The sequence below is a fragment of the Sminthopsis crassicaudata genome, chromosome 3, assembly GCF_048593235.1.
Source record: "Sminthopsis crassicaudata isolate SCR6 chromosome 3, ASM4859323v1, whole genome shotgun sequence".
Lineage (NCBI taxonomy): Eukaryota > Metazoa > Chordata > Mammalia > Dasyuromorphia > Dasyuridae > Sminthopsis > Sminthopsis crassicaudata.
In genome coordinates, this window is record NC_133619.1 from 427215298 (window position 1) to 427287386 (window position 72089).

Consider the following 72089-nt stretch of genomic DNA (forward strand, 5'->3'; position numbering starts at 1 on the left):
ATATTAAGGCAGGTCTCAGTGAAGAAGGACAAGTCTTCTTGGACATAGGAGCGTTTGATTTCCTCAACATGTGGCATTGCTTCATATTACCATTACAGATTTAGAACTGGAAGAAACCTTACAATATATCTGGTCAAATCTTCTTATTTTACAAATGAAGGAGCTAAGACTTAGAGAAGTTAAATGACTTATCTAAAATCAGATAGGACATGGAAGGAGGATTCTATTCCAAAATAGATTCTCTAAAAAAATTTAGATTCTCTAAATCTAACACTTTGACTTTAACTATTTATAAGAATGTCATATAAAGGCAACAATCATACTAATAAAATTATAGAGAAAATATATTTCTTATTTGCTTTTCAGTTTAGTTGACTCTGTTCACATGTTCATATGAGCAAAGGATCATATATATTTTGAGCTGGAAGGAACTTTAGGAGTTATCTAGTCTAAACTTCTTATCTTCCACATGAGAAATTAAATTATAATTATTTATTTAAGAATCAAAACAATATTTTATATGTTTATTTAGTAATTTTGCTCATTGATAGTTAATAATTCATTATTTTTTTAAAAATCAAATATATCATATGCCAAGCTTCATATCAGAATGAACTGAAAAAACTGTGTAAAGCATAAGTCAAATGAACACCATCCTGAAGCATAGTACTTTTAGTTTTCCACTTCCTTCTTTACATAACCTTTAGAACAGATACTAACATAGAACAAATTTCAGCCTCATTTAAATGTTCTTTCCAACTGTTAGAAAGACTGGTAGAAAGGAAAATCACTGAAACCTAGGATGAGCCCTTAGGGGGTCATTAAGTCCACATTCAACCCTCTCCAGGCAAATCTACCCTCTTATTAAAGGTTTCTAGAGAAGAAAGAACATCTCCCTCAGGAATCTATTTGAAGCTAATTAAATCTCATTGTTAGGTGGTTCTTCTTAATAATACCAAAATGGATAAACTACCACAGAAAGAATGAGAAAGGAAAGGTCAATGCCAATACCATATGTAAAACTGGACAAATAAAATATAATTCACAAACAGATATTTTGCTTCAAATAAATGAGAATTGAATATGAGCTAATGAACAGCAGGATGGCCAAATAATCCTTTTATGCAATGTAATATCCTAATAAAGAAATTAATCTATTTACTTAGATGCCTTCTGAGGCAGGCTTGCAAAAGTTCAATTTCCATGCTGACCTCCAAAATATATCAGCAACATTAACGAAAAAAGGCTAAGGGTTCAATTCAGCATATTTTAAGGTTGTACTCACCCCCAAAACTAAATCAAAACAGATATATGAATCAAAATTAAATAAGAAAACTCCATCATATAGAAACTAAATTACTTGTTTTTGACTTTGAAGGGAAAGATTGAGTAAAATCTTGAGAACAGGAAATTTCTGAAGCTTAGTGGTATGTTTTATAATCTGGGTAAATATGGATGAATGGAATAAACTGAGTGAAGACCTCTTATAAGAATGTGGCCTTGGCCTATATCCTAATTGTAGCTTGTTATTTGTGCATAGTCAAAAGCTGCAGCTGTTCATTTACATTTTCTTCCTGTTCCTCCTGCCCTAATTGTTGCCATGATTAGCATTAAGTTCCTAATATGATAAAAAGTGTGTCATTGGCTAGCATTCCTTGTCTCCAGGTAGATTTAGTCTCTAGGTACATTTCCATGTTCAGATGTAAGACTATTCTCTCATTAGTCAATGGGAGAAAAGCTCCATGTTTGGGAGCTTCCATGTTAGGGCATGTATAATCCTGATTTTGCAGCTTGTGCTTTGCACTCCTATACCAACATTGCTGTCATTAGGAGTTGCCCTTTCTGTCAAGATTATAATAAATCCTTTTTCCTTTTAGATCCTTAACTTCTTTCTTGTTTATTTTGTGGTTCAATTTATCTAGTTCTGATAGAGCAGGCTGAAATCCTCCACTAGTATAGTTTTGCTGTCTGATTCTTTTTTGCAGCTCTCTCTTAACTTCTTCCTTGGGAATTTGGATGCTATACCACTTGGTGCATATATGGTTAATATTGATATTACTTCATTATCTATAGTACTCTTTAGTAAAATGCAATTTCTTTCCTTATCTCTTTTAATTAGATCTATTTTTGATTTTTCTTGAGCTGAGATCAAGATTGCCACTCTTGATTTTTTTTCTTTCTTTCTTTTTTTTTTTTTAAATTTTTTATTTTATTTTATAATTATAACATTTTTTTGACAGTACATATGCATGGGTAATTTTTTACAACATTATCCCTTGCACTTACTTCTATTCAGATTTTTTCCCTTCCTCCCCCAACCCCCTCCCCCAGATGGCAAGCAGTCTTATATATGTTAAATATATTACAGTATATTCTAGATACAATATATGTGTGTAGAACCGAATTTTTTGTTGCACAGGAAGAATTGGATTCAGAAAGTAAAAATAACAGTTTACATTCATTTCCCAGTGTTCCTTTTCTGGATGTAGCTGGTTCTGTCCATCATTAATCAATTGGAATTGGATTAGCTCTTCTCTATGTTGAAGAAATCCACTTCCATCAGCATACATCCTCGTACAGTATCATTGTTGAAGTGTATAATGATCTTCTGGTTCTGCTCGTTTCACTCAGCATCAGTTGATGTAAGTCTCTCCAAGCCTCTTTGTATTTCTCCTGTTGGTCATTTCTTATAGAACAATAATATTCCATAACATTCATATACCATAGTTTACCCAACCATTCTCCAATTGATGGACATCCATTCATCTTCCAGTTTCTAGCCACTATGAAAAGGGCTGCCACAAACATTTTGGCACATACAGGACCCTTTCCCTTCTCTAGTAGTTCCTTGGGGTATAAGCCCAGTAGTAGTATGGCTGGGTCAAAGGGTATGCACATTTTGATAACTTTTTGGGCATAATTCCAGATTGCTCTCCAGAATGGTTGGATTCTTTCACAACTCCACCAACAATGCATCAGTGTCCCAGTTTTCCCACAGCCCCTCCAACATTCATCGTTATTTGTTCCTGTCATCTTAGCCAATCTGACAGGTGTGTAATGATACCTCAGAGTTGTCTTAATTTGCATTTCTCTGATCAATAGTGATTTGGAACACTCTTTCATATGAGTGGAAATAGTTTTAATTTCATCATCTGAAAATTGTCTGTTCATATCCTTTGACCATTTATCAATTGAAGAATGGCTTGATTTCTTATAAATTAAAGTCAATTCTCTGTATATTTTGGAGATGAGGCCTTTATCAGAACCTTTAACTGTAAAAATGTTTTCCCAATTTGTTACTTCCTTTCTAATCTTGTTTGCATTAGTTTTGTTTGTGCAGAAACTTTTTAATTTGGTGTAATCAAAATGTTCTATTTTGTGATCAATAATGGTCTCTAGTTCTCCCTTGGACACAAACTCCTTCCTCCTCCACAAGTCTTAGAGGTAAACCATCCCATGTTCCTCCAATTTATTTATGATTTCGTTCTTTATGCCTAAATCTTGGACCCATTTTGATCTAATCTTAGTATGTGGTGTTAAATGTGGGTCCATGCCTAGTTTCTGCCATACTAATTTCCAGTTTTCCCAGCAGTTTTTGTCAAATAATGAATTCTTATCCCAAAATTTGGGATCTTTGGGTTTGTCAAAGATTAGATTGCTATTTTTATTCACTATCTTGCCCTGTGAACCTAACCTATGCCACTGATCAACTAGTCTATTTCTTAGCCAATACCAAATGGTTTTGGTGACTGTTGCTTTATAATATAGCTTTAAATCAGGTACACTTAGACCACCTTCCTCTGACTTTTTTTTCATTAGTTCCCTTGCAATTCTCGACCTTTTATTCTTCCATATGAATTTTGTTGTTATTTTTTCTAGGTCATTAAAATAGTTTCTTGGGAGTCTGATTGGTATAGCACTAAATAAATAGATTAGTTTGGGGAGTATTGTCATCTTTATTATATTCGCTCGGCCTATCCAAGAACATTGAATGTCTTTCCAATTATTTAAATCTGACTTTATTTTTGTGGCAAGTGTTTTGTAATTTTGCTCATATAATTCCTGACTCTCCTTTGGTAGATATATTCCCAAATATTTGATACTATCGACTGTTATTTTGAATGGAATTTCTCTTTGTATCTCTTGCTGTTGGATTGTGTTGGTAATGTATAAAAATCCTGAGGATTTATGTGGATTTATTTTGTATCCTGCGACTTTGCTAAAATTCTGAATTATTTCTAATAGCTTTTTAGCAGAGTCTTTGGGGTTCTCTAAGTATACCATCATGTCATCTGCAAAAAGTGACAATTTGATTTCTTCATTTCCTACTCTGATTCCTTGGATCTCTTTCTCGGCTCTTATTGCCAAGGCTAGAGTTTCTAGTACTATATTGAATAGTAATGGTGATAGTGGGCAACCTTGTTTCACTCCTGATCTTACAGGGAAAGGTTCTAGTTTATCACCATTACATATGATGTTTACTGAAGGTTTTAAATATATGCTCCTTATTATTTTAAGGAATAGTCCATTTATTCCTATACTCTCAAGCGTTTTTAGTAGGAATGGATGTTGGATTTTATCAAATGCCTTTTCTGCATCTATTGAGATGATCATATGGTTTTTATTAATTTGATTATTAATATGGTCAATTATACTAATAGTTTTCCTAATATTAAACCAGCCCTGCATTCCTGGTATAAATCCCACTTGGTCATAGTGTATTATCCTGGGGATGATTTTCTGAAGTCTATTTGCTAATATCTTATTTAAGATTTTAGCATCAATATTCATTAAGGAAATTGGTCTATAGTTTTCTTTCTCAGTTTTCGATCTACCTGGTTTAGGTATCAGTACCATGTCTGTGTCATAGAAGGAATTTGGTAGGACTCCTTCAATCCCTATTTTTTCAAATAGTTTACATAGCATTGGAGTTAGTTGTTCTTTAAATGTTTGGTAGAATTCACCTGTAAATCCATCTGGTCCTGGGGACTTTTTCTTAGGAAGTTGGTTAATAGCTTGGTCTATTTCTTTTTCTGAGATGGGACTATTTAGACTAGTTACTTCTTCCTCTGTTAATCTGGGCAAGCTATATTTTTGAAGGTATTCTTCCATTTCATTTAAGTTATCGAATTTATCGGCATAAAGTTGAGCAAAGTAGCTCCTAAGTATTGTTCTAATTTCCTCTTCATTAGTGGTGAGTTCACCCTTTTCATTTTCAAGACTATCAATTTGCTTTTTCTCTTTCCTTTTTTAAATCAGGTTTACTAAGGGTTTGTCTATTTTGTTGGTTTTTTCATAGAACCAACTCTTAGTTTTATTAATTAATTCAATAGTTTTTTTACTTTCAATTTTATTAATCTCACCTTTTATTTTTTGAATTTCAAGTTTTGTGTTTGTCTGGGGGTTTTTAATTTGTTCCTTTTCTAGCAATTTTAGTTGTAAACCCAATTCGTTGGCCCTCTCTTTCTCTATTTTATGCAAGTAGGCCTGTAGAGATATAAAACTTCCCCTAATTACTGCTTTGGCTGTATCCCACACATTTTGGTATGATGTCTCATTATTGTCATTTTCTTGGGTGAAGTTATTAATTATGTCTATGATTTGCTGTTTTACCCAATCATTCTTTAGTATAAGATTATTTAGTTTCCAATTATTTTTTGGTCTATTTTCCCCTGGCTTTTTATTAAATGTTATTTTGATTGCATTATGGTCTGAAAAGGATGCATTTACTATTTCTGCCTTACTGCATTTGATTTTGAGGTTTTTATGCCCTAGTATATGATCAATTTTTGTATAGGTTCCATGAACTGCTGAGAAGAAAGTATATTCCTTTCTGTCTCCATTTAGCTTTCGCCAAAGATCTATCATATCAAACTTTTCTAGTATTCTATTTACCTCTTTGACTTCTTTCTTATTTATTTTGTGGTTTGATTTATCTAATTCTGATAGTGCAAGGTTGAGATCTCCCGCTATTATAGTTTTGCTATCTATTTCCTCTTGCAGCTCTCTTAATTTCTCTTTTAAGAATTTAGATGCTGCACCACTTGGTGCATACATGTTTAATATTGATATTGCTTCACTATTGATGCTTCCCTTTAGCAGGATATAATGCCCTTCCTTATCTCTTTTAATTAAATCAATTTTTGTTTTTGCTTGATCTGAGATGAGGATGGCTACTCCTGCTTTTTTGGTTTTGCCTGAAGCATAATAGATTCTGCTCCACCCTTTTACTTTTGGTTTGAATGTCTCATCCTGTTTCAGGTGTGTTTCCTGTAAACAACATATAGTAGAATTCTGACTTTTAATCCAGTCTGCTAACTGCTTCCTCTTTATGAGGCAGTTTGCCCCATTCACATTTATGGTTAGAAGGACTAATTCTATATTGCTTGCCATCCTATTAACCCCTGCTTATGCTTTTCCCCTTTCCTTCCCTTTTACCCTCCTATCCAGTATTAAACTGGTAAACACCACTTGCTTTTCACAGCCCTCCCTTTTTAGGATCCCTCCCCCACCTTAAAGATCCTCCCCTTATTTTACCCCTTTTCCTCGAAATTACTGTATTCCCTTCCCCTTAGCTTACTCCTTCCCTTTCACTTTTCAATGAAGTGGAAGAAGTTTCACCATAAATCGAATATGTCTATTGATACACGCTATGTTCATTTCCCTCCTTTCTTTCTCTCAGATATAATAGGTTACCTTTGCCTCTTCATGAGATGTAGTACCACCACTTTATACTTTTTTATGATATAATCTCCTTTCCACCTCTAGTTTCTAAGACAAATTGTACATATGTTCTTTACATATTTTTTTGACAGAAGTATAGTTCTCAAGATTTCTTTTTACCTTTTTTAGAAGTCTCTTGAGTTCTGTATTTGAAGATCAAACCTTTTATGTAGGTCTGGTTTTTTCATCAAAAATAGATGGAATTCATTTATTTCGTTAAATGTCCATCTTCTTCCCTGGAAAACGATGCTCATTCTTGCTGGGTAAGTTATTCTTGGCTGCATACCAAGTTCCTTAGCCTTTCGGAATATCATGTTCCAGGCCCTGCGTTCTTTTAATGTGGACGCTGCTAGATCCTGTGTTATCCTTATTGTGGATCCTCTATATCTGAATTGTTTTTTTCTAGCAGCTTCCAATATCTTTTCCTTTGTCTGATGGTTCTTGAACTTGGCCACTATATTTCTTGGCGTTTTGATTTTAGGGTCCCTTTCAGTAGGTGATCGATGAATTTTTTCAATGTCTATTTTACCCTCTGTTTCCAAAATGTCTGGGCAGTTCTCTTTGATAATTTCCTCGAAAATGGTGTCCAAGCTCTTTTTTTCCTCCCATTTTTCAGGGAGTCCGATTATTCTCAAATTGTCTCTCCTGGATCTGTTTTCCAGGTCTGTTGTCTTTCTGGTAAGGTACTTGACAGTCTTTTCAATTGTTTCATTTCTCTGGTTTTGCTTGACTCCCTCTTGGTTTCTCCTTGAGTCATTCATTTCTACTTGTTCCAGCCTAATTTTCAATGATGTATTTTCTTCACTCACTTTTTTTATATCTCTTTGTAATTGTCCAATTGAGTTTTTATCTTCTATGGAATTTTTTTCCATTTTATCCATTTTATTTTTTAGAGAGCTGATTTCTTTGTCCAGCTCTCTAATCCTGTTTTCCTTGGAGTTGTTTACCTTTTCCAGCTCACTAATCCTGTTTTCCTTGGAGTTGTTTACCTTTTCCAGCTCACTAATCTAGTTTCTCAATGATTTGATTTCTTTATCCATTCTGTCTTTGAATGCATGGGATGACTTCTCCAGGCTCTCTTGCCAAGCTTCCCTTTCCTTTTCCCATTTCTCTTCCAGCTCTCTTGTGAGAGCCTTTTTGATTTCCTCTATGAGGTTCTTTTGTATTGAGGAGCAGCTTATATCCCTCCCAGGGGATACATCTGGGGACAGTCTGTTCCTAGTCTCCTCAGCATTTGAAGTCTGCTCCCTCTCCACACAGAAGCTGTCAATGGTTAGAGCCCTTTTGAATTTTTTGTTCATTTTGTCAGAGTAGGAATCAAAGAAAACAAACTGACAAGAGAAACAATTGGTCTGTTTTGCGGGGGATGGGGCTGGATGGTATTAATGGGCTTCCTCTACAGACTGGGGGTAGGGCAGCAGAGAGCCACTAACAGAACAGCAATGACTGTACTGAGTCTGCGCTCTGAGGCTCTGAGAACGCACCGAGTCAGTCCAGGTGGGGGTTGGGGGTGGCCGGGCTCTGAGAGACGCTGGCTTTCTGGGGTTTTAATCTTCACCTCCGGTGTTTACACCCTCTCCACCGCTCCTGGCTTGCTGCCAAGACGGAGCATTCACACTGGGGCAAAAGCCCTTTCACAGAAACGGCAGAGATCACACCCCTCCCCCTCCGGTCTGAGCTGTGTGAGCTGCCTGTCTTGCTCTGGCTGTCTGCCCTCAGTCTGCGCCCAGTCCGATTGACCCTCCCCCGAACAAACACAGACCTTTTCTGGCGACTTTCAAGGATGTCTTCTCTTGGTGATAATTTGTGGATTTCTTTCTGGGTCAAGCATTAAGTCAGAGGCTTGTCATGAAGTAAGTTCTGAGAGAAAACGAGGAGCTCAAGCAGCTGTCTGCCTCCACGCCGCCATCTTGGCCGGAAGTCCTTTTTTTTTTTTTTTTTTGACTTTAGTTGAAGCATCAAGATTGTGCTCTAGCCTTTTACCTTTACTCTCTATGTATCACTCTGCTTCAAATGTGTTTCTTGTGAACAATATATTGTAGGATTTTGGCTTCTAATCCAGTTTGCTATCCAGTTCCATTTTATGGAAGAATTCATCCCATTCACATTCACAGTTAAAATGACTATTTCCCACCATCTTGTTTTCTCCAAGTTATACTTTTTTTTTTCTTTCCCCTTTCCCTCCTCCCTAGTGTTTTGCTTTTTACCACCACTTCCCTCAAACAGCCCTCTCCTTTTATAGTCCTTCTCCACTTTCTTATCTCTTTACCCTTCTACTTCTCTTCTCCTTTCTTTAGCTTCCCCCCTTTCTTTTCCCCTTTCCTCTCCTACTTCCCTATAGAGTGAGGCAAGTTTCTCTATGAAATTAAATATGTCTGATATTCTCTCTTTGAACCAAATCACACAATGCTCAATTTTAATAGCTTTTTTTGGGTCTCTTTATGAGATGCAATTTACCCCATTTTATCTCCCCTTTCTTCTCAATCCCTTTTCCACATTTAGTTTCTTTTTTTATCTGCTCACAATAAAATAAGATCATATCTACACCCTCTAAGTTTATATTCCTAACCAAAATAGAGTAGTTAAGAGTTAAATATATCACCTTCTCATATAAGGATTTAAACTTTTTAATTTTTAAAAGGACTATTTTTTCCTTTCCTTTTTATGCTTCTCTTGAGTTCTGTATTTGAAGATGAAATTTTCTGTTCACCTCTGATCTTTTCATCAAATATTAATAAATTTAACTATTTCATTTAATGTCCATCTTTTTTTTTCCTGAAAGATAATGCTTAATTTTTCTGGATATTTGATTCTTGACTTCAGTCTAAGCTTCTTTGCCCTTTGGAATGACATATATCTTCCAGGTCCTCGGATTTAAAGTGGAAGCTGCTAGGTCTTGGGTAATCCTGATTGTGGATCCTTGATATTTGAATTGTTTCATTCTGGCTGCTTGCAATATTTTCTCCTTGATCTGATAATTATGAAATCTAGCTATGATATTCCTTTTAGTTTTCATTTTAGGGTTTCTTTCAAGAGGTGATAGGTGAATTCTTTCAATGGCTTTTTTTACCCTCTAGTTCTAGGACATTAGGTCAGTTTTCCTTGATGATTTTTTGAAAGATGTTAGCCAGACTCTTTTTCATTGTGGTTTTCAGGTAATCTAATAATTCTTAGATTGTCTCTCCTGGGATCTATTTTCCAGGTCAGTTGTTTTTCCAGTGAGGTATTTTATATTTTTTGTTTTGGTTTTATTTGACTGATTCTTGATGTCTCATTGAATCAATAACTTCCATTTGTTCAGTTCTAATTTTTAGTGAATAATTTTCTTCAGTTAGCTTTTTTATCTCCTTATGAATTTGGCCAATTGAACTTTTAAATGATTTGTTTTGTTCATGAATTTTGTAAGGAATTTTCCTCAGATAATTTCTGTGTTTCCTTTTCCAAACTCTCCTGCAAAGTTCTCATTTCATTTCCCCATTGTTCTAACTCTTTTAAGATCCTTTTTGAATTCTTTCAAGAGAACTTTTTGAAACGGAGACTGACTCATATTACCCTTTGTGGCTTCATCTGGAGACGTTTTGCCTTTAGTTTCTTCAGAGTTTGAGGTCTGCTCTTATCTATCTCAATAAAAGCTATCTATGGTCAGAGCTTTTTTTGCTTTTTTGCTCATTTTTAAAGGTTGAGATCTGCTCTTAGGGCAAAGGGAAGATTGTCCCAAGCTTCCTGTATAGGTGACAGCTGCTTCATGTTGCCCTGGGGTTAACGCTGCTGACTTCTTTCCTGTGGTGGATGGGTGTAGCCAAGTCCTGCTTGTTATGCTGGGGTTCAAGGGCTTACTATTTGCCTTCTGTAGTTGTGTTAGATGTCTCACAGCCAGTCTGCTGATCTACTGGCTTCTAAACTAGGACAGAATAACCAATGCTGCTTCATTTTGGCTAAGAAGCTCCTGGTATATTTCTCACCTCTGCACTGGGTCCCTGTGCTGTGTCTGTACTCAGCTGCCTCTCCCTCATTTTCCTCCCCCATTGAACCAGACTTTTTCTGAAGTTCTTTCAAAATATCTGCTGCTGAAAATTTGTTCCACTACAAATACTTGTAGGTTCTGTCACTCAAAAACCCCTTTAGATGCTTGATCTGGTGTTGTTCTGGAGGAAGCCAGGAAGAGCTCAGACAAAGACCTGTCTACTCTCCACCATCTTGACTCCTCCCACATCCTTTTTGTTTTTTACCCTGAGAGTTTCTGATTTTAATTTAGATAAGGGTCTCTGTCCCATATAGCTTCAAGGGCTCATCTGGGATATTTCCTGTTTGTCAGGGGTTTCTTCCATAGGGAATCCTTGGATAGGTGTCCCTGGAGAATGCTCTGGTGGTCCTTGGACTGGGCTCAGGAACTCTCACTCTGATTGGGTAAATTCCTGAAGGGAGTCACTCACAGAAAGTAAAAATGAAAGTAACTGGGCTAGCAGGATAGAGGATTAATTTAGTTTAGAAGATAAGCCAGTGGAGAAAAGTTTGGAATCAATCAGGTAAATTCTGTGCACAACCCAGATAGGCAAGAAACTGATGATGAGAGACAGAGGGGAGACTCTAAACAGAGTGTGTATGAGTACTTTCCCTTTGACAAGAACTGGTGAGCCACCTGGGTGACTGGGAATAGGAAACTTTAAGCAGTTGAAGTCTATAAAAGTGTATACATTTCCCTTTGTTAATTAAGATTGAGTGACAAAATAATGTGAACCATGGGAAAGGACCAATCTAAAAGAACTGGCTCTAAAAAAATGTCTAGTGTCCTGGAATATAGGAAGAAGTGGGATGAAATGTCAAAATTCATAAGAAAGGACAAGAAAAAATGGTTAAATAATGTTGTTTTGTTTGGGCAGGTGCTCCACTTGTAGGAAAAGTCTTCTGGACAAAGTACTGATTCCCCGAGGTCTGGGTGTGGCAACAGTTGAATCAATATGTAAGTGCAAAGAAGCTGTTTGATACTGGGCTGTAAACCTGAAATATTAGCATTTACTAGCTGGGAGTTTTAATTAAATTACTTAAACTTACTTGCTGAAGTCCTTCCTTATTTGTAAAACGATGGGTTGAATTAGATGCTCTCTACATTTTCTTTTAGCTCTAATATTTTCTGATTCTAATTCAAATCACACCCATTAGGTTTTGAGAGTGCATAAATGAAATAATAGCAGAAGTATAAGGATGATTATGAAAATCAGAAGAAATAAAGCTTGAAAATGTGTCATAACTGTTAGATATGTGCTACAAAGATTAAAAAAAAAAAACCTCCAAAGTATATGAAGTAAGTTGGTTTACTTATGGTTCTTTCAAGAAATGGCCACCAGTCCCTAAGGAAATTCAGGTTTATAGATAACAGAATGAGCCTTTTAATTTCCTATCCTGAAGGGAAAGGTTCCTCTCTCATCGCCCCATTGACTGGGGATGATGGAAGTTAATAGACTTCCTGATCCTCCCATTGCATGTTTCTACTTGATAGGTTCCCCTTCTCTCATCATACAAACTATGTTCAAAAGTGGAAAAAAAATCCTTCTTTGGGGAGGAAAAGTTAATATTAATTAACTCATTAAGGTTGCTCACTCAGTACTTTGTAGTTACCTTTCATCCACTTTTTGTTTGGAATGCTTTTTAAAAATCACTTTATCTGTTCAAAGGCTCAACTTGTTCTGTAAAACAAACTCTGTCCACTGACATGACCTTTCTCTAAATCATATGGAAATATGATTTCATAGGTCACTCACAATAATTATGGCCCTAGACTTGTAGTTTCTTTTTCTTTCTCTCTTTTTTTAATGGAGCATAATTCTAGAAGTGTAAGTTTTGCTTAGTACTCATTAAGTTTACCATTCTGAATATAGAAGTAACATTTAAATGTGTTAATAATGGCTTTACTTTTTGTCTGACTCAAGCATATATAATGTGAAATATACTATCTTGCCTTATAATTATTTTTGCATTTACCTTATTTTCCCAAAATTATAAGTTTTTTATTAATTTTTATAATTATAACATTTTCTTTGGCAGTACATATGCATAGGTAATTTTTTTTTTTACCACATTATCCCTTATACTCTCTTCTGTTCCGAATTTTTCCCCTCCTTCCCTCCACCCCCTCCCCTAGATGGCAGGCATTCCCATACATATTAAATATCTTATAGTATATCCTAGGTTTGTTGTTGTTGTTGCAAAGGAAGGATTGTATTCGAAATGTAAAAATAATCTGGGAAGAAAAACAAAACAAAACAAAACAAAAACAATGCTCACAGTTTACACTCATTTCCCAGTGTTCCTTTTCTGGATGTAGCTGATTCTGTCCATCATTGATCAATTGGAATTGGATTAGCTCTTCTCTATGTTGAAGATATCCACTTCCATCAGAATAAATCCTCATACAGTATCATTGTTGAAGTGTATAATGATCTCTAGTTCTGCTCGTTTCACTCAGCATCAGTTGATGTAAGTCTCTCCAAGCCTCTCTGTATTCCTCCTGTTGGTCATTTCTTATAGAACAATAATATTCCATAACATTCATATACCATAATTTACCCAACCATTCTCCAATTGATGGACATCCATTTATCTTCCAGCTTCTAGCCACTATGAAAAGGGCTGCCACAAACATTTTGGCACATACAGGTCCCTTTCCCTTCTTTAGTATTTCCTTGGGATATAAGCCCAGTAGTAGCACTGCTGGGTCAAAGGGTATGCACATTTTGATAACTTTTGGGGCATAATTCCAGATTGCTCTCCAGAATGGTTGGATTCTTTCACAACTCCACCAACAGTGCATCAGTGTCCCAGTTTTCCCACAGCCCCTCCAACATTCATCATTATTTGTTCCTGTCATCTTAGCCAATCTGACAGGTGTGTAATGATATCTCAGAGTTGTCTTAATTTGCATTTCTCTAATCAATAGTGATTTGGAACACTCTTTCATATGAGTGGAAATAGTTTTAATTTCATCATCTGAGAATTGTCTGTTCATATCCTTTGACCATTTTTCAATTGGAGAATGGCTTGATTTCTTATAAATTAAAGTCAATTCTCTGTATATTTTGGAGATGAGGCCTTTATCAGAACCTTTAACTTTAAAAATGTTTTCCCAATTTGTTACTTCCCTTCTAACCTTGTTTGCATTAGTTTTGTTTGTGCAGAAACTTTTTAATTTGGTGTAATCAAAATTTTCTATTTTGTGATCAATAATGGTCTCTAGTTCTCCTTTGGACACAAATTCCTTCCTCCTCCACAAGTCCGAGAAGTAAAATATCCTATGTTCCTCCAATTTATTTATGATTTCGTTCTTTATGCCTAAATCTTGGACCTATTTTGATCTTATCTCAGTATGTGGTGTTAAATGTGTGTCCATGCCTAGTTTCTGTCATACTAATTTCCAGTTTTCCCAGCAATTTTTGTCAAATTATGAATTATTATCCCAAAAGTTGGGATCTTTGGGTTTGTCAAACACTAGATTGCTATTTTTATTCACTATCTTGCCCTGTGAACCTAACCTATGCCACTGATCAACTAGTCTATTTCTTAGCCAATACCAAATGGTTTTGGTGACTGTTGCTTTTTAATATAGTTTTAGATCTGGTACAGCTAGACCACTTTCAGTTGATTTTTTTTTTTCATTAGTTCCCTTGCAATTCTCGACCTTTTATTCTTCCATATGAATTTTGTTGTTATTTTTTCTAGGTCATTAAAATAGTTTCTTGGGAGTCTGATTGGTATAGCACTAAATAAATAGATTAGTTTAGGGAGTATTGTCATCTTAATTATATTCGCTCGGCCTATCCAAGAGCACTTAATGTCTTTCCAATTATTTAAATCTGACTTTATTTTTGTGGCAAGTGTTTTGTAATTTTGCTCATATAATTCCTGACTTTCTTTTGGTAGATATATTCCCAAATATTTTATACTCAACAGTTATTTTAAATTGAATTTCTCTTTGTATCTCTTGCTGTTGGGATTGTGTTGGTAATGTATAAAAATGCTGAGGATTTATGTGGATTTATTTTGTATCCTGCAACTTTGCTAAAATTCTGAATTATTTCTAATAGCTCATTAGCAGAGTTTTTGGGGTTCTTTAAGTATACCATCATATCATCTGCAAAGAGTGATAGTTTGATTTCCTCGTTTCCTACTCTAATTCCTTGAATCTCTTTCTTGGCTCTTATTGCCAAGGCTAGCATTTCTAGTACTATATTGAATAGTAATGGTGATAGTGGACAACCTTGTTTCACTCCTGATCTTACAGGGAAAGGTTCTAGTTTATCGCCATTACATATGATGTTTACTGACGGTTTTAAATATATGCTCATTATTATTTTAAGGAATAGTCCCTTTATTCCTATACTCTCAAGCGTTTTTAGTAGGAATGGATGTTGGATTTTATCAAATGCTGTTTCTGCATCTATTGAGATGATCATATGGTTTTTATTAATTTGATTATTAATATGGTCAATTATACTAATAGTTTTCCTAATATTAAACCAGCCCTGCATTCCTGGTATAAATCCCACTTAGTCATAGTGTATTATTCTGGGGATGATTTTCTGAAGTCTTTTTGCTAATATCTTATTTAAGATTTTAGCATCAATATTCATTAAGGAGATTGGTCTATAATTTTCTTTCTCAGTTTTCAATCTACCTGGTTTAGGTATCAGTACCATGTCTGTGTCATAAAAGGAATTTGGTAGGACTCCTTCAATCCCTATTTTTTCAAATAGTTTATATAGCATTGGAGTTAGTTGTTCTTTAAATGTTTGGTAGAATTCTCATGTAAATCCATCTGGTCCTGGGGATTTTTTCTCAGGAAGTTGGTTAATAGCTTGTTCTATTTCTTTTTCTGAGATGGGACTATTTAGGCTACTTACTTCTTCCTCTGTTAATCTGGGCAAGCTATATTTTTGAAAGTATTCTTCCATTTCATTTAAATTATCGAATTGATTGGCATAAAGTTGAGCAAAGTAGCTCCTAACTATTGTTCTAATTTCCTCTTCATTAGTGGTGAGTTCTCCCTTTTCATTTTCATGACTAACAATTTGCTTTTTCTCTTTCCTTTTTTTAATCAGGTTTACTTAGGGTTTATCTATTTTGTTGGTTTTTTCATAGAACCAACTCAGTTTTATTAATTAATTCAATAGTTTTTTTACTTTCAATTTTATTAATCTCACCTTTTATTTTTAGAATTTCAAGTTTTGTGTTTGTCTGGGGGTTTTTAATTTGGTCCTTTTCTAGCAATTTTAGTTGTAAGCCCAATTTGTTGGCCCTCTCTTTCTCTATTTTATGCAAGTAGGCTTATAGAGATATAAAACTTCCCCTTATTACTGCTTTGGCTGTATCCCACACATTTTGGTATGATGTCTCATTATTGTCATTTTCTTGGATGAAGTTATCAATTATGTCTATGATTTGCTGTTTTACCCAATCATTCTTTAGTATAAGATTATTTAGTTTCCAATTTTTTTTGGTCTACTTTCCCCTGGCTTTTTATTAAATGTAATTTTAATTGCATTGTGGTCTGAAAAGGATGCATTTACTATTTCTGCCTTACTGCATTTGATTTTGAGGTTTTTATGCCCTAGTATATGATTGATTTTTGTATAGGTTCCATGAACTGCTGAGAAGAAAGTATACTCTTTTCTGTCCAAAATTCTAAGTTTTAAGGTAGCAGGACCTTATATTTTTTATCTTATTCTTCTTTATATCTCCACATTAACTATTGCAGTCAGAGCTATTTTGAGGGGTGGGGAAACTAGGCTTCTCCCCAGATAACCAATTTAGAAATGCTAACAAATTTATATCTATTCAGCACAATTGAAACAACACATCTTAGCCTTTAGTTAGCTGGAATAATTAAAGAAGAAAAATATTAATTGGTAGATGGGGGTCAGCTGTTTCCCTTCCCTTAAGTAAAGGTATGCATGCTTCATATTATTTTTCTTTGCACTTACCCAAGCTTCAAATCCTCATTGTGACCTTTTAAATGGAAGAAAGCTGAAAAAAATTTACTTTTTAGAGATGGATGATTCAACATACAGTTTTTCTTAAGTATTAGCAGATTTTTCTCAAGTATACCAAATTTGGTCATGTGATAACACTTTTTGATTCTGATTTAGAGATGTGCATAAATATAAAATTCTCTTTTGTGATTTTTTCCAAATGATCACAAGAATCCAAAACAACAGGTAACAACTATGGATCAGAAGTATCCTTTGATAGATGCTGATGGTGGTGAAAACCATTTATGTCACTCTTATACTAAAGGAACCAAAGAATGTTTTGTTTTTTCCTTTTTTTATTACAGATAATCTTCCAATCTATAGAATGGAAATTAAAGGTCTTATCTTTTGACTCATAAGGGAAAATTTAGGAAAATTTTAAGAGCTAAGAAGATTTCATTGTAGGAATGACACTTAGACCTACTGTATGTCATTTTGATAATTATCCAAAAATAAGCATACATAAGTTAGAATTTCCCCAAAAAGAAAACTGTGACAACTAATTATGGGATAATTGAAGAAAAAAAACACTAGTTGAAACAGTCTGTTTTTTATTTTTTGATTCAAACCCCTGATGTTGAGTATATGCAAAAAGAAAATCCTTAATGTGTTCTCAGTGAATTATATTTTTCTTTCTTTGCCCTCTCCAAGAATCTATCATAATCTTGAAATGCTTAGGATGAAAAATAGATACTTTTGTCAACTTAAATGTCTCATTGAAGGAGAATGCCTTTTCTTTTTGTCTAAATTACTATGTTGTCAGAGACACTGATTTTGATGGATCTTGTATTTCTCTCACTATACCATTTTGTTGGCAGGATGTTTAAAATTAAAAGGTCAGGACATGTTTTAAGAAACAGTAAGCTTCTGCCAGAAAATATAATAATAAATAGTAATAACTAACACTTATATAACACTTAATTATGTTCTAGGAACAGTGCTAAGCACTTTACAAATATCTCATTTGATCCTCACAACAATCTTGAGAGGTTTCCTTTACAGATGAAGAAACTCAAATAAGCAGAGGTTAATTGAATTGCTCAGGTTCACAAACTGTCAAAGGCAGTATTTATTCCCCATTCAGTTTTCTCCAGAATTTATCATGTCTAACTTTTCTAAAATTTTATTCATCTCCTTAATTTCTTTCTTATCTATTATTTATTTGTTTATTTTTAGGCAGTTGGGGTTAAATGACTTGCCCAGGGTCACACAGCTAGGAAGTGTTAAGTGTTTGAGATCAAATTTGAACTCAGGTCCTCCTGACTTCAGGGCTGGTGCTCTATCCACTGAGCCACCTAGCTGCCCCTTTCGTATCTATATTTTTAAAAAAATATTTGTCTAGTTCTGAGTGGGAAAAGTAGAGGTCATTCACTAGTATATTTTTACTATTTCCTTCTGTAACTTATTTGATTTTTACTTTAAGAATTTAGACTTTTTGGTACACATATGTTTAATCTTGATATTATTTCATTATCTATGTTTCTTTTAGCAAGATGCAATTCCCTTCTTATCTATTTCAATTTTATTTTTACTTTTACTCTGTCTGAGATCATGATAATTACCCTTGCCTTTTTAAAAATTTCAGCTAAGACATAATAGTCTATCCCAGCCACTTATTTAAAATTCATGTGTGTCTTTTCATTTCAAGAGTATTTCTTGTAAACAACATATTGTTGATTCTGGTTCTAATTTATTCTGCTATCTGCTTCCATTTTTGGGTGAATTCATCCCATTCCCATTCATAATTATGATTATTAACTGTGTAATTCCCCTTTTCCTGATATTTTTCTGTTTTTCTTTCTGTCTCTTTTATGTCCTTCCTCAAGTCTGCTTTGTTTGTGACTACTAGAGCCTCCCTTAAGCAATCCTCTCTTTTATAACTCATTTGTTTCTCTTCTCCTCTCCCTCTCCCCACTTCTTTCTTTGAACCAATTTTGATGTGAGATTCAAAAAAATCTTTGCTATGAAATACTTTTTCCCATAGTCTTTGAATATAGATATTCATATATTTATATATAGATATATATAAAATGTAATAAATAGTAACAACTAACACTTATATAAGAGTGTTATATAACTCCTATATAAGTTATATAACCCTCCCCCACACTGTAAAATGATATTTGCATGCCTCTTTTGTGAGAGTTTTTCCCATTCTTCCTCTTCCTTCTCCCTTCCCTCAATATATCTTCCTCCTGCTCCTCCTCCTCCTTCTTCTTGTTCTTTTTTCTTCTTCTTCCAATACCTGAAACCAACCAGAAGATTCCTCTATCTCAGTAAAATTCCAGCAATAGCTACCTTAAATGTAGAATTGATCATTAAATATATTGAAATAATTCTCATTATTTTAGTTTTCAGTCCTGTTGGACTTTTCATGACCTCATTCTTGGCAAACAGAGTTAGATGACTTGTCAAGGATTACACAACTGGTGCCTGATGTCAGATTTGAACTGTTCTACCTTGAAATAAAGTTCTGTCTTATAATTTCATCAAATTGATTCAAGGAACTCGAGGAACTCAAGTTGATCAGTCTCCTTTGACCAACTTTCCTTACACACAGATGAGGAAACTGCAGGCCAGACAAGTGACGTAATTTGCTCATAGTCACAGGGCTAAGTAGCGGCAAACCAGGTCTCCTGATTATAGCTTCCTTGTTCTTTCCACTAGTTTGCTCTATTCTCTTATTAGGACAGGAAATTATTGGCTCCCTCTGCACCCCTTTCTTCTAACTGCCTTCTTTGGTTTTCAGTGATGTCAAGTCAGATTGCACAATGTCTGGCCTAGCACGGAAGAGGAGAGAGAATACTACTCTTTTCTCCCTTTCTCATCCTTCCCACATTATAATAATAGACCCATAGAAAGCCTTGTTTATTTCCAGGAATCCTTTTTATAAATATTTAAAAACAATGTTTTTTTATAGCTTAAATACAATTGAATTGACCTTTTAGCTTCTCCCTTTATGTCTAGTATCCCATTCTTTCTCCTGTCTCTGCCTTTTTATGTCTGGAATACTCACTTCTAACTTACAGAATACCTGCCTTTTTCCATAGCAAAGTCTTTCATGACTTAGTCCCCTTGCCATTAACACTTTTGCTCTTGAAATTATTTTGTATTTCTTTTTGTATAGGTAATTATTTCTTGGTGCTGCCAGGCAGGGTTGGGAGGTTTAAGGTAGAAAGCAAAAAAATAAAAAATAAAAATGAAAGTTAGTATTATCTATTCTTTCTTCCTTACCTTTAGAATGTAAATATACCACTCTTCCACAGCTATATCTTCTTCCTCTCATTGGGAGGACCTATGTCTAGTCATCATTTTTGTTTTACTGAACATGAATTAGCTACCAGTTCATTATAGTCAATGCTGAAAAATTCCCAGATCTTTATTTGCTTTTTGGGAATTTTACTAAAACAAATCAACAGAGCAATTCCATAGATTCTCTCTTGAACTTTTAGCTCAAGAATTCTCAGGAATTTTGTTTATTTTAAAATTTTTTTTGGGGGGGAATGGCTAGCAAAGAATTCTATTCATGGTAGCATTCAGGCAGGAAGATTCATTTATTCATTTCCTCTCTTCACTAGCTTCTCACTTTCATTTTTTCCTATTCCCAATTAAGACATATACACACCACAGAGAAAGACTGGTCATAATTTTATATCAAGGCTAAACTAATTTTTAATGTTAATAATACTGATAACTAGCATGTTAGATACATGTAACACTTTAAGTTTTGCCAAGTTCTTTACATATATTATGCCAATTGTTAACCATAACAATCCTGGGATGCAGGGGCTATTATTATGCCCATTTTATGAATGAGGAAACTGCGTCAGACAGAAGTTAAGTGGCTTGACTAAAGTTATATAAGTGGTAAGTGTCTGAGTCAGGATTCAAATTTAGGGCTTTCTGACTTCAAGTGTATCATAATACTACCGTGATGCTTCCTACTGTGCAAATTAGAAATTATGGATAAACTAAAGAACAAAAAAATGTATTTATAAATCTCGCTTCATGCCTCTCTCAGTTGTATTTACTTCTTATAAGCTTGAAAAGGCCAAATGTGCAATTTCTCTTTACCCCAGTTCAACCAGTAATGTCCAATCTCCTTTTAGATTTTCATGTGTTGTGTGAAACCAGTCTTATTATATTACAGCTGTGTCTTGTTCAAAGTTGTGCACACCTACTATAATTCTATTCCCCCTTTTTATTTCTCTTTTCTTATTCTTAGACTCCTTCACTGTGATAATTTTAATTACTTTAGAATAAAAATACTATATTAAAACTAAAAAACTACTTCAGGAATATTGAAATCAGGAGTATCAACTTTCTCCTCTATGCTCATTACTTGAATCCAGTCTTCATTTAGAGTTTGACTTCTTCAATTTTTTTTCTAGAGATTATCAATTAATTGATGAGATATGTTAATATTCATTATTAATCTACCATTGTGCTATGTTGGATGGAATAATACTAAATTTTTAATACCAAGGAGCTTAGTATATAGAATATAGCTAGGTATATGGTGGGTGTATAGATAAAACAATACAAACTAAAATTGTGAAGTGCATAGGAAAGCTACAAGCAATAATTATGAGATATCTTTGTAAGAAAAGATGATTTCTAGCTGGAAAGATAATATCTGGAGAAGACTTGCTTTTGAAGATTGGGAAAGATTACCTGTAAGGATAAATCAAAGAAGAAAGTGGATTCCAGAACAAAGATGTAAAAGCAGGAGAGTAGGACAAGATTGAAAAATAATGGATTATCCAATTTGAAGAAAATATAAGAAGGGGAGTAGTGAGAGATTAGATTGGAAATGTAGGCTAAGGAATCTGTACTTTCTTTTGTGTGTACCAGGCCATTGTAAGTCTTTGAGTGGGGAACTGACAGAGCAGTGCCTCCAGAAGATTTGTTCTCTTTGTCCCTGAAAGGGGGAACTAGGTAGTGTTTTGCTCAACCTATAGCAAACAAGGATCAGCTTGGCAATCAATTGCATGGAATATGTATGGGGGAAAAAAGAATATCTGTATGCATACATGGTGTGGACAGACCCTGAGATCAGTGGCTGAAGCCAGTCTTGCTATTAAATACTGTTGTCAATGTTTATAACATCTGCAGAGACTCTTAAGTTAAAAACTGAGACTTTACTGATAATGAAAGAATCTAGAATAATAAGTTGTGACCTTTGTGCATTTAGTGTGCTCCTTTTATTTTTTGGTTATTATATCAAAGGTTTTTGTTTTATCTTTTGAATTAGTTTTATATGGGTAGAAGCTACAGAAAAGCAGATTGTAGTGCAGTGAAAGAATAACCTTACTAATAATTAGAGGAATTCAACAATAAAATAGGTTGCCTTTAGAGGGCAAGAGATGTTCCTCACCTAACAAAGCATTCTGGTAATGATTGAGGAAACTGAGGAAATTTATATATGGGAGATTACATTAGATGATTTCTGAGTAGAAACGTGGTGATTAATATTTAAGAATTGACTCTAAAAAAATATGCACAGACCACATTTAAAAAATTTTTAATCTGCATCACTTTCCTAATTCTGGACAACAAACCAATCCATCCCTGATTTATAGCATTTGTTGATTTCTAAGGTGTAAATTTATAGCTCACATTAAAAATTTAACAATTGCTTTAAGGGCCATTTGATTTGGCTTCAGCATATCTTTTATGTATAGGTCCTTTCTTGCATGGAATTCTATGATATAAGGTTATTTCAGTAGTATTGTGGAGTATAGATTGACATAGAGCAAGCCTGGAGGCAATCTATTGCCCTCTAAGTGAAAGGATAATTCTAATTTGTTCTTAGGTTAGTGACAGGCTTCACGTTGATCTCTGTGCTTGTTGGTTATTTAACAAGTTGAAGGAGCTGCCAGTAGGTAATTCATGTTATTGTTAATAAGCCCTTTCGAAATTCAGTGCCAAGGGATAAACTTGTAACTGTAGATAGCAAATTACATCAGATTAGAGATAGAACTTTATGTTCTAAATGTTTCTTTGGAAGAGTCAGTGCTCTGAAATTATTAAACATCATAGCATTAAAAATAAATGTTGCTTAGATCTTCTTGGAAATTACATTACTTCCTAAAGAAATGATTAGATAATTTAAATTCCATTTGTGGAAATAACTTCCTTTTGTTAAAAAGAAAGGTGAATGAATCATCTGTGGTCCAGTTTGATTCATAAATTAAGCCTGCTGATATTTTAAACTGGAGAGTCCATTTTTCATTCCCAAATATTTAAGAGGCAGTTTTTTTTCTGACAATGATCAAGGAAAGTATAGACATTGTTGAAGTAAATCAAGTAGAATATTAGCACATGCCAAGCAGCTTTTATTCATAAGCTTTTATCTTGGATTCTTTGTGACATAAAACATCAAGAATACTGGAATGTGATAAGAATCTGATTCCTATCCAAGAAGAATGTACAAAATAGATAAGATTTGAATGCTGATGCCTACGACATTAGTACAATAAGACAAATTACTTCAAATTGTCTTTTTTCTAAGAGAATTTTGATCATGGTTATTTAAACTTCTATTTTCCTACTTAGGGATAGAGGCTGAATGATGGTGGTATAGTGACTATTTGTCTTAAAGGTTTCCTTGAATGATTACTCAGTGTATTTGGCCCTCGTACAACTCTTAAAATTTCAGTACTTTTATTTTTCAGTCATTTTCAGGTATGCTTATTTCCTCATGACCTTGTATGGGTCTCCTTGGTAAAAATACTGGAGTGTTTCTCATTTCCTTCTCCAGATTGTTTTACAGATGAGGAACTGATACAGGGTTGTACAGATTAGAAACTGTCTGACATTAGATCTTAATTCAGGAATAGAAGTCTTTCTGACTATGGACTATGGTGCTCCATCCACTAGGACAGAGTTTATGTCCTAGTGCCTTATGTCTGTTAATTATTTTTTATTTATCTTGTACTTAGTTTATTGCACATATTTTGCATATATATTTGCACATTTATTTTGTACATATATAGCATATTTATTTATATTTTATTTGCCTCCTTAGATAATGTTAGAGAATATTTTACCTTTCTCTCTCCAATACTCCCCTCCTCTCCTGCCCCAATTTCCAGTACTTAGGAGTGCCTGGCACATCGTTGTTTAATAATTCAGTATTGTCTGACTCTTCATGACTCCAAGGACCAGGACAACAATAGTGTCTATAGGGTTTTCTTGGCAAAGCTTTGCCATTTTCTTCTCCTGTAGCTTAAGCAAACAAAAGTAAACTGATTTACTATGAGTCACACAGATAGTAACTATCTGTGACTGAACTTGAATTCAGGACTTTCCGACTCCAGGCTTAGTACTCTATTCATTGAGCCACCTAAATTTTTATTGATTGAATAACATTATAAATCACATATTTGGTTTTTTAAAAGTATTTAACCTAGATAGTAACTAAAAAGCTGTTTACTCCCATGTCCTCTCTGAACTTTTTTTTTTTTTTTAATTGTGAATTTTTCCATATTTTTTTCTGCTCTCAAAACTCTAATAGGTCTGTAATTTCTTTGATATGGGCATTCTCTTTACTGATTCAGATTCCACCCATACATACTTATTTAGCCTGACTCTTGACTGTGTCCTTCCAAAAGGGGGGGTTTATGTGACAAGCCAGGGGCTTCCTAACTTTCTCTTGACATCTTAGAATACCAATGAACATATGGACCATTCTTTGGCTATGCCTTTTTCTTATTCTAGCCCACCTTTGTTACTTTTATAAGACATTTCTTTGATCATATCTTTCACTACACTTCTCTACTGTGATTTCTTGTTTGCAGTATGGTAGAACTTATTCATGACCACCCAACATCTCTCTGTTGACCTCTATATAAAACACCCATTTTAATCTCTTCAGAAACTCATATTTTAAGAATATCAATATCAAATATGAGCCTTTCTTTCAAGAAGCCATTCAGAATCATTAACATTTGGGAACTTTGCAAATTATCAGAGGCAGTTCAGTCTTCTTAACTTCTTCCTATTCAGATTTAGGCCCAATTTGTTGTTCATTTGCAGTCCTTGTCCAAGATATATATGGATAAATTCAATATGTAGTCCATCTTACTGAATATCATGTTGTTGTTTATTGTTACATAGCTGTAATAAGAGTTTAAATTATTCTGATTCTGCTTTCTTAAGTATTAATTCATGTAATTGCTTTTATTTGTTTGTGTATTTGTATGGGTGTATATGTGTTTTCAGACATTTCTCAATAATTGGGTACATGGGTAAGTTCTAGGTTTCCTATTATGAGTAATTATTATGATTTTGTGACTTTCTCTTGTCAATAGAATTTTTGGTGTACATATCTATGGGATAACTGGAACAAAAATTATCAACAATATTATAGTTATTATTTCTACATACATTTTCCATTTTATCCACATAGGCTGGTTGGTTTATATTACTTTTCTTTTCCCAAGAATCTTTATCTTGGACACCTGCTTTATTTTCTTTCTTTAAAGTTTTTTCATTGTTCTATTTTGTTTTTACATCCTTCTCATTGCTGAATATATTCTTTATTCCCTTGCTGAGAAAGCCATTCTTTGGAAGGAGAAAAAAGAAAGAGGGAGAAAAATTCCACTTTATTTTTATTTGTTTTTAGAGATGCTGCTCTGGCTTATTAGAACTCTATAAAAATAAATCTAACAAAAGAAAGCACTTTCAGTCCGTCAGCTTAAATATGTGGCTTTTGCCTAGAAGACCTTTAAATCCTAGCAGTGAAAAGCCTTGGACAAGGATATTTAGAGAGGTTTGTTAAATCTTTCCAAGGCATTGATATTGAAGCAGTCTATGCCTTTCTGTATTAAAGTGTAGCATGTTAGACTGCTCTAAATGGAGCTATGTTCAATGACTACAATTCTGAATCACTTAAACAGATGTTTGAATTTGAATGAATGGCATTTATACTGAGAGGCAGCAGGGCAGAATGGAATACAGAGCCAACTTGGGAGTCAGGGAAACCTGGATTCAAGGCTTTCAAACTCTGCCACATCCTAGCTGTGTGATCTTGGGAATTCACTAATCTCTTCATGTCCTAAGAAGCTCTTTGATACTGTGAGTTTCAAACTAGTTGATAGTCTGCATAGATGGTGAATTCCTTTTACCAATGAAATCACAGGTTTAGCTAATCATATTAATTCAAACAGTCTAATAGTAAATACTAATATATACTATTATGAATTTTTTGACTTTATATTGATTTGTATATCTATCTATACCTATATCATCTATATGTCTACATGGTGTCACCAAAATCTTAATACAGATTGAAAGAATCAAATATTTCCCTAAGCTATTTTTTGGACTGGGACTAGGAGATCACCCTGAAACTCATGTTTTTTTGTTTCTCCTCTTCCATTCAGAGCAATGAGCCAATAGGGCATGAATCCATATGTGTACCTACACACACACACACACACACACACACACACACACACACACACACATATATATATATATATGTCCAGACTTGTGATTTTATTTGAAATTTCACTGCTCTATAATTTCTTTGCAATTTACAGTCCCAAAGCGTTTCCTGAGGCACTGAGACATTAAATGACTTGCTCAGGGTCACAGCTAATTATGTTGTCGGAGACATCATGAAAACTCAGATTTTATCAATTACAAGACTGTCTCTTTATCCTTTATACCATGCTGCTATCTTATATCTAGCTGTATATGTTATCCATGGCAACCATGTCCTCTGTCTCCAAAAAAAAAAGCAAAAACTCTAGGTTCTCATAGATTCATAGGTTTAACTCTAAACTCTAAAAGATCAATTTCTTTCTCTCTGCTTTAATTTCCCCCATCCCAGAGTAATCTGAATACAATGTAGGCATAGCTCCTCTCTAGGGATTCTCTAAAGTAGTTAAAAGGCTACCCAAATAGGCAAGCATTTAGTATACTATATCTATACCACATAGGTGACAGCATATGATACAAAGGACTCACAAGACACTGTGGGCAAATAGAAAAACATAAAATATTTAAATTGTCCATTCAATGCTTAACTATGTGTTTTTCTCTAGTTTCCATTTTCTACTCCTGGAATAAAAAAAAAAAGTAGAAATGCTAGAAGTGCTCTATTCCTTTTCTATTGCCACCTGAAAGTTCAAGAAGGGAAAGTATTAGAAAAGATTAAAGGAGGAAAATTATATTATAGTTCATTCTTTTAGTAGAAAAAGAGAGACCTCTCTTTGCCTTCCTTAACTAGCACCTCCCCCATCACTCATTAATCAGACATTTTGGAGGCACCCTTAGTCACTGGGAACCAATCAGAGAATTTCCCTATATTAGCATAGCAAAAGACAGGGACATTTGTCTATCTCCATGGGAGATATCCTTGAGACAAAAGTCCATCCCTTATATCAAATTAGGAAACTCATTAAATTTATATGTGACTTCCTTGATGATCCCCAACATACTTCTAATGCATATTTTTATCTATGCATATATTCTGTGTGTGTATATGATTACTTGTGTTATTTTGTAGAAGTTCTACGATTTCTTTGGTATGAAAACTAATTTAGATCAATATGTGTTTGGAAATGTATAATCTTTGAGTAGCTTGGTGTACTCAAATGTCTTGTCCAGGGTCATATAATCAGTATTTTTCATAGGCAGGCCTAGATCCCTACTCTTCCTGGATTTGAAACTATCTACTATGTCTTTCTTCTCCCATGCTATTCCTTTTATTCTCCGTCTCTGTCTGTCTCTGTCTCTCTCTCTCTCCATGATATGCCAAGAAGGATATAATAGTGATAGAAAGTAATATTTCCAGTCTGCTCTGCTTTGATCACACCAAATCCATTGCAGGAGCAGAAATCTAGAACTGGATGGCACTCTAGAAGTTATCTACTCCAATTCTCTCATTTTATGGATTCTTAAGTGAGAACTATGTTCAGTCCTGGACACCACCATAAGATGGACAGTGGTAAGCTTGGAGTATCCAGGAGAGCTGTGATGAATTTCAAGCTGTGATGTAAAAAAAGACTAGTTTTCTTGGTGGAAGTTGTAAAGAGGTTCATGTAGTCTTGACATAAGGAAAACATTTTTAACAATTGGAGCTGTCCAGAGGTGGATCCTAAAGGTAGTCTCCCTCCAAAGGTAATGCGTTCTCTCCTTTAGCGATCTTTGGGTAGTTAGGTGCGCCTCAGACACTTAAGTAGCTGGGTGGGTGACTTAATTTCTAATTGTCTCAGTTGTCTCATCTATAAAATTATAATAATAATAGCAACTACCTCCTGGGCTCATTATAAGGATTATACAAGTTAAGGTAATAATGTGATATAATACATGTAATATAATATAATAATTGTAAAGTACTTGGCACCAAGTAAGCACTTTAAAAATGTTAACTATTATCTTTGAGTGAAGGCTGTTTAAACACTTGCTGATTCTGTTGTAGGTTTGTAGATGAATGGGTAGCCTCCGAGATCTCTTCCAACTCTGAAATGCTGTGGTGGGTTGATAATAAATTTGATAATAGTTGTGATGAGTATACCACCACTCATCTCTTTTGCTAGTCTCAGTATTCCCTACCCACATCTTACATTTCAGAGTAAGATAGATCTTATATTGTAGCACATTATCTGTGGTAATTATGCAATAACATCTTGGATAAATTTCTACCTAATTGATCTTAGCAATCATATTCTTATTTATGCTTACATATTGGAATATATAATTGTTTTATACTCAAATACCCAGGTTTGAAGTTATAATTGATTTTCACACTTGGAAAAGAAATAAGAAATTTTCTGAAATATTTCAATTTCTCTCCTACAGTTGTACCCAGATAATTTGGGATAATGAGCTTCTAAGAAGTCCTGCAATGAAGTTGCTTTCTTAATTGTCTTTCTTCTCTCATTTTAGTTATTTGTTTCAATGTTCTCCCATAGAGAACATTAGCTCTGAAGGAAGAAGCATCCTCATGATGGACTACTTGAGTCTTCAGTTTTCTTTATTGGAGTTAAGGGGCTTTAGATTTGAAAGTAGCTGCTGGATCTAGCTAATGTTTCCAAGAAGAGTAGGCTACAGATTCAGATAATTAAGTCCGTAATGGGTACAATTAAATAGATCCATTCTTCTCAGTACCCTTTCTTTGTATTGAATTGTCTGCCTTGGTTGTCTGCACTACCTTAAAAATCACAGTTTATTCTTTTTTGTACTTTAGTCCTTAGTGATAGCCTAAGAATTTCTGCAGAGCTTCAAGAGAAATCTCAATGAAAGGCTGGACAGTCAACAATCTCTGTCATGGTGTGTCTCCATGCATTGGTTTGGAATTTTGGAAATAAAATCTATGTCAAACTAATAAATTATCAACAGAAAGTTTATATCTTAGAATAAGTATTAGTGAGGAATACTAAGGATGATCTATGAGATATATTAATGGTAGAAGCAAATATCACTTAGTTTGTGTAACTATTTCAAGCTTACACACTACATTTCCTGGTGGAAAATGCTAAGGAATGAAAAAAAAAGAACTTCATGTAGTGCTAGGTTGTATACTCACAAAGAGTGGATGACTTTGGGACATTTCAAATTGGATGTCCTAGAAACATCTCAAAATCAATATGTCAAAAACAGTCCAGTGAGAAGTTGAAGGACATCCAAAGAAGAGATACCAGAATGACTAAAAGATTGGAAAAGGAATGGCTAAAGCAAATGGAGATGTTAATCTGAGACAAGATTACTCAAGGAAGATTTAATAGTAGTGTTCAAGTATTTGTAAGTCCATCATGTGGAAGTGTCCTTAGATGGGATTTCACACAAAAATCAGATCAATAATGCATAAAGCAAATCCTTTACTATGATGCATTTTAATATAAATAAGTGGAACAAATCTTAAAACCAGTTCATTGGAGCAAGAATAAAGAGCTGCAGAGATAACCAGAGAAGTCAGGCTTTGGCAAGGACAACATCTTGTAGGATAAGAGTAATTGCTAAAGTCTCAGAGGAATTAAACTTAAAGCTGAAGTAGGAAAAGGGAAGGACAAAAGGACAGAAATAGAGACACAGAAAGAAAGTGATGAATCTCTGTAGAAATTGACCTAAGACTTGACAATACAGGTTTCATTGTATTCTTAATCTCTTCCTCATTGACGACTTCACGGACCTGAGTCCTTTTACTTTTCACAGTCAGTGAATCATGTATTCCTAGGGATGATGGCTTTTCATAAGAATGGGGAACCAATACCAGTTCTCTCTGTTGCATCAGGTACCTTAAACAGAGCTACTATCTAGGGCAATGAGGACCCATCTCTTTCTCTAACTTCATATATGAAACTAGTTTTTAACAAGTAAATACAAATAACTGATATAAGTAATTACACCATTGTGTGTCTTCTAGCAATTTACACAGGGAAACAAAGATTGAGCAAAGTTGGACAATAGCTAATATATTTTTTGGCTTCAGGCAACTCATCTATCAAACTATGGAGCACTTGCTACTTGAATTGGTGAATGGGATGCTCACAGTCAATGAAATCATATTTTCCCTAATCAATATATAAGCTGCTTGAGAACATGGGCTGTCTCTTTTTTGTTTGTAGTTGTGTCAATGGAGTTTAATACTGTTTATATTATATAGTAAGTGCTTAATAACTGCTCACTTATTAAACATTTACTATTAATTTGTTTTGTTTCTTCTCCCTACCCCTTCCAGTAGAATACAAGCTCCTTTAGATTAAGGACTATTTTGGTTTTGTCTTTGTAGCTCCAGCATGTAGAACAGTGTCTGATATATAGTAGACACTTAATAAATGTGTGCTGAGTTGCTTAATTGTAGTGGAAAGAGTTTTATGTGGAGTCAAAAGCTTTGAATTCAAATCCTGATTCTGTCATTTACTACTTAGGTGGATGTGGGCAAGCCACCCTACCTCTTGGGATCTTAAATTCCTCAACTTTAAATAAAATAAAGGGTGTGGACCTATGACCTTTAAGATTCTTTTCATTTCTACAGCATTTTACCACTACAAAATATGGCACCACATTAACACCCTATCACTCTTATTTTTCCCAGATAGCATCAGAGTTATTGTATCCCATCTCCCATGGGAGATTCTGACATAAAACTACCTAGCTTGGTGTTGCTTGCATCAAAAAAGTATGAGCAAAGTAGAATTTCAGTAACTCAAAGGAAATATGAGATGTACAATTTTACAGACATCTCTCTTCCACATGTTCATGTGGACTAATTGTGTCTGACCTGTGTTAGAGCCATCTGAGCTCATGTTGGTCTAATCAGCCACAGGTGAACACACTGTACCTTGATCACAACATAGTGATGTCATTTTGGTCCTTTTCAAAAGCTAAAGACAACAACCAACCCACAATTTATAGTTTGCTTTTGTCATTTGAATGACCTGACTTCAATTCTGCCTGACATTTATCCACTATGTTGCCATGGCCAAACCTTAACCTTTCAATCTCCCCAGTAATTTCCTAAAGACTCTAAAATTTAAGTTTCTAATCTTTATCTATGAAAGAAATTTCCAAGCCAGAAGATTTCTACATAGATGAAATCCAGAAATCCATAGATGAAATATAGGTCCAGAGTAGAAATAAAATACCCTACACTTCGTGTTAAGTTGTTGTTCTTCCTTAGCTTTTGAAGAGGATTACTGACATTATGAGCTTGATATTTTGAATTGTGCATAAATTAGATTTAAGTGAAATATGATAGAACAAAGTCAACTTCACTCTATGTTCCAGAGTTATCAAAGTTCAGTGAGAAGACAAAAATTGAGATGTCTGGCAGTGGCCTGGGATGCAGTGGGATTACCTTGGAGTCTTAGATGTCTGACTAAACTAAATTCTCCAACGCACTTATTTCAGTTGCCTTCATGGCCTTTGGAGCATGTTATTATTATCTACCTCTTCCCCTAGGGGAAATTTTCATATGCATCAAGTAGACACCCTCCCTCACATACACACACACACACACACACACACACACACACACACACACTCACTGATGGGTTTGAGACCTTTTGGTTACACTCAGGTGGGTTTAACCTATCTGCCAAGATGGTTTTACTGAGGTATGGTTGCTGTTCATATTACAGCTTCTTGGAGTCAGAGATATTGCTATTTCTCCTTCCTTCTTGAAGAGGACTCAGACAACAGAAGATGATGCCATGACTTGCAAGTGAATTGAATTTAAGTGAGGAAGAGCTGTGCAAAGTCAAGTGCCTTATTCTCTCCTCCAAAGCCAGGTAAGAAACGAAGCAAAGAATAGTCTCTTTTACCTAGTCAAAAAATTAATCTGGAAGGGAAGACCCTAGACTTTCTGGTCAAAAGCAAAACAATTGCTATTTATATGAACGCTGAATCATCTGGACCCAAACAATGATCAAGTGAGGCATGGGTTAGGACATATTGTTTTATTCAATGAGAACCATTGTGATTGATACTGAAAAGTGAAATGATGGTGATAAAGCTAGTGGTTGTCAGAGGAGGGAATTGAATATAGATCCTCCAGGTTTCAGGGCTAACTTTCCATCCACTATCTTAAATTGCATTTAATCACAAATGACTACAGACTACACACACACACACACACACACACACACACACACACACACACACACACATATATATACACACATACATATATATACATACATATATATGCATATATACATGTATATTTATCTTTTAAGGGTGAAACTTTCTTAGTGCAAACTACTCTTGTCAATAAATATAACTGGAAAACTGTCCTTAAAAACATCAACTTCTGCTTCATTGACTTAAATTAAAGCCTTTGACTGTGTGAATCACAACAAAATATAGTAAGTCTTAGAAGAGATGGGAGAACCAAGTCATCTTATTTGTCTCCTGAGGAACCTGTATGTAAGCCAAAAAAGCAACAGTTAGAACCAAACATAGAACAACTGACTGATTTCAGATTGGAAAAGGTATAATAAGATTGTATGTTGTCACAAATAAAAGACGGACAGCAAAAGTGGATGAGCACTCTTGTAAAAAGTTTAGCATTCTTATATCAAAAGAGGTAGTCTTCCTAAAAATCCAAAATGTTCCTAGTGAGTCTTGTCTATGTGCTTATAATGGCTATGAAATAGGATTTGCCTTCTTACATTAATTTCTAGTTCTCCTTATTATTACCAGTCCCAAGTACATATGTGTATGGACTTTAGAGGTCCCATGTTTCATTGTTGACCTTCCCCTTGTTTTTCATTTGTTTGTTTCTATTATTGCCCATTCCAAGAGCTCCATTGCTCTACAGACAGTATTTTAATATCACACATTCTCTGAAAGGATGGCAAACACTTTACTGATTCAATCCAGCATTTTGTAATTGGAATGCTGAGCCCAAAGTCACAAAGTGAATCTGTGGGAAGCTGGGACAGAGTCCAATCTTCCTTAACATTTTGGATTATCCATTTATCTTCCTGTATTCTTTTATAGCTACAACACCTCAAAAGTCAGTGAATCCTGTTGTCACATTGGCTTTTAACTAATTTTCATCTTGATACCTTCTAGCCTAAATGTAGGAAAAGACAATAGCTTATGACCTAGATTTCTTCAACAATACTTTATATATTTCATGCTGCAGAGACTTATATAATTTACATAAATTGGAAAGAAAATCTCATTACTGATTTTATTTTATTTTTTATATGGTTACATAAATTTAAGTTTGGGAGATAGCCTATGTTCAGGTGCTTAGAAAAAAGTACTCAACACAAGAACTTATCTCTCTCAAACCTCTCTTCTTAACATTAATTGGTGTGACTCATTGGAATCCTCATTTATCATGTTGAATATGTATAGGCTTGAAGGTGTCAGAGAAAAACAATATAGAATGCCACCTGATTACAAATTATAATCATGATTCTTAAAATATAACCAACAAAGAACAGTGGGATAAGCTTAATTTAAGGCTTCAAATCAACTATGCTAAACTTTGCAATGGCTGCTGTTTCAGTTCACTGAAAATAGAACTGATTGCCTTCTTTGCCCCTGAGCCTTTGAGTCCTAGAGAGGATTGCTTGAGCAGTAGTTACAAGTAGGGCTGTATGAGTGTGGAAATAACTTTTGACTACAGTTAATATGATTCTATCTATTTTACTTAGAAATCATAAGAACCATAAATACCAATTTTAGGGCTGGGTACAAGGCATAACTAGCAAGGGAGTTTTGGAGCTTGCTTCCATTGGCTTGTGAGAATCTATTGTTAAATTTTCAGTGTGAACATTTACACTTTGAGATTCAACAAATGCAACAAATCAGGGCTGATTTATTATTATTTTTAATTGTTTAGGTAATGAAGTGATGGAGAAAATGTTAATAATGCCAATTAAATTTAGAAGTGTGTTGTATGCACATTTTTCTCTCCTCTGAGCCAGTAGTTGAACATTTACCAGAATTCCATTTTAAACATTCTGAAACCTGGGACAAGTCAATAAAAGATGCCTGGTACTTAGTAAACACTTAATAAATGCTTACTTATGAAAATGTAGAGAAAAGAGAGGAGGAAACTAGAGTTCTCTATGGCATTGTATTATATTGGAGAAAGAGGTCACAGAAATCAAGATGGGGCTAAGAAAGTGGGAGATTGTATGGAAGAGAACAGAGAATATCTTCAAGAAGACAGTTTGTATATGTCTTCCTTTGTCTTTTATTATTAAAAAAAAAAGGAGGTGAGATTGTTTTTGAATTATGGTAGCAGAGATAGTGGCAATTGGGAGGAAAGAATATTCTAATTTCTATTTGTAGAGTAATCTAGGATCTCTCATAGAATCATAGATTTAGATTTGAAAGGCACTTGAGAGGACCTTTAGTCCAACCTACTTTGTTTTTCAAGATATGAATAGAGCAAAGAGGTATCTGATCCTAGCTCAGGGCTTTTTAAAGATCAAAGTTCTGACGAGGTAGTGATTCAAAAAGACTCATTCCAAACATGTAAATAGTTAGCCATGACTTTACAGAACATGTATTGGTGGTCCAGACTCTCCAAGGCATCTCCCTTACATATAATGATTCTCCCTTGAGACATTTCCTCATATCCTTCATAAACAAAGTTTACTTATGTATTCTGCACATACATGTATCATTATTACATTAAGGAATGTCTAAAGCAGAGGGAAGGGCAGCTGGGGTAACTGGAGTATCTAATAGTGCTATCATCAGTTAGCTTTCTTTGCCACTTTGCTGATCCCCCACAGACCCTAAGAAGTACATGTGCAAGTCTTTACACCAGGCTCTTTGTGAAAGTTTGGAGTAGCCCACATAACTGCAATGGGAGAACACTCTTGGAAAGGCACCTTGGAAAGGGGGCTTGATGACGACCTTTGTCATCCTAGGGAGTGGTACCCTGAGAGGGACCAATGAGGGAGCTGTCTGGCTAATTATTGGTTCTTGGGGTAGGGAAAAGAGGCATCACTTCTGGTGAAATTAGTGAAAATAATTTGCCTGAGATATTGGCATGTGAGCTCCAGCTAGCTCTTATTCTGGCTTGGGGTAAGGGTCACAAAGCAAACTTGGAACAATCAGTGAATACAAAATAAGCATTTAAAGACAAATTCAGTTGGGATATGGGTTAGACTAACATTCTTGAGATTTGTAGGTAGAGACTATAAACCACTCTGAGGCCATTACTAAAAAGACCATAAAATGAAAAGCAGGGAGGAAGCAGTGCTAGGCCAACTAAAAACACAGTAAAGATTTGGCTTAAGAGATGAGGAAGTCCTCTACTTTTTTCATTACTAGATGATAATATAAATTTTTCTTATGCTATTTGATTACAAGTACTGCAATATCTAATTTTAAAAATTAAATTATATTTCAAAGTTATCAAGTATTTATTTGTCCCACTCTTAGAAAAATGCTCCTTTTGTTCTACTTGGGGAAAGAAGAAAAAAAATTAAATACTTGGAACAAATATGGAGTCAAGAATTTGTATTTTAGCTCTATTCAAAAGTTTCTGTCTTATTCTGCATAGTGAGGCCATCACCTCTCTGTTAAAAGATAGAGAACATACTTTATTATAAGTCTTTTGGAATTATGGCTGATTGTTACTTCAATTGAATTTTTAAAAACTCATTCAAAGCTATTCAGATTTACAATGTTGTTGTTATTGTATATATCATTCTCTTGTTTATGCTCACTTCATCTGCATCAGTTTATACAAGTGTTGACAAATTGTCCTGTACACCATGGAGATCTTATGATTATGTACATCTTTGAAATTTAATTCAATTGTAAAAAATACTTAACAGTTAAAGTTTTGGTGAAGTTCAAGTATTCTCACTCAGGTATATTCAGGAATATTTTATTCCACTAGAGAGAGATTTTAAGATTTTATGTGTGTAACAGAAAAGTTGAACTTGCATCAGCAATTTTATTCACCTTTATCCTAACCTATTTTTCTATAAATCATACAGGAAAATTGTCAATAATATACATGGTACTGATTCTGGGAATTAATTTCATTTCTTGTTCCCAAAGTGGCTCAAACAGTATATGCACTGATTTAGAAAGATCAGCTCTGTTGTCCTTTAGAAAATAAACAATTGTGCATATCTGTAATTAGAGGGATTTTCAGAGCATCAGGAAAGAAATCTAACCTCAAACACCTGCAGTCTCTCTTCCCCACCTCCTTCCCGTTCATATAAAGTCATACAAGTCCCAGCATGTACATTGGTTGGAATTAAAGGAAGCAATGGATAATTGTTCATAGACCAGCAAATCAAAGCCTCTTATTTACTTACATTTCTACACAGTTGGTAAGTTTTACAAAATTGATTTTTGGCTTGCCTGTACAAAATAACCTCAATAATTCTTTCCACAGGAATTTTTATTTTGTTCTTAAGGACTTTATTTTTAAAATATCTTCTTGGTTTTCTAAAGAGCTTTCTGTAGTAATTCATTTCCTCCTTTATTAGGTCAACCTGTTTCTCATGGAACATATCTCTTCTTTATATTTATTTTCCTTTGCTAAATTATTAGGAGTTTGGAATTGATGATCTTTAATATACCTTGTAGCTCTAATTCTTATCTTCTCTTTTGCAATACCTGAACATTTCTCCAAATTAAATGAATATACTCTTTAATCCAGTAGCAATGCAAATGGCAACATTACTACATTATCTAACTTACAGCTTTTTGCTTCAACAACTCAAGTCAACAAAAATTATTAATCATCTATTATATATAAAGTAATATGCTGACAGGTAAAATAGAGACCCTGTTCCCTTTAAGAATGTTTTATTGACTCTTTAAAAATAAAGTCATTCAGTTTTAAAGGACATGATAAAAAAATGCTATCCATCTCCAGAGAAAGAACTGAAAGAGTCTTAGTGCAGATCAAAGTACACTGTTTCTTACTTTATTTTTCTTAAGGTTTCCCCCTTTAATCTGCATTTTCTTTCACAATATAACCAATTTGGAAATAGATTTTGCATGTTTGGATATGGTATTTTTGTTGCTTAATTTCTTTTCTTTCAGTTATGTCTGACACATTGTAATCCTATTTAGGATTTTCTTGGCAAAGATACTAATTTTACAGATGAGGAAACTGAGGTAAACAGTGATTATGCCCAAAGTCATATAACTAAGTACGTGTTTGGGGCTAGATTTCAACTCAGGAAGATCTCAAGCCTGGCACTCTATCACACTGTTCACAGATACAATGATGAGATGGTAGACTGGGAGAGAATTTAAAACTCTTAAAAATAAGAATGTTAAAAATTTTTGTAAATGATTGTGAAAAATATAATGTTTGAGGAAAAATTGGCATCCCCTTCTAATGATTACCTGTCCATTGTGGCAGAGTAAAAGCAAAATAAATCAATTAATTGGCTCTGCCCAACAATATGTGGTTCATGATACATTTTTTTGTCAAAAAAGGCATAAGTTATGCTTTGCAAAGTCCTTTGAAATCAGGATTAATCATTGCGTCAATAAGAGATCTGAAATCTTTCAGTGTGATTTTATTTTACATTATTGTGGTTATTGTGTAAATTGTTTTCTTGGTTCTGCTCCCTTCACTATGCATTGTTATATCTTCATTTGTTCCCAAGTTCTCATAATCAGTATTTTAGAACAAAATCATATTCCATTATGCTGTTAGAGTACAATTTGTTCAACTATTTTTAAATTGTTAAACACTTAATTTTCTTCCAGTACAGTAAAATTTCCTTATTCTCAAAGAGTTTATAATTTGATAGGAAAGTGAATACAGATTTATATATAATGTGATAGAAGAAGAATTTGATAAGTGTAGTACAAAAGTCTAGCCATGAAAAATGTAAGGGAAAGAAAGATTACTTTCAGCTACAGGTAGGGGAAATGATGGCAGAGAGAATTTCATGTAATAGGTGGCTGTGAAGTCCAGGCTAGCTCCCTGGGGGCCTCAGAATCAGCCAGAGTCAGGATAAGCAAAAATCCTTGGTCTTTAGGGGGAGAAGTGAAGGAGATCGACAAAATTGCTAGGAGTTTTGTAAAGGATCCTTCCTTGATTCTAGAGTTCAGCATCTCCATGAATCTCCACACTTTTCTTCTCCTCCTCCTGGGCCAAGTGAAGTTCTCTCACCTCTCTCTCTGCACCCCCTAATCTTCCCTACCATTCTCCTAATCCCAAGCATTGAGCTAGCATTAACTGTGAGAAGAGAAATTCCAGACATGCTAATAGAGTTATTGTCCAATAGGTAATTAGCCTTAAGTTCTTGGTTGTCTGATTCCAATGCACATATTCAGGTGGGGACTGGGTTGGATCTTGAAATGGAGGTATGGGGTAGTATACAGTAAAAAGTTCATTCATATGAAGAAAGCAGATAAACCCCTGCAAAATATCTGCTTTCCAGAAAAAGAAATATCGGAGACCAAGGAAACACAACCATTTACATTGTAAAACACAAAATGGAAAATTTCTTCCTATTGACAATAACAGAATGAACAATGTTTCTATTTCAAAAAGCCTCTATCATTTTAGAGATTTTCTACTGTTATAGGGAATTCTCCTAAGATTCACTTCAAAAAAATACATTTCCCAAAGGAACAAACCTCACCTTGAGCAACTATAACCCCAAGGCTTGCATACTCATTTTCCTTTATGCTTGCCCAAGTAGTCTTTTTTAATTTACTAAAGAAGGGAGAATTTTGTATAACAAGTGAATCTAAATTAATTTTTCTCCTAGTCTGGCTAATTGCTTCTTGTCCCCCAGTCTAATAGAACTCATGATAGGTGAGATTCTTCCAGGGCTCTCAAAAAACCCAGGCTGGGGAACTCATAGGATACTAGCATGTGAGATAACTTAAATAAAAGTAGAGAAATAGAAGAGGACAGGATAAGAATAATTATGGAGTAGTTGCTAAAGTTGGCTGGAATGTAGAATAAATAGAGTGAGGCATAGAGTGAGGTATGAGACTAGAGTGTTTGGGTAGAGCCAGATCTTGACAGCCATTGATTGACCTAATTGGGAACTTTATATTTTATTCCATGAGCAATGGGGAGCTACTGAATTTTTGAATATTGTGATTCGTAAATAACATTAGAAAGATGGTCTGGCAATAGTTAAGAATAAGTTGAATAGTATAGATTGGAAGTGGGAAAGACTAAATTGGCTAATAATGTCTAGGAGAGAAGAGATGAGGGTCCAAATTAAATTTGTTTCAGTGGGAGTATAAAAGTAGGGACGTGCATTATATAGAAATGAAACTAACAGGACCTGGCAACTTTTTGGATGTGGGAGATGAAGATGATGAATCTGTAGATTTGAACCTAGGTAATTAGGAGAATGGTGGTGCCATTGACAGAAATAGAGATGTTTTGGGGAAGATGAGTTCACTTTTGAGCATACTGTGTTTGAGGCACCAGCATTATATCCAGATGGAGATAACTATCAGGCAGTTGGAAATATGGTATTGAATCTCTGGGAAGAAGTTGGGGGTGGAAATGTAGATTTGGGACTTATCTGCATAAAGGTGATAATTGAAGCTATGGCAATGAATGAGATCATCAAGAAGAAGAGCATACAAGAGGAAAAGAGAGATCAAAGGAGAGAACTTTTTTGAATATCCATTTAATGATCATAGACGTGGATATACTTTTAAAAGTCAATTTTAAAGGTGAAATCCTAAATTCATAAAAGTTAGATATTTGATTACTTTTGCCTAATCTACTTTGATATATCCCCACTTCATATATGGAATGGGTAGCATTATATGTAAGGTATAAATAAAAGGCTAAGATAATCCTGCCAAGGAAAGGAATGATATGAAATTCTGGTGTATCATAATTGCCAAAGTAAAAAACAAATCACTTATCTACATTTTGTACATTGTGATAATTGTTGTATTCTGTATAATTAAATTCCTCAGGAATACATTTCAAGAGGTTGGTATTATTATTCTAATAGTTTCTTGAAGCAATCCAGATAATCATCATTATGCAGTATTCTTTAGGTAGATAGATCATGACATTTGTGTCTTTTCTGAGTATATTTTACTTGAAAATCCAAAAAATAATCTATTTAAACTTTAACTCTTTATTAACTTTATGAAGCAAACACTACATATCTCTCAATGTGTATAACACATCCATTAATACCCTACTATAGTGCTTAATTATGGAATTGAGGAGACCCTGCACTTTTCAAGAGTATTTCAGTGGAGAGTGAGCTCTTGTAGATACTATTAAGGTATCAAAGCTTTAAATATGGAATCAACAATAAGTCTTTTACCCCTTGCTCTTACTACATGACCCCATTATTGACTACTTTTGTCTACTTGTTCTCCTTCCATCCTCTGGGCAGTCATTGCCTTCTGCTCAAATTCTACCTGCATCTGTCCACCAAAGTCTTGCAAAACTCTTGGTCCTCTACAAAGATTTCTCAGGAGATTTGTTTCTCAGCCCTCGCCAAGCAATGTTGCTCCTGGACATTTTATTTCAGGCTAGTGTGTTTTTCCTTATCTGGACAGTTTGAAAAGTTTGTCAAATTCAAGACTTTAGAAACATGAGGATTCTGGATAGTCTTCTTGACCAGCAGACAGGGTTTTTCCCCTCAAAATATTTGTGAGAATGTTTCTGTGTGCATGACAAAATGTGCATTTGTATATGTTTGATCCAGTTAGTCACTCTCCTCAGTGCCACTGTAATTTCTTCGTATTTTCTATCATATGATATAAGTTTAAATGTGGTGTTTTCAATCACTTTTAATATTGGTCATGATAAGTTACTGCTTTTCCTTTCATCTGTAGCATCTTGTTTAAATATGACAGATTGGAGATATTGTTCTTATGCACAGAATCTTCCATCTTTCTTGAATTTTGTTAATTGTGTTGAATTGTGTTAATTTTGATCCTTACTCTAATTTGTCAGTGGTTTCACTGTGTAGTGTCCATGCTAGCTTTCTGGAGGATCTCTGGACAGGCCTTGGTCTTTAGGTGGAGAAGTGATGAAGGCAGGAAAGCCACCATGAAGAAAGAGAAATATTGCTTTGACCTAAAATATCTTGCTCCTAAGTGGAGAGCTAATTATTATATATTTTCTGGGATATTCTAAATTACATTACTTTTTAAACTTTTGTTTTCTGTTTTCTTAGATAAATGGATTTATGAGTAGTAACTCACTAATTATAATAGTTTTTTATGTAACTAATGCTTAGGAGTGAGACTATCAAGTTAAGCTAGGTAAGGGCTAGAAATCAGGGAAGAAGTTTTCACTCTAAGTCAGATTTGTATCCCTAGATCATCAATATTTAAAAGGAGGTAGATAAATAAGGTTTGTAAATAAATAAGATCCTATTTCAATATCCTTCTCAGACAAAGGCAGGAGAAAAGCAAGTTTATTTTTTACAAGCTGCTAAAGTGTGGCTTTCCCTTTTTCTCATGGGGACACAGCCTTTAGAAGACCTTCAACTCTTTGAGCAAGTCATTTACAAGTAATGGTACTTATTATAAGTTCTTGTTATTTCTCTACTTGTTTATGGGTTGACTTGAGAGAAGAGAGTGAGACTGAAGATTTTGGGTGATTCCGCCTCATTTCATTTAAGTACAAGTAAAGACATCAACCCCTTGAAGTCATTGGTTCAACAGTACCTGCTTATGATTCAAGCCAAAACTCATCACCATATCAGAAGTGAGATAAATTTTCATTTAGTCAAGTTCTTTAAGTATACATTCTGGACTTAAGCCATTGGTAGTTCCCACAGTGGAGTCATTCAGAGTTAACTAGATCTCTTTTAACATGACAACTATGCTATGGTTGCTGTCCTCATAATAGATGCTAGTTGCTTGTTTTGTTTTTTTTTTTTTTTTTTTAGGCAAGGCTCACATCATGCTTGTTTTTGATCATTAATTATTCTGATTTTTATTTGTATCTTCTAATTCCTGTACTTAGTAATTATCTTTCAGCTACTGTGAAGATCTGTATAATGACATAAGGAATGAAGGCTGTGATAAGAATCAAGGAAGAGTTCAAAATTTGGCTCAGGAACTTTTTAGCTGTGTGACACTGGGAAATTCATTTATCTTCATTTTTTTCTTATAATTTCCTCTTAAATGGAAAACAATGATAATATTTATGCTATGTGCTTTATAGCCTTGTGATGATTAAATGAAAAGGTATATGCAAAATGCTTTGTAAACTCTGGCACTACATATATTGTTATTTTAGAATGCATTTTATCTCCTTTTTAAAAATAACATTATTGATTAATTTAGTATGGTTTTTAAGGGAGAGTTCTTTTAAGATATCAGAATATCCTTCAAAAGGTAACAGGAAAAAAATGGATGTCAGTATAATTTTCCTTAAATGAGCAAGATAATTCAAATTTCTAAAATTTTAGTGCTATTTTTGTTTTTGTGAGTCTGATCCTGTGACTTTAACAATGAAGGAGGCTCTTTAAACTGATGAATATAAGCAACTTATCTTTATGTTATAGCTTTAGAAATTGCCTAGGATACTTGGGAAGTTAAGGGAAGTGTCCAGGATCATACTGCTAGTATGTCAGAGGCAAGCCTTAAATTCAAGCCTTCCTGTTTCTAAATCTTATTTTCTCCATTCCTTATACTATCATTATGGTATAAAGTCAACATTGTTTTCCTACTAAAACCTATTAATTGATTATAATATAGAGCTACATTTATAGAATTCTATATTAATATAGAGAGCTATAGACACAGATATTGATACAAATGGAGCTATACAGGATATATTTTATACACATGACACCTCATGAAGGATATTTTTCACCATGAATGTGAAATGATTCATTATGAACAGAAATCTGTTAATTTTTTAAAATGAGAACATATGGCAAACTGTGTCATGTCATGCTCTATATGCATTTTGAATTCTTAATTGAATTTCTGTGACTTTTTAGATGAGCTGTATAAGAAATGAAGAATTTTATGATTCACAAATGAATTGAATACTTTTTTGAAAAAAATGTTCCCCTTGGGGAGGCAATATGACCTAATTGAAAGTAGATCTAGTTTAAATCCAGATTCTAATTATTACTATATGGCTTTGAAGAAGTCATTTTATTTCTTTGGGTCTCAGTTTCTCCATCTATAAAATATGAAAGGTTTACTTGGATGACCAAGTTTTTCTAGCTTTAGGTCTATGATCCTATGATTTTATGAGTTTCTCCTATTATAGTTGTATGGTTTGTAGCTTATAGTGCTCAAGAGGCACACTCAAGCTTTTGAGAATTCCTTCATTTATGAGTCTTAGCAATTAAAGATGTATGGGTCAAGTTATTGCCTCTGAAATTGATAGATTATTAGTAAGGCTCTTTGGTTATTTTTGATTGTTTAATAGATACCACCTTTAATTTAGACTTCCCTTTACTATTTAAGGTCTTCATTTCATTATCAAATATTCCTAAGAAACAGGAATAGCATTAACTATATTTTCTAAAAACTTCATTTCATTGATTGAATTGTTATTAATTTCAATATCTATAACATATTTAGTATAATTGTAATTACAGAGTACAGCAATCACTAATTTGAATTATTTATTGAATGCCAATGATAATTTAGGTACAGTTTAGCTTAGGTAGAACCTAATCCTCTTATGTTTGGTTCATGAGCTAAATTAGACTTTCAAAGATTAATATTTATAAAGGATCAGAATTCTATTCACAGACTTGACAGAAGACACAGTGGTAGAAAGGTCCTAAAGTTGTAATAACTGAGGATCCTTGATTATTATTGAGAATTTTTTTCTGGCAGAGTAGAATTGGAGGAAGGAACAGGTATTCCCTGTGTCATATTCTATATAGACAGCATAGTGCTGTGGCTGGAGGCCTAAACTTGAAGTCAGAAAGACCTGTCAGCCCTTTACTAGTAATGTGACCCCGCAAAGTCACTTAGCTTCTCTGTGACTCAGTTTTCTAACCTATAAAATAAGGGGGAAAGATGGATTCTGTGGCTTTTCCAGTCTCTTCCAGATCTTGATCTAGGATCCTTCTCTAGGGATTGATGATTTGCCTAAAAATACAAAGAAAGCAAAAGGGAGAGCTTTAAATTTGAAGATTTAAAAAATCATTAGGATTAAAAAAAGTTAATAGAAATAGCTAGAACACCACCTGATAGGGAAACAAAGATCTTAAAAGCAAGACTATCAGTATGTTGGAACTCACAAAAGATGATTCCAAAAAGGTCTAGGGTTCCTCCCCTCTAAATTCTATAGCTGTTTGATTAATGGGAAACAAAGGGAGAACTCAGAGTTCTTCAATTTTACCCTGCAATAAACAGATGATGCTGAGGAAATAGATTCTAGATTGATTACTGACAAATAGAACATAGACAGCCTTCAAAGTCAGGCTATATGTAAGAAAATAGTAAAGCAGCTTCACCGGTTTCCATCTCCTATACTCCAAACTGCTTCTGTTAAAAACACATTCTGTTAACAACATAGTCATTGCTCCATAAAAACATTCTCTCAATATGGCAAGCTTATATTTGACTTTCTTTTTGTGACTCAGATGTTAGTCAAAGTCTCTCAAAGTTACCTTTCTTCCCCGTGATGGCCGCTTTCTTCTTACACAATACAAAAACAGAGCTTGACCTTGTATATTCTGTCCAAATTTTTTTTTGAGTCACAGTTGAAGCAAATCTACTGATTACAGGGAATAGACAAATATTGTCTCCAAAGTCTTTTACTTTTATTATTATTTTTCTTTTAGATATCTTTTTTTAATACATCATTTGTATTTTCCACTGTATCTCTTTCCATAGAACCATTAGGAAGAAAAAAGAATAATAAAATTAAATTAACATTTTGATGAGTCTGTTCTTATATACAGTGTTTCAAATCCATGATTTTCCCACCTCTGCAAAAGAGTGGAGGGGATAGTATCTTCTAATATCTCTTTTTGGGACAAAAGCTTGATTAATTTCTCAAGATTTAGTTTTGTTTGTTTTATTATTGTATTTTTTCCATTTATGTTGTAGTCATGTATGTTATTTTCTTGGTTCTGCTCACTTTATTTTATATTATATTGTATCACATATGTCTTTTCATACTACTTGCTATATTCATGAATCATAATTTGTTTAGCCATTTCTCAACTGATGGGCATATACTTTTTTTTTTAACCAATTCTTTGTTTTCACAAAAAGCATTGCAGCAAATATTTTGGTTTATGTGAGGCCCTTTACCTCCATTTTTCTCATAGAGGGGTACTCAGGAAATTCAGGCAAATATAAGACCTTCTTTTTGATCTGAATTATTGATGTAGTTTCACATCCTTAATTCCTTGAAGAAACAATATTTCCAATTATTTAAGATTATTTTCTTTTTCCTCTTTGAGACTTCCTCTGGTTTTCCTTAAATCACTGGATCTTAGCTTCTCTTTGTGCATAGGGATCATTCTTTGTTACTTTTGCCACATACATTTGTTTTATATTCCTTTTCCCCCTTCTAGTTCTATTTAGAGCTAGAAGTTGGCATAGAGGTGAACAAAAATATTGGAAAACAGGAATTGAAAGAAAAACAATCTCCACATGTGGTCTTGGGACAAAGAAGGTTTCAGTAAGAGAATAAAATACTTTGAGAAGGATATTATCTTGTCCTATATGTAGAACATATAAATTTGATTTTAAATGGTCTGTATATGTCTACCACATTACTGTAAGACCTAAAAAATCCATCTTGTATATTTCTATCAAATCCATTTAAACTTACAACCAACTATCCTTCTAGCAGCATAGTGTGCAGAACAATAAAATGGCAAATGAGGAAGCAATGAAATATTAACTGAGAACAGATGATATTTAGCTGGCTTTATAATTTATGGGCTATAATTCTGATTAATAATCAGACTTACTGTGTCTATGGAAACGAAGGAAAAAAAAACAGTTCTGTCTCAAACAAATGTACAAAGATGAAAATTGTTTTGCTTATCTGAATAATCAGCACAGATGTTGCCCTCCTTGCTAACCTTGTGTTATTATCTATTTTAACCAGAAGGAAAGCAAAGTAATGTGGGCGCAGAGAAAAGGTAAAGTTAAGAAAAGGGACTGAAGCTGTTTTAAAGAGAATTGCACATTAGTAATAAAATGAAGGCCTCTGTATTGCTTTCTGACTGGGGAAAACAAAAAGAGACAATTCCCAGGTGGTCTCTAAGGCATGAATCTGTAACATCTCTCTCATTAAAGTAAAATTCTCTACACAATTGCCTATGCTAATTTAAAAGAAAAATCAGTAAAATTGCAGATAGGGAAACATTTGAAACTAAGAAAGCAGAAAGAATAGAATCCATCAAACACAGTAGGAAAAAAATGCAATGTAAACAAAACCCATATGCCATTGTTTTTAAATGAAATAAGATTCATGTGATCAATGACTGACTTATTTGAGGTAACCAATATTGGCATTGGTCTTTATCCCCACTTTTATTTTTCATTTCATTTTGCAGTGAGTGTCAGAGAAGTATTATGAGTTAAGTCAATAAAAGTAATCTTATTTTTTCATAGCATCCAGCTCATTTAAGTATTATTGAACAATGCCTATTCCTCAAATGCTTTTAGCCCTTTGGGAATTGAAAGTCAAGGATAAAATATTATCTCTATCCCCAAATTCAAAAGCTGAAACATAGGCCTCTTCTCAGGTAGGCCTTTCAGAATTTACCCTGGGTAGTTTTTCTGTCTAAGATTGGAAAGATGAGTATATTCAAGAAAAAGTTCTTTTTATTTACTATTGATTTGCGTAATTCTCAAATGCTAACCATTCTTTTTGTCTCTTATTTTTAAGAAGTGATTGGACTTTTCATGTTCTTGTTTTAGGAAAGCTCTGGGAGTGTATCTTTCTGGTGTACCTTCCTCACCATTTCCCAGTTACCTGGTGCATGCAGCCAAGCTAATGACTTAGTAATAACGTGAAGACATGAAACCTACTGGAAAGTTAGGCTCCAGATAAATGAGCTTCCTGCATTTTGGCAAAAAGTCTCATATCCATAGGAATATAGAGGAAATGAGAAAACTCCCTGCCCCCCAAACAACAAAAAGCCCTTTCTAGAAAGCTATCTGTTATATGGCACAGAAAATCCCATTTTACAATGTGAGATATGCTGATCTATTGTAATAAATAACTTTCAAGGCCAAATGTCCTATGAGGTACCTTTTCCTTTTTAAACATTTGCTTAGCAATGAAATGTAGTGGTTTGATGGAAGTCAAAGTTCAAACAGAAATAGTCATCTCTTCCTCCCATCTTCCCTTAAATCTAAGCTAAAATCCCACCTTTTGAAAGCAGTCTTTTCCATTTTCCTCCATCTCAGTGCCTTCTCTCTGAGGTTATCCCCAAATTATCCTGAATATATCTTGTTTGTACATAATTATTGGCATATTGTCTCCATGAGACTGTGTGCTTTGAGAGTAGGGGCTATGTTTTATTTCATGTTTCATTTTGCATCCCCTTTCTTTGTATCCTCAAAGCTTAGTTCAGTACCTGGAACACAGTAGACTCTTGATAAATTTTTTTTTTTTTTGGTTTGACATGCTCAGTTTTTTATTACTAATTCATAGTCCAGATGTAGTATGAGAACTTTGTAGGCACATGGCAAAGAACAGAGAAAGGCTCAGGAGGCAGCTATCATTGAACTTGGAGCATAGAATCACCATCAAAAGTTCTCTGTGCCTAAGTCTTTAGGCAGATTACAGTATAACCAGTATATAACAATTCTACAGGGCACACGCAACACAAAATACGGATATTCAGAGAAGACCAACCAGAAATAATTGACAGAGCTATAACTAGATATACAGTGCTGGAGAGGAAATTTAGTTGTTTTTCTATATGTGTGTGGGAGAAGGGAGTATGCAAGGTGGTGAGAACAGTCTTTCCATATTTCAAATTGTACAGAAAATATTCTTTCTTCCCTGCATCCTCTCTCTTCCCCAGTGTTTAATTTTTTTCCCCATGAGATTATGGAAAGGGAAGTTAGGTCCTGAGGTGGTGGTCCAGGATGGGGACTGTTTTACTTTCTGTTTTTGTTACAGAATAGTCACATAATAAATACAGACAGCAAGGAAGCACAGTCCATAAAGTGCTGGAAGATACCAGTTCAAATCTCCTTTCAGATATTTACTAGATGTGTGACTTTGGGCAAGTAACTTACCTTTAGTTTCCTGAATTGTAAATGAGGATTTAGAAACTCCCTCCAGGATCATTATGAAGAGCAAATGAGATAATATATGTAAAGTACTTACATAGTAAGTGCTATATAAATGTATAAATGCTCTCTCTGTCACTATTAAATATTTGTTGATAATTGAATTCATAATACCAGAGGATCAAAAGTAAAGGTGAAGGCCGGCAATCATCCCTTTGGGGAAGTGTGCCCTCTAAGAGGACATTGATGTTATGTGTCATTTAACTTCTCAGTCTCAGTTTCCTTATTTGTAAAAATAAAATGTTTGCACTAAAATGAACACTGAAGTCCTCCCTCAGTGTTCATTTTAGTGCAAACATTTTATTTTTACAAATAAGGACAAGGGAAACAGATTGAAATTTGGAAGGGACCTCAGTGTTCATTTTAGTGCAAACATTTTATTTTTACAAATAAGGAAACTGAGACTGAGAAGTTAAATGACACATAACATCAATGACAAGTATATAAGTGCCAGAGTTAGAATTCAAATCTAGATCTTCCAACTATATTATTCTTTTCTGGCTTCCTAGGAATCTTAACCTTATTTCTTCATTGTTTGTTTCTAGTCTATCTAGTCTACCATATTATTGGGATATCCCCAAATTCATTTCCCATATTACAATAAAGTTCACATATATTACCAATAAATGAACTACCAAAGAGGATAATAAAAATGTTTTAGCAACAGAAATAGCTTTGCAGAATATAAGGGCTGGTTTAGGGATGCATGTCCCCAAACTCTAGATCTCTCTATTTTCAGGGAAGTTAAGTGGAGGAGGAAGGTTGGTGACCATGTTAGTGGTATTGAACACAATAACCCTATGGGGACTTATTGCATCTACAATTGAATTGTATAGTTTCCATGATGGTGATAATAGCTGTAGAATGGGTTTTAGATCTGATTTTATAGCAGACTCATTATGTTATCTGGGTGGGGGTTCAATCACTGAGATTTTTGCTCTTCTCATTTGCAAGTAAAGGGAAGGGGGACAAAATGGCTTACTTTAGTTCTGGTAAAGAGAAAAGCAAATTTTCATATATGTGTTAGATTTTTTTATAGTGAAGTTAAAAACTCTGGATTAATTGGGAAGGGAATTCTGAAAGGAACATGATTTATTCTTTAGCCTGATTAAAAGTAAATCCTAAAAGCAGGTCTAGAACTGACATCTCAATAATGATACATTATTTTGGATATTTGTTCTCTGGTGTTTGTTTCCCTCAAATCTTATAAACACATCTGTAAGTATGTGGCTTTTATTCAGTGCATATGAAGAAATAAGACAAATACATGTATAAGATATGGAAAACCATATCAAACAACATCTAATTTTAAAAAGTGAGGACTTTATGTAAATTTTTAATAATGTTTCTACAGTTATCCAATTTGCTTTGATTCGAGATTTGTTCATTCTTTTAGGAACTGACTGCTCTCTCCTTTATTTCTCTGACTTCAGATTTTTCCTTCTTAATAACCCCCAGGATCAGCTTATTTGTCTGCCACATCCTGATATTCATCTGATTGACAAGGTAAAGGACTGACTGTAGGGAAATTCAGTGTATTATAAATGGTTAGAGGCAATTGATGTGGATTCCTAGAGAGGACACAGTAAGATCCAATATTGTTTTCAGTAATAAATAATTTTTGCCAGAGGAACTTCTAAGTGGAAGAAAAAAACCCAATTCTTGCCCATTGGTGCTTTGTAGAGCACATTTAAAGGGATATCATTTCATTAAGGCTTCATATTATTTCTGTGCATTAATTATATCTTACAACCACTTTCTGTGGGCAGTCCACATGAAGCCTCTGAGTTGGTATATTTTGATTTGCTACAATGAATCTCCTTGTTTTTGAGCACAGACTTTAAGCAAATAACCTATAATGGATAATGAAACATATTTCCCTTCTCCTTGTCTAGAGAAGTGGGGGAGTACAGGTATGATATCTTGCATGTATTGTCAGACAGTTATTGAGAAATAGATTGGTTTTGTTTAAGTGTTTCTATTTCCTACAAGGGTAAGTTTGTGTGTGTGTGTGTGTGTGTGTGTGTGTGTGTGTGTGTGTGTGTGTGTTTCAGAAGTGCCCTGCTGGAAAAACCCAAAGGCAGAAATATATATATATATATTTTAATGAGTGGATATATTAAAATCTAACACGTGATTTTTCCTTTCCCCAGATGTTTCCAGTTAAACATGACTTTACTTGCCTGCCAAAAACTATGAAAATAAGTATTGTGTTGAATTGTTAATTGGTAAAACCTGTTTAATCAAAATTAGACCATGAAATTAATTTCCAGGTTTATTGTAGTGTACTTTTCCTCTAAACTACTGTTTGATTTTCATTTTTGTAAGGAGCATTTTTAATCCATGTAGTGACAGATGAGCCATGTGATTTTGGGGAATAATACAAGTAAAGTATCCCAAAGCTTCCTGAAGACAAGAGACTGCTTCCTTGTTGTCTTTCCCTGCCCATTTTCTAATACATTGACCAACATATAGCTTCTCATAAATGTTATTGAATTGAACTGAATTTTAATTGTCCTTTCTCTTGCACTTCCTTCTGTTATCTTCTGTGATATTTTAATACCTTTTTTCTTTGTCATTATGATTGCTAACCTGCTGCTGCCTCCCCCCATAATCCAAAATACGGAAGAAAAAAATAATTTAATAAATAAGCATTGTCAATTTATACAAATCTACATGACAGCTATGTCTGAGACTATATTTCTTTTTACACATTGAGTCGAACACCTCTCTGTTGGAAGATGGTTAATATATTTCTTCACAGGCCCTTTGGAAATGTAGTTTATCACTGCTTTAATACGTTTATAAATCTTTCAAAATGTTGTTGTTATTATTCAGTTGTTTAGGTCACCTCCAACTCTTCCTGACCCCACTCGGGATTTTCTTGGGAAAGATACTGAAGTGGTTGCCTTTTCCTTTTCCAGTTTATTTTACAAATAAAGGACTGAGGCAAACAAGATTAAGTGATCTGACCATGGTCACATAACTAGTAAGGGTCTGTGGCCAAATCTGAACTCAAGAAAATAAGTATTCCTGTCTCTAGGTCTGATGCTCTGTCTACTGCTTCATCTAGTTATTATCTATATATAAAATGTCTGTATCTTCACTCTTTAAGTTCATACTACTAAAGATTACTTGGTATCATCTCTTCTGACATTTCTTACAATGCAGCAATATTCTATTGTTCAGCATCTTCAGATAATGTGTTCCCCTTAATTTTTAGTTTCTTCCCTCTTCTTCTGCTATTCCTACTTTGAGATAAAGAGTTTTGTTTTGTTTGTTCTTTGCCTCCCCAGAATTATTTTTCTCTTCATATTCCACTTTCTCATCCTTTGCAGTTTCCCTTTTGAGATTAATATGCTTCTACATTAAATGCTTTTAAAAATTTTTCTTTGTTCAATTCTCATTAATTTCAGAGAAGTGAAATTCATCTGCTACCAGATTCTTTAACCCTTTTCTCCATTTTTATATATTCTTTTCAGCAACCTCAATTATGAGAAACAGCAAGATCCATTCCCCCTTTTATCTTGTGTATATTAACTGTGTTCATCTCATCCTTTCTTCTTTTTCTTTTAAAAACAAAACAAAAACAAAAAGAGAAACCAAAACCTGGTAACAGAGTCAGGCCCTCCATTTAACTCCCTCAATAGTTTTTGAAGACATTAAAGGGAAGTAATGTCTTCTAAAAGATATTTGTTTTTTCCCCCCTTATTAGAATGTTAGCATTATATCATCATATAGCTTCTTCCAATTGTTTAAGTAAATTTACCTCTCTAGGTTTCTCTTTACTCATGTTTGCATTTCAGAGTTACTATTCAATTACTATTTAGCAATGCTTGAAAGTCCCCAATTATATTATCTCCTCTTCCTTCAAAATATTATACTTATCTTTCCAAGGTAAATTAATTTTGGTTACAAATCCATATCTTTTTAAAAATACTTAATTATGTTATTTTAATAATTGTAGCAGTTACCAGGTTTTATGTGATCCTGACTTTCATTCCTTGGTACTTGAATTTTTTTTCTTTTTTAATTTCTACCAGTATTTTTCTGTGATGGAGAAGCACTGAATTTAAGTGATGATGCTTTGATATTTTTCCTTTTGAGGTCATTTTAAGGAAGTAATTAATGAATTCTTTCCTCTTCACTTTTTCCTCTGTTTTATTTGTTTGTTTGTTTGTTTATTTATTTATTTTAATTTAAATTCCTGGAAAAAAAAAAAAAAACAATGTTTTAATTTTGGTTTCTAGAATCTCTCCTTTTACTGAGAAGGCAAGCGCGAATAGGAAGTAATGCAAAACATTTCTATGTTAGTCATATTTCAAAAGAAAACATATATGAAAGAAAACAATAAAATAAAGTTTAAAAAGACTGTGTTTAAATTTGCATTCAGAGTTCATTGTTTCTCTCTCTGGAGAAGTATAATATTGTTCATCATGGATCCTTTAAAATTTTCTTGGATCAATTGTATTGAAATAAGTAGCTAAGTCTTTCTGTTGATCATCCAAGTTTTGTGGTTACTGTATTAATAATGTTCTTCTGGCTTTCTAGATTTCACTTTGCATGAGTCATGAGTTCCTATTAATCGTCTTTGTTTTTTTCTGAAACCATAATATTTGTCATTTTTAATGGTACAATAGTATTCCATTATAATCATATATCACAATTTGTTCATTCTCCAATTGATGAGAATCTGCTTGATTTCCAAATTTTTTGTCACCACACACACACACACACGTGCTGCTATAAATATATTTTATAAATAGGTACCTTTTATTTTTTTTTAATATCTTTGGGATCCAGACCTCATAATGGTATTTCTAAATCATAGAATATGCATAGTTTTATAACATTTTGGACTTAGCTTCAAATTGTTCTTCAGAGTGAATAGACTAATTCGTAATTCCACCAATATTGCATTAGTGTTCTAATTTTTCCACATCGTCTATAAAATTTGTCCTTGTTCTTTTGTGTCATGTTAGCCAATCTGATATGTGTGAGGTGGTATATCGGAATCATTTTAATTTGTATTTCTCTAAATACATTTAAAGCATTTTTCTCCCTGTAACCATTGATAGTTTTAATTTCTTCTTCTGAAAATTTCCTTTTCATATTTTTTGCCATTTAGCAAATGGGAAATGACTTTTATTTTTATAAATTTTGTCAGTTTATCCACATTACAGATTATATTTGCACTTGATTTTAGATAGATAATATATTTTATTATCGATCCTTATGCTTTCTAGTATTTTAATAAGGATTTCTTTTGTATTTTTGTCAAAAGCTTTTCTTTGCATCACTTTATTTATTTTTAATTTTCTTTTTTTTATTAATTTTATAATTATAACTTTTTTGACAGTACATATACATAGGTAATTTTTTACATTATCCCTTGTACTCCCTTCTGTTCTGAATTTTTCCCCTCTTCCCTCCCCCCATTGTCCTTTGGTTTTAAAACGGGGACGTTTTCATTTAAAATTTATTAAAATGCAAGTTCCAGACTTCTTAAAAGTTACAGTTTTTTTGAGAGTTCAATGATTCTTAAATCTCTCCACCTATTTTCTAGCTCAGTAATTTGTTATAACAGATAGCTCATCTTTTCCATTTTAAAAAATTTCTTAATTTTATTCTAACATTTGTCTCATGGGTCAGTGATCTCAGTTTAAGCCATTCCACATTTCAGGAAGTCCATTATTTGGGTAAAAATTGACCAATTTTTTTTTTTTTTGTTCTTAGTTGTTATCCTTCAAATATTTTCTCCAGAATTTTATTTCATTTTTTTGGCTCATTTTATTTAGATATTTATATACTCCTTATTGAAAAATCAAAATTTTTATTTTGAAACCTTCCGGTAGTTATTGTTGAATTACTCTTTCCTTCTAGGTTGGATTTTTTTGTTATATCTGAATCTATTCTACTTTAGTATTTTGTATCTTTTTTGTGTTTATCTATTTAATAAATTTTAGCTTCTGAATTGGGTCTTTGTAGAAAGGCTAGGTTTTACTTTCTTTACTTACTTTACATTGTTGGGTAGAATGATTAGCTCTTGGTGTTACTGTTGGCGTTACCTGTGTTCTTGCACTAACATCTATCTCCCAAATTAGAACCCTCCTTTCCCTATTATGTGAGGGTCCAGGTATTTTGTCTTCAGGTCCTCTTTGATCCCTTAAGACAGAGTACTGATGGCATTGGAGGTTCTGACACTGAGGAGTCCAAATCTGTGTATTGCCATGCCTAAACTGGTTATTGCTACTTCCCTGAGGCTTTCAAGGTCAATAGTGTGTATTTCCAATACTCCTGAGACTTTCAAAACAGGAAAGTCTTCCACTTTTGCTTCCTCCGGATACCCGAATTTGTAGTCTACATATATCTGCTGATAATCCACTTGGAGGCTTGTCTTGTTAAATATCATTGAGTCCAACTCTCTCAGCCTTCAGATAACCAATGGAAATCCAGAGAAGTAAAGTCATTGTCATAAGGTTAACATAAACGGTGGGCTTTTTCCCATGCTTAATATTTATATAATAGAGACAGAGAGGAAAATCACTATGAGCACACTTTGCTGCTATATTCAGTGGCAAAGGTAAATCTAAATGTCCTATATCATTTAATTACCTAAAAAGGAGAAGATAAACATAAAGTTTCATTAGCTGAAGGCTTTTGTTGAGCTTGTGCCAGGAAAAGAGTTGACAAAACCTACTTAAAAAAAGATGTCTTTTCCTATATCTGAAGGTCTGTATCTTTTATTAATAACTGACTCATATATCATGCATGGTAGTTATGTCGGCACTAAGTTCTTTGACCCCATTGGGTTTATAGCAAAAACCTATGAAAATTTCAGGCCCAAACTTAATATGCTGTGAAATCTAAATTTCACCAAAGTCAGGTTAAAATCTACCCATGTATGGATGACAACCAGAGTCTTTTTATGTTATATAAAATTGATTTTATGTTAAAGCTTAAAAGTCTCATAATCATGTTGGGTTCCCAACAATTGATTGTTTCTATTCTGGCAGAGGATAGAGTTAAGGAAAGGCAAATTGATTTGTTATTTTTATTAGGAGTAGTACTCTAGTCATAGAAGAAACAAGGCATGAGTGGACAGTTAGCCTTAAAGTTATCAAGACCAAAGTTCAAGACTTGTATCTGACACATATTAGTTGTGTGACTCTGGGCAAGTCACTTAATTTCTCATTTTCTTAGTCAACTCTTTAAGTTATTATCGTTGGCACTTAAAATTCTTTATAACTTGTTTCCAGTTTCTACTTCCAGACTGCTAACACATTGCTCTGTGCTCATGTACTCTTTGCCACAACCAAACTAATCTAATTTCTATTCTTCATTTCCCATCTTTATACCTCAGCTCTTCCTTTTGGAATTCCTAACTCTCTTTAAAGTTCATTTGATCTCCCAAGTTATTACCCTACATTGCTATTTTTTAAAATCCACATCCCATACTTATTTGTGAACATGTTGTTCCCTATTATAATGTGAGCTTCATGGAGGGAAATAACTATTTTGCTTTTGAACTTATATCTCTAATTCCTGGCATGGTACCTGGTACATAGTAGTCATATAAAAAATATAACTTATGGAGAGAGTTGCCTCTTTGTGTCAAATTCCTTATACTAATTAAATCCCTGAGAAAAGAAATAGCAATAGGCAAGTTTTTGAAAGTACTACTGAAATATAGAATTCATCTTTGGATTTTCTTCTGATATAATTATCTCACATACAGAAGCTCATCTTGTGAAATGTGTGTGTATATATACATATATATATATATATGTATATATACACACACACACATATATATATGTATATTGCTGGTTATAGGATAAGATGATTTTTGTTCTTTACAAGTACTTTATAAATAGTTTTGGTAGGACCATGAAAGTATTTTTTAAAAATGAGGCGAAAATAATAGTACTTAAGTTCACTCCTGCCCTTTGGACCTAGAATAGAGTTTGCTTCTGAACATAAAGGAAGAGAATGGCCTTTTTCTTGTTATGCAGTTTTATTTCAATGAGAATAGTTGACTGCATGGATAGGGTGATTTGTAAAAGACAACCATCTTCTCCTTCACAGGTCATAGCCTCTAGGTTTTGGAAAAACTCTTTCTCCTTGCTTATTAGGGTACTTTTCACATATCTGATGGAAGAAGTCATAATTTTCCACTCATATTCAAAGAAGACAAAGTTGAGTATATATTCCTTTAAAGAATAGCTTTCAGCTAATTTCCACATAAAGCTATATAATTTATCATTAAATTAAATATGTATATACTTTATAAGGAGCAAAGATGAAAAATTTTTATTAAATTATAACATTTAATAATTAAAATGTTAAAATATGATACTGAGAATAGGGAGTTTTATCCAAAAGCTATCCAGATTTATCTGGTTTGTAATTCTGAATTCTAAAATTACTTTGGAGGTTTCTAAAATTTTGATTATAGCATGCCAATTATTTCTACTATAAGCAAGAGATTGACTTTGTAGGAATTGCAAATTATATTCTAAATAGATCTATAAGAAGTGAAAAATGTGGGACTATATTCTTGCTTCCTTGAGTGGCATAATTGGATGAAAATAAAATTTCCTTCTGTGAGAGACTGCTGATTCTGTTCACCATTCTTCATGTTCATAGGGATTATTTCGTTGAGATTGTTTTCCTCCCACGCTTTTCTTAGTACCTGACACATGGGAAGTACTTAATAAATACTAAATGCAACTAGGTGACACAGTGGATGGAACTACAGGTCTGATGTCAGGAAGAGCCATTTTCCTGAATTTAAATCTTGTCTCAGATACTTATTGGCTCTGTGACTCTGGGAAAATCACTTAACTTTATTTGCTTCAATTTCCTCATCTATAAAATGAGCTGGAGAAGGACATGACAATCACCCCTGTATTTTTGCTAAGAAAATCCTAAGTGGGGTCACAGGAAATTAAAGACAACTGAAACAACTAGACGATGACAACAACAACAACAATGAAAATTTCTTGATAGATTGATTTAGGGTTGATCAGCTTTAGGGTATTGGTTTTAGAGTCAAAGAGACCTGGTTTTGAATCCCACCTTGGATCCTTAATAGCTGAGTAATCTTGACTTCTCTGTGCCCAGTTTCTTGCTTTGTAAAATGAGACATATTTAATAGATTCTAAGGTCTTATAAACTTTAAATATATGATTTTTCTCAGTTTTCTCTAAATGAAGGCTACTCTAAAGAGTTTGAAAACTTTCTTTTCTGTCAATTTCTCATTTCTCTTTCTTATTTCTTTAAACACTTTTTTACCTATTAATATAAATTGATTCTGAAGGGACCTCATCTAATTCTGCTGTTCTGTAAAATATTAGAGAATAATACACTTCTGGTGTTGCCACTTGTTCAAAAAAAAGGTCTCTGCCTATAGTGACATCTGTCTTGTATGACTTTATGTTGGTCTGATCATAAAAATTTCATACAAATGAATATAATTTAGCTTTGTTATCTACCAATTATTGGAAAAGGGTTGCTCCAAAAAACAAATCTACAAACCTTGATGTAGATATGGTCATTTAAATTGCTCACTCAGGGTTGGACAACAAATTCCTTTTTGGTAAATCTTGTTTAATTTGGTGACAATATAAATATTTATGTAGATATGCTTACTCATTATGTTCCCAGTGTTTCTTTTGCTTATTTAGTATTTAACCTTTAAGACTTTTTAGATCATATCACATTTAAACATTTCACATTCTCACGAAGGCAATTGTTTTCTTACCAAGCTCTATCAGCTTTGGAACTATATAGGGAGTTTGCCTTCTTTTCGTCTAATGGTTTCAGTTTGTATGACCTTTTCTCATTTAAGAATCCTGATTATTTTTTCACATGGAGAATGAATATCAATTGTCAAAACCCCTCATTGCTTATCTCTCCAATCTGTCTTCATTTCCTTAGTTCTGGGGATTCAGTCAGATATTCTGACTCCAAATCCTTTGCTAGTCCTTCTTTGTCAAGATGCCATGATCCTGGATGTATGCTGATGGAAGTGGATTTCTTCAACATAGAGAAGAGCTAATCCAATTCCAATTGATGGACAGAAACAGCTACATCCAGAAAAGGAACACTGGGAAATGAATGTAAACTGTTATTTTTACCTTCTGAATCCAATTCTTCCTGTGCAACAAAAAATTCGGTTCTACACACATATATTGTATCTAAATTATACTGTAATATATTTAACATATATAGGACTGCTTGCCATCTGGGGGAGGGGGTTGGGGGAGGAAGGGAAAAAATCTGAATAGAAGTAAATGCAAGGGATAATGTTGTAAAAAATTACCCATGCATATGTACTGTCAAAAAATGTTATAATTATAAAATAAAATAAAAAATTAAAAAAAAAAATCCTAAAAAAAAAAAAAAAAAAAAAAAAAGATGCCATGATCCAAAAATAACAAATTATAAGCATTTTACTAAAATTGTCATTTTAAAAAATAATGCCCCAGAGATGTCATCTCTTTTATGCCATTATTAAATATCTATTTCCCCTTCAAATGAAGAAATTTAGACCTTCAGGGGCTAAATGTATTCATTCCAATTTCAGAGCAAGAATAACTACTTTTCTGACCTCCCTTGTACCTTACCATATACTGTAATGACCTTCTGGAGTTCCCTGTTTGGGTGCCAAAATGTAATGTCCAGATTAGTTCTCTGGAGAATCTCTGGACCAGCCTTGGTCTTAGGTGGAGGAGTGATGAAGGCAGGATAGCCACCATAAGGATCTCTGTTTCTGTTAAATGATATTGACTCAATTTTCTATTCTACTATCTTTTCTCAATATTATTTTCCGTACTAATCATTATCTCCTCTATAACACTAACACCATTGCTTATTTCCCAATATAATTTCATCAGTTGATATTAATCAATTATTATTAGAGAATAATTACCAAAAAGATGTTGAAACAATTAAAACATGAAATATCCTCAAATACCTCAATTTAGGACACAGTCTCCTCACTACAACTTAAGTCCCTAAGAAAATTGGGGAAATATTTAAAATACATGTTACAAATATTTCCGTAGTTCACATCTTTTAAAATAATATATATATATTTTAATATACATTGCTTTATGAGTCATGTTGGAAGAGAAAAATCAGAGCAAAAGAGAAAAACCATGGAAGAGATTTTTAAAAAGACAGAAAAAAAGAAGGAAACATAGCATGTATTGATTTATATTCAGCCTCCATAGTTCTTTTTCTGGATGCAGATGTCATTGTTCAAAATCTATTAGGATTACTTTTGCTTTGAATCATTGAACTGTTGAAAAGAACCAGGTCTTTCATAGTTGACCACTGCACATTCTTACTGTCATTGTACAATGTATTCCTGGTTCTGCTTGTTCCCTGAGCATCAGTTTGTGTAAATCATTTTTCCAAGCCTTTCTAAAATCAGCTTGTTCATTAATTTTTATAGAATAATAATAGAATTAATAATAATAATATAGAATAATTTATAGAATAATAATACCACAAATTATTCAGCCATCCCCAATTGATAGGCATCTTATCATTTTTCAATTCTTTGCTATCACAAAAAGAGCTGCTACAAACATTTTGTACATGTGGGTCTTTTCCCTCCTTTATGATTTCCTTGAGGTAGACACATTAATGGCACTGTTAAGTCAAAGGGTATGCACAGCTTTATAACCCTTTGTGCATACTTCCAGATTGCTCTCCAGAATGGTTGGATCATTTGACAACTCTACCAACAATGCATCAGTGTCCCAATTTTCCCACATCCCTTCTAACATTTGTCATTATCTTTTCCTGTCTTTTTAGCCAATCTGAGAGATGTGATATGGTATCTCAGAGTTGTTTTAATTTGCATTTCTCTAATCAATAGTAATTTAGAACATATTTTCATATGACTAGAGATGGCTTTAATTTCATCATCTGAAAATTGGCCATATCTTGATCATGTATCATTTGGGGAATGACTTGTATTCTTATAAATTTTAAACAATTCTTTATATATTTTAGAGACCTTTCTCAGAAATACTGGCTGTAAAGATTTTTTCCACAGCTTTGTATTTCCCTTGTAATATGTTGATTTTGTTTGTACAAAACTTTTTAATTTAATGTAATCAGAGTTGCCCATTTTGCCTTTTATAATGTTCTCTAGTTCTTCTATGGTCATAAATTCTTCATTTCTCCAAAGATCTGATAGGTAAATTATCCCTTGTTCTTATAATTTATTTATGATATCATCCTTTATGCCCAAATCATGTATCCATTTTGACCTTATTTTAGTGTGCAATGTGAGATGTAATTCTATGCTGAGTTTCTGACATTATCAAATACTAGATTGCTGTAGGCCTTGATTATTGTGTCATGTGTATCTAATCTAATCCAGTGATCTACCACATTATTTCTTATCTAGTACCAAATGGTTTTGATGACTGTTACTTTATAATACAATTTTAGGTTAGGTGCATTTTTTTCATTAGTTCCCTTGATATTCTTAACCTTTTGTTCTTTCAGATGAATTTTATTATCATTTCTTCTAATTCAATAAAAAAATATTTTGGCAGTTTGATTGGTATGTCACTGAACAAGTAGACCAAATTAGGCAGAATTGTTATTTTATAATAATTGATATTTTCCCAGTTGTTTAGATCTGATTTTGTTTGTGTAAGAAGTATTTTATAATTATGTTCATATAATTCTTTTGTTTGTCCTGTTGGGTAGAAGTATTTTATTTTGTCTACAGTAATTTAAAATGGAATTTCTGTTTCTATTTCTTGCTGATGGACTTTTGTTAGTAATATGCAGAAATACTGATGATTTGTGTGGGTTTATTTTATATCCTGCAACTTTGGTAAAGCTGTGAATTTGTTTGAGTAGGTTTTTAGATGATTTTCTAGAATTCTGTAAGTATGTCATCATATTATCTGCAAAGAGTGGTAGTTTTATTTCCTCATTTCCTAGTCTAATTCTCTTAATTTCTTTTTCTTTTCTTATTGTTAAAGACAAAATTTCAAGTACAATGTTGAATAATAGTGATGATAATGAGAATCCTTGTTTTACCCCTGATCTTATTGAGAATGCATCCAGCTTCTCTTCATTACAAATAATGCTTGTTGTTGGTTTTAGATAGACTGCTTATTATGTTAAGGAAAGCTCCCTTTGTCTCTATGTTCTTTAGTGTTTTTAATAGGAATGGGTGCTGTATTTTGTCAAAAGCTTTTTCTGCATCTATTGAGATTATCATATGATTTCTGTTGGTTTTGTTATTGATATGGTGGATTATGATAATAGTTTTCCTGACATTGAACCAATTGTGCATTCCTGGTATAAATCCCACTTGGTCATAGTGTATTATCCTGCTGATAAGTTGCTATAATCTTTTTGCTAATAATTTATTTAAAACTTTTGCATCAATATTCATTAGGGAGATTAGTCTGTAATTTTTTTTCTCTTTTGGTTCTTCCTGTTTTAGGTATCAATACAATATGTGTATTATAGAAGGAATTTGACAGTATTCTTTCTTTACCTTTTTTCCCAAATAGTTTACATAGTAATAGAATTAATTATTCTTTAAATATTTGATAAAATTCACTTGTGTATCTATCTGACCCTGGAGATTTTTTCTTAGTAAGTTCATTAATGGCTTTTTCAATTTTTCCAAAATGGAATTAAGTAATTTATTTCCTCTTCTGTTAATTTAGGTAATTTATATTTTTGTAAATATTCGTCCATTATGGTTAGATTGTCTGATCTGCTGCCATACAGTTGAGCAACATAGCTCCTAATTATTGCTTTAATTTCTTCTTCATTGGTGGCAAGTTCATTCTTTTCATTTTTGAAGCTGATGATTTGGCTTTACAATTCACCATGGGTATGGTATGGTCAATGTGTGAGTTGCTTCCTTCCTTGCAGGGGATGGTTTCTTGGCTCTTAGGTATATTCACTCCTAGTTTGGGTGATTACTCTTCAGTACTGGCTCCTTCCTGGACTTGATTTCTAGACCTCTGATAACTCTTGCAACCTTTAGAGATTTTATTGACTCTTACACCAAAGGAAAGAAGACTGAAATAAATGGCAGTCCTATTGATGGGGGTTGGGGTCCCTTTAAGATTCCTTTCTAATTGTCCAACCCATGGCTGACCTTGATTCACAAATCCTGGTCAAATGCACCCTTTGAATATTCAGGCCCAGCCCCCCACTCTCACCTCAGCTTCCCCCCCCCACCTGATCTGAGCTAACTGAAAAGCCCTACCCCTCAAGAACTTGGGGGGCACCGCCCATCATCTTCTAGGTATAAAAGAAACAAACAGGAACGCCCTCTTTGCTGGAGCCCTCCCAGCCATGTAAGGGTTCCTGCTCGCCCAGCGGCCACCTCTGGCCTGGCGTCTTTCTAACTTTACTTCCAATTTCTACAATAAACCTTTTTATTTATCAATCTAGGTTTTTGGGCCTGTAAATTCATTTTACAGGGGACACTGCGCCTCATGGGATTAGCTATGCGCCGAGAAATGGGGTTCCCCCTTTCCTTTCCCTCATTAGTTGGTGGCCCACACGGGGACCCCGAAAATTGTTACCCCGAAAACTAACCTTAACCTTTTCAGGTCTCTCAGAATCAACCTTTGTCCTTAGCAGTTTCAAGCAGCTTCCGGGAAGAATATCTGTGTTCCTACCCTCGTCTCACTCTATCTCTAAAACATAGGGCACCCAGACCAGGTTTGGGGTGCGAGCCAAAAGTCTTCTTCACTATGTAGTAAGCCCACAGGACACAATTATAGTATGTCTGTATATACTCTAAGTAAGAGGCAGGACCCTTTACATGTCATCACACACTTCTAGAAACAGACATTTCAAACTCTCACATTTCTTGGCAGTAGGTAAAATATGCTGCACATTTCCAAAGACAAAGTCTCCAACTTGATCGGTTTTTTCTTCTTGTTGTTTTGTTTTTTGTTACATTTACATCCCTAATAACAGTGTAGAGTGAATGCCTGAGTGATCTATGAGAAATATATCTCAGGGAATATTGCTTTTTAAGCACAAGTTGATCTTTTGGGCAGTAGTAGAAACCAACATTAATTTTTTGAGTAAAGCATTCAATAATACCCATATACAGATATAATTAACTTGTTAATGGGAATTAATAGGTTCAAGACTTGTGCTTTTATCATTTTTTTTGAATTTCTAAACATGGAAAATCTTTCTACTGATGAGAATTGGCATCTTAGTGAGCTGTCTGAAGCAACCAAGAGATTAAGTGTTTTGTCAATAGTCACATAATAGGTCTGAAATAGAAGCAAAATTTGAACCCAGGTATTTCTGTCTCCAAGAGTGGATCCCCATGCACTATATCACACAGTCCCTCTCTATAGTAAATGCAGTGTATTTAATAATGTTTGTAAATGTATATACTTACACATATTTTCATGCATATATTTATATTTAAGCTTACACACATATCCTTATATATAAATTATCAAGAAAAGAGGTAGAGAGAAATAAAAATAACTACTTTTGTTTAAAATAGATTTAATTTTAATTCTAGCAAAAGATAACAAAAATATAGCTTCAATAAAAAGTAATTTCTATCACTTCAAATTCATTGTTGAGTTGGTAGATGAAAACATTTGAAGTTTATTATCTTAATTCAATTGACTATCTCTAGGCCATTAAATAATTAAGTTCTTTTTCTAAGCAGTTAAGTAAAGGTCAAGAGCGGTATCTCAGGTATTTCTGCCAGAAGAGCAATTCTTTGCTCTTCTTCCCAGAACCTTAATGATCAACTGATCCTTAGTGCTGAGTCTTGAATTGCCCAATTATTATTCTGAGAAGTCCTCCAAAATTTGTCTCTAAGGGATCTCTATGCCTTAGGCAATTCACTTAGAAGTCCAAACAAATTAATTGTGGATCCCTATTTTAAAAGGCACTTGAAAGTACTGTAATGGATCTCTGCTGCTGCAGGGGAAATAGTACTGGAATTCTGTACTCATCCAATGATAGGAAAAGCAACTCACAGATAATAGAAAGTAAAAGCAAGATCAATCAAACGTAAAGCTCCAAAGAAAATTAATTAATTAAGGACTAATGGGTGATTACCTGAGCTTTATGATCATTCAGATAAAACTAAGCCTGAATATCTAAATAAAATCTAAAATATCTAAATACCTGAAAATCATAAGAATCCCATGTATGGAATCTGTTTTTATCTACTTTAAAGCAAAAAAAAATTGTCAACGAGACTCTAGAATTTTAATGATTCAGTTCCTAATACTCATATTAGCCTCAGTATCAATATTTTTTCAGGATCCAGGAATACCACAAATAATAGCACTTAAACTTTGAATGAATCAACAATAATAACAATATAAAAATAATTTCAAAAGGAACTGACTTGTAAGAAGAATGCATACCAGAAAAATAAATGTACAATTATTAAACAGGAGAGAGAAAAAAAGGTGCTAATTTCTCTAGGATGCCCACAAATCAAAGGACCCAAAGGCAAAAGTCTTAAGCAGAAAATGTCTCCATGGTTGCAAAAAATATTCATATTTATCCTGAATAAACCTTTGCATTTAACGAATATGCTCTGTGTCTCTTAGCATTTTTGATTACATCTCCCTTAAGGATTTTTCTTGTACCATGAAGGATTGGGAATATATGTTCTCTACTACCATCAGCTCAAGCCATAAATGGCTACGTTTTTTTCTCTATTGGATATCACCAGAGAATACTCCTTTAGTACCATTTATCCACTTAACATGCCCCAGAAACCAGTTCATCATGGAATATAATTTTAGCCTTGAAATTAACAATTTGGAAAGGCTCTACCCCTGGGAATCTTCCGTATGATTGGATGACTTTCCCAAAGCCTCCAGTTAATAAAAGTGCTCAAGTAAATCAAATCTTTTTCTATCCTCATTTTTTCTGTTCATTATCATCATTGTTCTCAATCAGTTTAAATTCCTCTGGCCTTCTCTATTATAACTCTATGTTAAGTATCTTATTCCTCTCATTCTTCTTTCCTCCTTTTCAGCTTCTTTTTATGTCTTATCTTTTCCCTTAGAAAGTAAGCACCTCGAGGACAGGCACTCTTTTTCTCTTTTAATTTGTATTTGTATTCCCAGAACTTACTTTATGCTTGGTACATTGTTAGTGCTTAATAAATTCTTCTTGATCATTATGTTCAAGTAACTTTTAGAAAGATATGGCAAGAACAAAAGTAGAAACATGTTTTGCTATTCTATTAGTATCTTTGGGAAGAGAGGACTCAGAATGAGCACGGTTTCTACTTTGCATCTGTCCTTCCAAGTTCATATTCAGGTATACCATTCATTGCAGCTAAGTCCTTATCTTAACTTTCATTGGGCTAGGTCCTGAATGTTGCTCCTGAAAATTGATCTTTGCTTCTTGGGTTACTATTGATGCAGAATTAGCTGAAAAATCCATCACTGATTCAGATTCCTAGGTGATTGCTTTTCTGACATTTCAGAAGTTGAAAGGTCAGAGTATCCAGATTTATCTCTTTCATCTAAAGTGGAAAACAAACAAAATTTCCAAGATAAAAAAATTGGAGTCATATTTTTATAGAGCCATATTTGAGACTCCAAGTTCTTTCATCTTCCCAAGTTTGCTAGATGAAATTGATAACCTAAAAATATTTTTCTTTTTGTACTCAAACCTGAGTGAAGTATAAAGATACCTAAGTGGCTCTTGAAATGCTATTGTCTTGATCATGTAGACTTAGGCTTTTCATTTCAATTCAATACACATTAAGTATCTCTTATGTTACATGATAATGCTTGTGCTAAATACTGGGGAAACAAAGCCAGAAAAGAAACTGTCTCTATTTTTAAAGATCTCATATTAACCTAGGAAATAGGGTGGAGTGGGAAACTATATATATATATATATATATATATATATATATATATATATATACATTAATGCAAACCTTATGCAAATATGGGTAATTAAGATATACCTTCCTAGTGAAGAAGTGATGAGGCAGGATTCCCAAGGATGGTAGAAAAATGGAGTCCGTTTATTTCAATAATGTAACAAAAACATCACTGTGCACTAGGGACCACATAACCATCTTGCTATTGTATGTAGTTTTCCACCTGGTATCACTCTTCCACCTGCTTCAATCTCAACACAGGTGGTCACCGGCCCTTGACTTCTCAGGAAGGCCGAGAGCCCTTAGGAGAGATGGGGAGCTGAACCAGACATTGTCAGCAGGTTCCCTCTGGGCTGAAGGGTCTTATACCTCACCCAGAGTTTTCCCACTGACTGTGATCCTCTACAAATGAGATTCAAGGTATGATTGTAACTGAATATGGCTGAATCAAAGTGATAGTACAGGTCATTAGATTTTGAAGAGGTAGTTGAACTAGAAAGCCAATTTTGGAAAAAAAGTTCATCTTTTCTCATTTACAATTGCTTACAAGATTCTTAAATTCCAAGAGGCCCAGGTGAGGAGGGAGGATATTCCAGTTCTAGGATACTAGCTTGGATAAAGACCTAGAGTCAGGAGAGAGGATAGCTTGTATAGGCAATGGCAAATAAGCCAGTTGGGCTCATTTTTGCAATGCAGTTTCCATTATAAGGCCAAGAACATTGTAATTAGGGTCTCCATTGTAGTCTTCTGTTGAGGAATAAAATGATAATAGTGCTCCAACACCCTGGGAAATCACCCTCTGACAAATAGTGTTGGCTAAGATAATAGGCTGAAATGTTCTCTTCATGCCTATAATTTAAAAAAAAATCAGTTCAGCTGAAGTAAAAACTTTATTTTAATCAAATAATTTTCTACTAATTTTAAAATCCTAATGTTTTATGGCAAAAGTGCAACAAATTCTTATGATGCTACTTTAGTGAGAGTCAGTTAGAATAAGTTTGGCAAGAAAAGCGAATGAAATCTTATCCATAGTGACTTAAAATAAAATGAAACATTGCTTTCTAAGTTGACAAAGAACTATTTCACTGCAACAAAGAATGAACAAAGGTTAAGTGAGGACCTGATCTTTACAAAAATACATATGAAAAAGAATGACATCTCTGGAAACCATTTTGAATTTTTAAACTTGCTTTGAAAAGGTCAAGTTTATAAAACATTTGCATATGGTATTACTATTTAGATAGCATGAAAAAATAAACTTAGTGACTGGAAAAAAACATTTGTATTGTTAAGGAAGGAAGAAGAAAAGACTTGGCAGTCCTAGAGGTAGAATCACTAAGATAATTTTTTTCTGGCTTTTTCACAAAAGAAAATATAAATTGTATTATAACAAGACATACAAAAGATAAAAATGGAATATGAACAACTTAATCTTTCTTATGCCTTAAGCAATCACACCTTGTTTAGTAGGGAAAAAATTAAATGAATTATGTCTTGTTGATTTTTGGCAGTTGATTAATTGCTATTGGAGCATGAGACTGGTCTGACATCTAATTTTTTTTCTGAAATGTTTTATGTTTTTTATCTTGTTTTTTTTCATCTTGATTCCTAGCTGTAGAGACATGGAAGACCATAACATTGTTCATGGAGTGGATAGTTATTATTAATATTGTCATTATTTTTCTGAAGGAAATCACATATCAGAAGGTACAGAGTCAAAACTATGCAAGGCACAGTGACGATTTGAACATACTCATGAAAATGAATTGAACTGAGCTTGATTGAGTTGAACAGAAGATGTACTGTTAAGGTTTCCTGGATTGGAATGATAAAAGAAACAATTTAGTACTGGATATAATGGAGGGTTTGCAGACCTTACACTATTCTTGAGAATTCAAAAACTAAACTATACTGGCAGCAGAGCACTATCACAAGTGAAACTTGAAAATTCTGTATTTGTGCCCTGATTCTGCTTTTCCACAACTCGCTAAGTTTCATGTGCAAATAGGAAGTATGAAACCATATCAGATAAGACCACCCCGAAAAAACAGAGATGTTTAGCCTAGAGGAAAAATGATTAAGGGCATTTCCTGGCACAAGCTCAACAAAAGCCTTCAGCTAATGAAACTTTATGTTTTCAATGTTTAATCCAAGATATTCCTTTGTTATATTTTATAGAATAGTTTCCAACTCATCTTTTCCTCAATTCCTCCCAGCCCATTCAAGAAAAATTATAGAAAAGAAAACATACAATTTATTTTTAAGTTGTGCTTTTAAACACAAGTGCCTTACTTATTTTTATAAACATCAAGCTACTTTATTGATCTTGTGTCATGTATACTCATCTTTCTACTATTTTCTACTACTACTCACCCTTTTACTATTCATATAAAAATAGAAATCTATCACAATACTCAATCTCTTTCTATTCAAATATAGTTTTGTCTCTTGGTCCATTTATATGCAACCTCCAGTCAACAGCATGAGAAGGGCAACATGAAAGAAATATTAGTTAGTTAGAAACTGTTGGGAAACAAAAATATAATCTTTGAATGCTTTATAAAACTTGTATAAAAATCCCAGCAATGAGATCAGATCAAAATAAAATTCCTCACAAGACATTACCAAGAAAATAAAATGACTATGAGCTCAAGTAAAAAAAAAAGAACAAAAAGGTTACATCAAACATAATATGCAAGAGAGCAATACTTTTACTGTTTTAAAGTTTATGTTTTGTATAAGAAATTTTGTGATTGATTGAAATATGGTAAAGAAATCATAGGAGAATTTGTCTATTTTTATCTGTATGAGAATACAGGGTTTTTGTTGTTGTTGTTGTTTATTTGTTTGTTTTTTAATTTCCTGCTTTACATAAGTGTAAAGAGAAAGTAAAGGAAGTGTATAGCAATGCTCATATGCCTTCCAGAGTAGTAGAGACAAGTTACTCAAAGTATAATTTTTGCATAAACCACTAGGTGTCAGGTTGAGTTCAAAAACATCCAATTTTCTGATTACTTAATCTTGCACAGGGGCAGGCACATTCCATTCCGCACACCTATAACTTTTAGTCTGTTCCCTTTTTGTCCATTTGTATTGCTATAAAAAGACAAGTTAGGAATTTCATCTTTTCAGCTTTCCTAGATTCTATCTTTGATTTTTAATCTAGTTTTGACAATGTAATTTTATTAAAATAGCTCCAGCAATATATTTTTTAAAGATTTTTATTCTTTCAACTTTATGTGATGCAAAGGACTGCACACTTACTCACATTTTAGGTTAGAGTACATTTGCTAAGGAGACTTTAAAAAAACAACTTAGAATATTAAAATACCAAGTGGCACGCCATCATTTTGGTAAATATCCAAAACCCCAACTTTCCAGCAGCAGCAGGTACTCACTCCTTTTAATTCTTGAGTTCTCAACTTTCCTTTAATCAAAGAAAATGGTAGTAAATAAAGTAGAAAGATTATGATGATGTAAGAGATACAAAAAACAATTTTCATTTACCATTATCTCATCTATTAACTTCTGAGAGCAATAATTGTTTCCTGATCAATTTCTAGGCAAACTCTATAGTTTGTTGGTAAATGGAAATTCTTTTTGCTTTCTCTTACATCATCATGAACTTTTTCTGTAGCTTTCATTACTTTTCCTGGTTCTGTTCATGTCATTAGCATCATTTCATATACTTTTTCATTTTCTTTATTCATAATAGTCATTTTTTTCTAGCAGTACAATAATGTCCCACAACATTCTTCTATAAGTTATTTGACTCTTCGCCAAATGATGATTTTTTTAAAATTTCTTTGTCTTTACTACTACAAAAAGTGCAGATATATGTATATGTCTATGGCTAAATATATGTGTATGTGACATATACATTGTAAATATATTATATGTTATTGATATCTATCTATTTATCTATCTAGATATATGTATGTTCACATGGAAATTTTCTTTTTATTATTCACCTTGTGATGCATGCTTAGCAATGTGTTAGCTGGGTCAAACGATATGGTCAATTTAGTGACTTTCTTAGCATAATTTCAAATTGCTTTGAAAAATGAATGGACAAATTCATTTTTCTACCAACAGGATATTAGTATGTCCTCTGTCCATGAATACACTCCAATATTTACCTGTCATCTTTGCCAAATTTATAGGTATGAGAGATAAAACTTCAGTCATTTTGATTTATATTTTTAGTGATAATTTGGAGCATTCTTACATATAATTATTAACAGTTTTTCCCAGGTATATAACAATGAGGTCAGCATAACATCTCTGTAGAACTTGAGCTTTGTAGCAGATTAGTATCTCTCCTCTCCCACACTGTTGTATGCCTGTGAAATCTGGACAGTATACCAGCACTGTATGAGAATACAGGTAATTTTTTAAAATTCCTGCTTTACATAGGTGTAAAGAGAAAGTAAAGGAAATGTATAGCAATGCTATACACTTTCCCACTGTACTATGGTGTCTTAGCCTAGCCATAAGTATTGTGCCCTGGCTTCCAGAGCTAACTTTTTGCTTGCTACACTGAGGCTGGAAGAATTTGAATTGAATTGATTTTATTTGAATTGTCTAAGGAAGATTCTGAAGATCATCTGGCAGGATGACACCAGGCACTGAAGTTCTTTTTCAAACTGAATTGCTAAGGATTCGAAATCTCTGCAGAGAGTACAACTCTGTGGGTCTGGCCACATTGTTCAAATGCCAAATAAACACTTGTCAAAAAATTATTTCATGGAGAACTCACACAGGGCAAGCACTCACAAAGTGCTCATAAAAGAGCAATACAAAGACACTCAACATCTCTCTTAAGAACTTTAAAATCAATTGTATGACATGGGAGACACAAGACCATGCGGCATGGTGTGCCCTCATCAGAGAAGGTACTGTGCTCTATGAGAAAAGCAGAATTGAATTAGCTCAGAAGAAATGTGAGACGCACAAAATTAGAGAAACTACCCCAAATATTCATAGGGACTATTTGTGTCTGACCTGTGGCAGAGTATTATGAGCTCTTATTGATCTGATCAATCACAGTCAGACACACTATAACTCAACTCTAACACAGTCATGTCATTTTGGTCTTCTTTGGATATGAAGGCAATCAACCTACAGTTTTTCAAATTTTTTTCAGAAGAATTTATTCACATCATTTGACTCCTTCTTTATTAGGAACTGAATGTGGCCTCATACATTTCTGTTCACTGTCTATATATTTTAAGCATCAGGTCTTTATCAGATATTTGATACCAATCTTGTTTCCTTTGTTCTTGTTGCATTCATTTTGTGCATGATACAGATTTTAAATTTCATTAATGAAAATTATGTATATTATCTTTTGTCTATATCTCTAGCTTGACTAAGAATAAATCACTATTAAAGTACTTGGTGTGCAGATATTTTAATTTTTAAAATGGCATATTTGGGGTGGGGGTGGGGAGGCAGAGCCAAGATACTGGAGAGAATCTAGGAGGCTGAAGAGTTCTGCCCAGTTTCCTTCAGAAGCAATGTTACACCAAGCCTCTAAATGGATTCTGAAGAAACAACTCACAAAGAGATGGAGAGAAACATTTTTCCAATTTAAGATAACTTAGAAGGACTTTAGGAAAGGTCTGTCATTTAGGTAAAAGGGGAGTGGAACCCAATGGAGACAGTGTCAGCTAAACCCACAGGAGGTTCTTAGTTACAGCAGAGATCTACCTCATGTCCCTTTGTCTTGACTCAGAAGGCCAGAGATATAGCAG